At 40.9% G+C, this 72,089-nt stretch overlaps 3 protein-coding genes across 4 annotated transcripts; 1 reads left to right on the forward strand and 2 right to left on the reverse strand.

Moving 5' to 3' along the window:
- Positions 1 to 6,265: 6,265 nt before the first annotated feature.
- On the reverse strand, positions 6,266 to 13,200 carry LOC139444938 (transcription factor SPT20 homolog). Its single transcript, XM_071225963.1, has 3 exons — positions 13,006 to 13,200; positions 12,327 to 12,509; positions 6,266 to 8,272 (listed from the first exon to the last, which is right to left on the reverse strand). Exons 1-3 carry the CDS (start codon positions 13,198 to 13,200, stop codon positions 6,266 to 6,268), a joined length of 2,385 nt encoding a protein of 794 aa, XP_071082064.1.
- Positions 13,201 to 16,260: 3,060 nt separating this feature from the next.
- LOC139445212 (uncharacterized) lies at positions 16,261 to 27,109 on the forward strand. Of its 2 annotated transcripts, none has more exons than XM_071226353.1 (2): positions 16,261 to 16,286; positions 22,130 to 27,109. In XM_071226353.1, the coding sequence occupies exon 2, from the start codon at positions 22,138 to 22,140 to the stop codon at positions 25,294 to 25,296; it is 3,159 nt and encodes a 1,052-aa protein (XP_071082454.1). In that variant the 5' UTR covers positions 16,261 to 16,286; positions 22,130 to 22,137; the 3' UTR covers positions 25,297 to 27,109. The 2 variants fall into 2 exon arrangements, with proteins under 2 accessions (XP_071082454.1, XP_071082462.1); XM_071226361.1 differs by lacking the exon at positions 16,261 to 16,286 and adding an exon at positions 21,231 to 21,281.
- Positions 27,110 to 32,666: 5,557 nt separating this feature from the next.
- On the reverse strand, positions 32,667 to 54,214 carry LOC139445228 (uncharacterized). Its single transcript, XM_071226371.1, has 14 exons — positions 54,134 to 54,214; positions 48,315 to 48,779; positions 47,649 to 47,699; positions 46,898 to 47,026; positions 45,498 to 45,962; positions 44,832 to 44,882; positions 44,135 to 44,209; positions 41,307 to 41,360; positions 39,908 to 40,372; positions 39,242 to 39,292; positions 38,523 to 38,630; positions 37,125 to 37,589; positions 36,459 to 36,509; positions 32,667 to 33,091 (listed from the first exon to the last, which is right to left on the reverse strand). Exons 1-14 carry the CDS (start codon positions 54,198 to 54,200, stop codon positions 32,667 to 32,669), a joined length of 2,922 nt encoding a protein of 973 aa, XP_071082472.1. The 5' UTR covers positions 54,201 to 54,214.
- Positions 54,215 to 72,089: the final 17,875 nt, after the last annotated feature.

The following is a 72,089-nucleotide window of genomic DNA, read 5'->3' on the forward strand; positions in this document are numbered from 1 at the left end:
AGGGATATGGTAACTAAAGGGATGGGGTAACTAAGGGATAGTGTAACTAAGGGATGGGGTAACTAAAGGGATGGGTTAACTAAAGGGATGGGGTAACTAAGGGGTGGGGTAACTAAAGGGATGGGGTTACGAAAGGGATGGGGTAACTAAGGGATATGGTAACTAAAGGGATAATGTAACTAAGGGATAGTGTAACTAAGGGATGGGGTAACTAAAGGGATGGGGTCACTAAAGGGATAGTGTAACTAAGGGATGAGGTTACTAAAGGGATAGGGTAACTAAAGGGATAGGGTAACTAAGGGATAGTATAACTAAGGGATGAGGTTACTAAAGGGATGGTGTAACTAAGGGATAGTGTAACTAAGGGATGAGGTTACTAAAGGGATAGTGTAACAAAGGGATAGTGTAACTAAGGGAGGAGGTTACTAAAGGGATGGGGTAACTAAAGGGATGGGGTTACTAAAGGGATAGGGTAACTAAGGGATGGGGTAACTAAAGGGATGAGGTTACTAAAGGGATAGTGTAACTCAGGGATAGTGTAACTAAGGGATGGGGTAACTAAAGGGATATGGTAACTAAAGGGATGGGGTTAGTAAAGGGATGGGGTAACTAAAGGGGTGGTGTATCTAAAGGGATAGTGTAACTAAAGGGATAGTGTAACTAAGGGATAGTGTAACTAAAGGGATATGGTAAGTAAAGGGATAGTGTAACTAAGGGATAGTGTAACATAGGGATATGGTAACTAAGAGATAGTGTAACTAAGGGATGAGGTGACTAAAGGGATAGTGTAACTAAGGGATAGTGTAACTAAGGTATATGGTAACTAAAGGGATGGGGTAAATAAAGGGATGTGTTTAGGTAAGACACGCTTTGTTCCCCTTCGAGACTTAAACATTAATCCTAAGAACCTTTAGCGCTAAACATATATAACACCTGTTTTATACCATGTATACTTCAGTCAGTGTATGACTGTGGTAATATCTTGGGGGATCGGCCCGTAACAATTCCGTATTGCAGCAGATAGCAGAAGAAAATAAAATGTAGTTTAAACATGACATATACTAGATTTGAATAATTATTCAGATAATTGAATCTGAGAGGTATTTTGTTCAAGCGTGTACTCTCTCATATTATCAACTAAACATATACACACACATGGAAGGGTAGTATACAAAATTAATATTTCCATTCAAAACGAGGAACCCAAAGAAAACACTTCATATTGTTTGATAATAAGTGTGTGCGTGTGTGTGTGTGTGTGTGTTTGTGTTGTTTGTGTGTGTTTTGTGTGTGTGTGTGTTTTGTGTGTGTTTTGTGTGTGTTTTGTGTGTGTGTGTGTGTGTGTGTGTGTGTGTATTGTGTGTGTGTTGTGTGTGTGTGCGTGCGTGCGTGCGTGCGTGCGCGTGTGTGTGTGTGTGTGTGTGTGTTTGTGTGTGTGTGTGTGTGTGTGTATTGTGTGTGTGTTGTGTGTGTGCGTGCGTGCGTGCGTGCGTGCGCGCGTGTGTGTGTGTGTGTATAACATGGCTTCATAGACACGCTAATCTTTCATGCCATAAGTAAAATATTTCTCGCTTATACTTGTCTCTTATCCCTTTCATCCAGACACACAATGATAATTCATTTGTTTTAACCTTTTAAAACTCTATCGCCTAATCATACAGAACTGAGCGTGTTTTGTGACTTAAATTAGTTAATTTTGTGAATGAAGAGAGTACACTACTCTAATACGGTATTGAACCAACTACGAATCTACTGCAGCATGTAATATTTCTATCTCATTTCTGATTTTACTAATAGTGACGATGTCACATGATTCTGAAACTCTCGATAGATTGCACATAATCATTAATCAAGATTCATTTGTGTCACAATAGTGTCTGTCACAGTGCTTTACTGTCCAGACTGCAGCATGAAGTGATCACCTACAGTCAAAGTAATGATACTTAACATAAATGACACGATCGATAAGTTTTGCCATGCTTCTTACTCTGAATATTATAGTTGACAGTTGATACGGTGTTTGATTCCATCAACGTCAGGACAAGGTCGCTGTGCTACGTTGTCTATTTACCCCACTGTTTTATGAGGTGGTGGTGAAATGGGGTTTAACGTCGCGTCCAAGATTATTGCACTTATATAGCGACGTGCATGCACGTGCGTGTGTGTGCGTGCGTGCGTGCGCGCGCGTGTGTGTGTGTGTGTGGCTGCTTGTACTAATCCGGACTGATGCCGATTTATAGTGCTAGCACACTGAGATACCATGCCGCAGTTTAACATGAATACCCCACTCAGACACAGTATACTGACTCCGAGCCGATCAGTCCTTGTTTAAGCCCCTTAATGCCGAGCGCCAGACAGGGTAACAACAAGTTCCATCTTTAAACGTCTTTTGGTATGACGCGGCCGGGGATCGAACCCCGGACCCTCCGCTCTCCGGGCGGACGCGCTACCGCTAGTCCACGGAGGACTATTTTCAGGTAGATACTGGAGGTATTTTAATTTACCCTTACCTAACATATAAGGTTATACCTAACATATAAGTTATACCACGGCGTATCAGCTTGATGTGGGAGGAAAGCCCGAAGTGATGCAGGTCTTAGACGTTTACCACTTTGTTGAAACCCACGAGCACGGGTTTGGCGAAACATAATCGGGGCGAACCAGGATTCGAAACAGCAAATCACTGCGCCTTAGACGACTGGGCCACCCGTGCCCCCTTACAGTCATGAGGGGCGGTCGGGTAGCCTAGTGGTTAAAGCGTTCGCTCATCACGCCGAAAACCCGGGTTCGATTCCCCACATGGGTACAATGCGTGAAGCCCATTTCTGGTGTCCCCTCGCCGTGCCATTGCTGGAATATTGCTAAAAGCGGCGTTACACCACACCCACTCACTCACTCAGGAATCACGAACAACGGTTCTGTATTTAAGGATGCTGCTTTTATTCAGGACAAAAAATATGACAAGTAGTGAAATGTGGTACATGGTATATACATATAGGTAGACATCAAATTACAGGTAACAAGTGTGTGACGGGGAGAGAGAGAGAGAGAGAGAGAGAGAGAGAGAGAGAGAGAGAGAGAGAGAGAGAGAGAGAGAGAGAGAGAGAGAGAGAGGAATAGATAAAATCTCACCCTCGTGTCTTTTGATTTCAAATATATCAGAGTTGATAAAAGTGGTGATATATTTGATATCAAAAGACACGAGGATGAGATTTTATCTATCATCCAACATCATTCTTCCAACTTTTTTCAGTTTGTAAACAGTAATAAGCAGTGACTTCTTAAGTGTAATCAGTACTACTGACAGCTTCAGTAGCAGAACCATTAGTCTTGTCCTTTAATTGTGACGTCATGGTAACCAATGACATCACAATGGTCTGCAATGTAGATGTCTCCTGATCTCATCTCAACCAAGCGATATCTCCTATGAGCCAGTTGGGATTATATATAACTGGCTATAATGGTATTTCAAGATAGTACGTGATCAATTTCATTTAATACGACTGATATATCAATTGATTTTATAACCTGTCCTTGCCCTTGAGAAAGATCAGTGATGTTTCCAAAAGATGTCTATTGTACATGTACCACTCTATTTGAGAAAATCACTATTACCGAATTTGGTTGGATATTGGCTCAATGGCGGCTTGAAATGAAGGGCCAGGTCAGTATGACAACGAAAACGGATGATCGTGCTGAAAACATGACGAGACAAATGTTATTGATTTTGTATGATTTGTTTTCAGAAACTTCTATCTCAGTAAGAATCGTGTCATTCATCATCGGAAAATCAAAGAAACGGAAATCTACCTCCTTTTAAAAATTATTCAAAACAGACTTCACCGGGGCAAGCAGAATGTTCGCATTAAGTCACTTTGATAGTCAAAAGCGTATGCAGGAGTATAATCTCGATCTGAACAAAGATGTAAGACTGAAGCAGGATATCAGTACCAGATCTATATTGATATATGACTAGTTTACATACATACCGTGGAACACAGTGGGCATGGACAGGGCTATCGAATCTTAACAAATAAAATCCCGAAGAACACACATGTGGGTAACATTTAAAGTAATAAAACGAAATAAAATAAAAACTTTCAATTCAAATGATTTTTTGATTACTTAACTCACAGAACTCTGAATTCGATTATAGAATAATTATTTGTTTTTGATCATAATCAAATAGTGATGATACCAGGTGTTCACGAAAAGGTTGGCCTGATGAAGAAGCTTCTCAGAAAGATGCGAATTCTTAACTTTTACGACAAAGGCTTTCTTAACTGTGAATTAAAGTTGTCACCACAAGTACCTTATCTAAGTTTTACCCCAATAATGAGAGGGCGGTAGTCAATGGCGGTTTGCCATTGCATTTAATAGAATGTCATTAAGCATCTGAGCTTAATGTGTATGGTGCCGACAAACCTAAGATCATCCCCAATATACACGTTTGTCAATGGCTTGTGTTGAACGACAGTATTTAAATTATATCACCATGGCGACCATAGACCATCCCCATAAGTTATTGACTAGAAGTGAAACAACACTGATTCATTTATGTCATGGCGTCCATGTGATCATCCCCAATACTTGAGGAACAGGATTGCCGAGTTAGTCTCGCCCTCCACTACTGACTGACAGGCGGAGGTGATCCTGCAGGTGCCCGTGTTGCTGATGCTGTACATCACGCAGGTCTTACGTGAAGCGCACAGCTCGGCGCAGCTGCCGGATGTTGCCGAGGAGAGCTCCACGACGTCGGGGTTGCCCGTGGACAGTGTTGTGTCGTTGGCTGCTACTTCGAAAACCATTGCCAGATCTTCGGAATTCGGTCGTCGTTTGTTGCCACAATTACTAACGACCATTTTCTGATAAGCATCAGCCAAACTACCGCTTGATGAAGCTGGGTTAAAAATAGAAATGGTCATGTAGTTTAAAGGAATGCGAGGCGTGAAAGAAATATACGACAGATACAATTTCAGCCAACAAGGAGTGGTGACAAGAGCGTATGTATGCTCAAATAACAAATGACATCTTTTCTAGTAAGCAAGTATCAGTGTTAGATGATGTTAGACCTCAATAAGTCAGTCACGCTGACCGTACCTTTATATCTATCATCATGTCCGACACATCAATGCGACGGGGAGACATTTTCGAAATTGTTAATGAACCTGTGGCGTGTGCAGATGTAAGTCATCATTAATCCACTTTTTGATTATTGAAAGGTGATTATTAATGAAATAGACACTGAAGTAAATTCAAAAACAAAGAGTTGACTGCCACTGTCTTTCTAGACACGGATCGAGTCGATAGTTTAGGTGTGCCTTAGTTTAGTTTCCTTGTTTTGTTTACCTGGATAGGTCGTAGCCATGATATTTGTACAGGGGCATGCAGTCAAACGCTCTGACTTTACCTAATGTATGCTAAAACGCTGAGTTCAAGGTTAAAGGGTCTAAATGATCAGAAACAACGCTTTTGTATTGTTTAATGCTAGGGAATTTCCAGGGGTTTCCTCAGAAATGCGGAAGTAGTGTTTACATCATTTCAAGAATACAGTCTTGTGAAAAACGTATGAACGTCAAAGCGTGTGTTTCATGAACGCCAGGTTCGCTGTGCCCGGCATCTCGTCCAATGAAAACGCCGTATATCGTGCAAACTTCACATTAAATAATTAAAGTAAAGAAAAAATACTTCACGTCACATAAGACACTTTAACTGATGACAAGTACATTGCATACATAATATCAACTTTGGTTGGATCTGAACAAGCTAAGACTTAACGATCATCTAAGCATGAGCTTGTTTCGTGCAAGGGTTTATCAACATGGGTGCGACGCACCTTGTGTAGTGGCTGCTGTGGTTGTTGCGGGACCACCTGTCTGAGTTGTAGCAGCAGTAGAAGTGGTTGCTGTTGTTGTTGCGGAATCACCTGTCTGAGTTGTAGCAGCAGTAGAAGTGGTTGCTGTGGTTGTTGCGGAATCACCTGTCTGAGTTGTAGCAGCAGTAGAAGTGGTTGCTGTGGTTGTTGCGGAATCACCTGTCTGAGTTGTAGCAGCCGGGGTAGTGGTTGTTGCGGAATCACCTGTCTGAGTTGTAGCAGCAGGAGAAGTGGTTGCTATTGTTGTTGCGGAAGCACCTGTCTGAGTTGTAGCTGCAGGAGAAGTGATTGCTGTTGTTGTTGCGGGACCACCTGTCTGAGTTGTAGCAGCCGGGGTAGTGGTTGTTGCGGAATCACCTGTCTGAGTTGTAGCAGCAGGAGAAGTGGTTGCTATTGTTGTTGCGGAAGCACCTGTCTGAGTTGTAGCAGCAGGAGAAGTGGTTGCTGTGGTTGTTGCGGGACCACCTGTCTGAGTTGTAGCAGCAGGAGAAGTGGTTGCTGTTGTTGTTGCGGAATCACCTGTCTGAGTTGTAGCTGCAGGAGAAGTGGTTGCCGATATTGTTGCGGAAGCACCTGTCTGAGTTGTAGCAGCAGGAGAAGTGGTTGCCGATATTGTTGCGGAATCACCTGTCTGAGTTGTAGCTGCAGGAGAAGTGGCTGCTGTTGTTGTTGCGGAATCACCTGTCTGAGTTGTAGCAGCAGGAGACGTGGTTGTTGTTGTTGTTGCGGGACCACCTGTCTGAGTTGTAGCAGCAGGAGAAGTGGTTGCTGTTGTTGTTGCGGAATCACCTGTCTGAGTTGTAGCAGCTGGAGACGTGGTTGTTGTTGTTGTTGCGGGACCACCTGTCTGAGTTGTAGCAGCAGGAGAAGTGGTTGCTGTTGTTGTTGCGGGACCACCTGTCTGAGTTGTAGGAGCAGGAGAAGTGGTTGCTGTGGTTGTTGCGGGACCACCTGTCTGAGTTGTAGCAGCAGGAGAAGTGGTTGCTGTTGTTGTTGCGGAATCACCTGTCTGAGTTGTAGCTGCAGGAGAAGTGGTTGCCGATATTGTTGCGGAAGCACCTGTCTGAGTTGTAGCTGCAGGAGAAGTGGTTGCCGATATTGTTGCGGAATCACCTGTCTGAGTTGTAGCAGCAGGAGAAGTGATTGCTGTTGTTGTTGCGGAGTCACCTGTCTGAGTTGTAGCAGCCAGGGTAGTGGTTGTTGCGGAATCACCTGTCTGAGTTGTAGCTGCAGGAGAAGTGGTTGCTGTGGTTGTTGCGGAATCACCTGTCTGAGTTGAAGCAGCAGGAGAAGTGGTTGCTGTTGTTGTTGCGGAGTCACCTGTCTGAGTTGTAGCAGCAGGAGAAGTGGTTGCTGTTGTTGTTGCGGAGTCACCTGTCTGAGTTGTAGCAGCCAGGGTAGTGGTTGTTGCGGAATCACCTGTCTGAGTTGTAGCTGCAGGAGAAGTGGTTGCTGTGGTTGTTGCGGAATCACCTGTCTGAGTTGAAGCAGCAGGAGAAGTGGTTGCTGTTGTTGTTGCGGAGTCACCTGTCTGAGTTGTAGCAGCAGGAGAAGTGGTTGCTGTGGTTGTTGCGGAATCACCTGTCTGAGTTGTAGCAGCAGGAGAAGTGGTTGCTGTTGTTGTTGCGGAGTCACCTGTCTGAGTTGTAGCAGCCAGGGTAGTGGTTGTTGCGGAATCACCTGTCTGAGTTGTAGCTGCAGGAGAAGTGGTTGCTGTGGTTGTTGCGGAATCACCTGTCTGAGTTGTAGCAGCAGGAGAAGTGGTTGCTGTTGTTGTTGCGGAGTCACCTGTCTGAGTTGTAGCAGCAGGAGAAGTGGTTGCTGTGGTTGTTGCGGAATCACCTGTCTGAGTTGTAGCAGCAGGAGAAGTGGTTGCTGTTGTTGTTGCGGAGTCACCTGTCTGAGTTGTAGCAGCCAGGGTAGTGGTTGTTGCGGAATCACCTGTCTGAGTTGTAGCTGCAGGAGAAGTGGTTGCTGTTGTTGTTGCGGAATCACCTGTCTGAGTTGTAGCAGCCGGGGTAGTGGTTGTTGCGGAATCACCTGTCTGAGTTGTAGCTGCAGGAGAAGTGGTTGTTGTGGTTGTTGCGGGACCACCTGTCTGAGTTGTAGCAGCAGGAGAAGTGGTTGTTGTGGTTGTTGCGGAATCACCTGTCTGAGTTGTAGCAGCAGGAGAAGTGGCTGTTGTGGTTGTTGCGGGACCACCTGTCTGAGTTGTAGCAGCAGGAGAAGTGGTTGTTGTGGTTGTTGCGGAATCACCTGTCTGAGTTGTAGCTGCAGGAGAAGTGGTTGCCGATATTGTTGCGGAACCACCTGTCTGAGTTGTAGCAGCAGGAGAAGTGATTGCTGTTGTTGTTGCGGAATCACCTGTCTGAGTTGTAGCAGAAGGAGACGTGGTTGCTGTTGTAAGTTAGAAAAAGAAAGAGTCATACATTGCAATTACACCACCAGTAACCAAACACATGTATCCCAGCTAACACACTATGTTGTCACGACGTTGTGGTAACGTTGTGGGTTGTTAGCCTCGTGATACAACGTGCAACGTTATTTGACAAAGTAACAACAAAGTTGCACATTTACGTTGTGAAATCGGACACACAACGTTTTTGTAACCACGTTTCTGAAACGTCGGTGAAACGTTATACAGTTTGCTTCTTGATAGTCATTTTGGAATAGAACTGATTCATCAATATCAATTTCATTTCGTCAGAATACAAAGGCAGTAATGCATTACTTTCTTATATATTCGGCGTTTGGATTTTCATCTTTTGATACTTTAATCTCCAGAACGTTATTGCGTCTCTCTAAAGCAACGTTAGAAAACATAAAATTAAGGCGCTACACGGGCTTGGTTTGGTTTGTTGTTTTACGCCGCACTCAGCAATATTCCAGCTATATGACGGCGGTCTGAACCCACAACCATAGGTTTCTGGCGTGACTAAAGGACGCAACTCTGCACAGCGAATCGCGGCGCCTCAGACGACTGGTCCACCCGTGCCCCCAGCTCCAGTCTGAAGGCTCCGCAATATGCCACAGAGAATGTGAAGGAACCGTGTCCTCTTATGACCAGTCCATGGTCATGTGACCACACCAAATCTGTTCCGACCTTTAGGATTTCCACGGCAACAACAAATATATGCCAAAATATTCTTTCCTGCTTTAAAGTCATAAACAGTGATTTACCCAGAATATGAAGGAACACTAGTGCCCCCTCATGTCCAGTTCATGGACATGTGACGACACCATTTCGTTCCCATTTCCACTGCAATAGCAAATACATGCATACCACATCTGATTTTGTTCAGATGCAATAATAATGTTCTATAGAGTCTTGTTTGTTTGTTTGTTGTTTAACGCCGCACTCAGCAATGTTCCAGCTAGATGACGGCGGTCTGAAAATAATCGAGTCTGGACCAGACAATCCAGTGATTGACATAATGAACATCGATCCACGCAATCGGGATACGATGACATGCATCAACCAAGTGAGCGTGCTTGACCAACCGATCCCGTTAGTCGCCCCTTACGACAAGCACACTCTCCTTTTACGGCAAGCCGGGGTCGCTGAAGACCTATTCTAGCCCGGTGTCTTCACGGGCCTCGCTGCATGTAGCTTTTTACATCTTTGTTCAGTGAAAACTTTCAAGCAGTAAGTCGTGTTTATATCCCAATTAGGGATGAAAAATAATGACGTGTTGCAGAAACTCATATGCCACTTCGCTTCCAAAGTAAAGTAATAATCAACAAATCTCCTACTTTTCGCTCTCTGGGCAGACCCTCTATACACTATCTTTAATAGAGTTTTGTTTTCGTGTTGTTATAAGATCAGTTCCTACTCGAATCTTCCCTGTTTTTCCAATTCGGGACCGCCTCCGTAGTCTAATGGTAGAGCGTCCGCCCGGAGAGCGGAAGGTTCGGGGTTCGATCCCCAGCCGCGTCATACCAAAAGACGTCAAAAGATGGTACTTGGTGTTACGCTGTCTGGCACTCGGCATTAAGGGGCTAAAACAAGGACTGGTCGGCTCGGGGTCAGTATACTGTGTATGAGTGGGGTATTCATGTTAAACTGCGGCATGGTATCTCAGTGAGCTAGCACTATAAATCGGCATCAGTCCGGACTAGTACAACCTGCCACACACACACACAAACACGTGTATGCACGTCGCTATATAAGGGCAATAATCTTTGACGCGACGTTAAACCCCATTTCACCTCACCTCACCTTACCCAATTCCGTCGCTCTAACAACAGCAATGGGGTGCTGGGGATTCATTCTACCCCACGCCTCCACGGGGACATATTATATGTACGTGTCACTACATGATCAAAGATCTTGGTATGAGTGACATATAATAATGCCACATATGAGACCAGTATATATGAGGAAATATACAACGTCAACGGTAGAGAATAATCAATCGATTATTTGCAGAAACGGATGCCACTGGGCGTAAAAGGCAAAAGTAACGGTGAAATTATATGAATGGATCATTGAAAATCAGTGATGACACGAAGTGTTTCGCGGAAAGTGAAAGCATGTCTGCCAAAACCATGCATCAGTACTATCAACATGTGGCCTGATTCTAAAACCTGAAGACACGTTCTTCTGTGCTGGATTTCAAAGCTCCATAAAAATCAACATGTAATAACAGTACATTGCAGCGTCCAGTAAATGTATTACCATACCATTGTCTCAAAGATGTCCTGAATACATCCAATGTAAGATTTTGTATATATTCACAGTACGTATGTCAGACAAGATGTCCTGAATACATCCAAGGTAAGATTTTTTATATATTCACAGTACGTATGTCAGACAAGTGGAATTAAAACCTTGTGAATTCTCAAAATCTCAAAGGATTTGCTTGAATAAGTGAATCTCAGAAAACATCCAAGTTCACTTATGTATGAAAATGGATTTTCCTACTTTGTGCACCCCTCTGCCACACTTCAAATGAAAGGGAAAAAACTTTTTTCCTTCCTCTAAGGGGCAAATGTCAGATTGCAAAACCAAAATAGATACTTTGGCCAAGAAGTTTAACTTAGGTTTCAGGTATATCCATGATTTGATATTGTTCAATAACCACCCAATAGCCAATCCACTCCCCATAAGGGTAACCAGTGAAGCCGTCTCGGCTGTTTCACATTGACATCATGTCTATGAAAATAATGATAGAAATATTCATGTAAAGTTTAGTACCCTATGGTCAAACACCATTCAAGCACAGTTTTGGAGTGTATGATAAAATAAAAACGTCTGGTAGTATGGAGTGATTTATGTGACCCATACAGGCTTTCAGAACTGTCAATATCTTTAACATCATGGTAGATTATAAAAAAGTTCATCCTCAAGTTGTCAGCTTCAAACCCACAAATGTATCTTAAGCGCCGTTTCACATTTCTAATGTATTCAGAGCCACTACGCTTTTCTTTGTATCAGTATGATTAGGAGGCTAGCATTCCTTGATGTGGCTACAGGGATCTCGCATTCTCAAAGATCAAAGCAAGATACGCTGATACAAGCTTCCTATATCTAGTTCATCAGATGAAGAAAAAACAAACTTACCACTTGCCACGATATGTGTGTTCACGAACAGAAAACACAGGAACAACAAGGCATGCATACTGGGAGACAGAACCAGCGATGTACTTCCCACCAAGACAGTCACTGGTGTGAGGTTATTCCAACTAAACCTCGTTTTGAATCGACGCCTCTATTATGTAACGTCTTCAGTGTCCATTCATGCCTATAAAGTATCCCATGGTACCAAGCAGCTATGGACGTACTGGTATGTGCTTCTTTTGTTACTAATCTAATCGATAAAGAATTCAAGGAGTGACATCATGATTTACAGCTTTTCCTCTGAGGTAAATATTTCAGTCTTGCACTACAGTCATTTGATAGTGATCGTTCCAATGATATTCGGACCGCCTCCGGCGTCTAGTGGTAGAGCGTCCGCCCAGAGAGTGTCCCTGGGTTCGATCCCTAGACGCGTCATACAAAAAGACGTTAAAAGATGGTACGTGTTATCCTGTCTGGCGCTCGGCATTAAGGTGCTAAAACAAGGACTCTTCGCCTCGGAGTCAGTATACTGTGTCTGATTTAGGTACTCATGTGAAACTGCGGCATGGTATCTCAGTGAGCTAGCACTACAAATCGGCATCAGTCGGGACTAGTACAAGCAGCCACACACACACACGTGCACGCACGTCGCTATATACAGTATGAGTCATAATTATTGAGAATTGAAAAATCTTTAAAATTGCAAATGTGAAAATTTCATCCCCAAAAATAAAACATTTTAAGTGAGCACAAACCTTCTTTAATCACATCACAGTAACATCAATATTTTATCAGACCACCATTTGCTTCCAAACACAGTTTTATACGATTGGGCATACTTCCTATGAGAGAGGTTAGAGTCTCGTGTGTGAGAGAGTCCCAATATCGCACCACCTCGCGCTTCATGTCATCAACTTTTGTCAATCCCTTTTGGTTCACCGACTCCTTCATGAGTCCCCACACATTTTCTACAGGATCTAAGTCCGGGCTGTAGCTAGGCCAGTCCAAAACGGTCACATTGTTGTCCACAAACCACTGCCGCGCATGTCTTGCGGTGTGTTCGGGGTCATTATCCTGTTGCAAAATCCAAGTATTTCCATAAAAAAACATCTGCATTTGGGATCAGGTGAGCTTCCAAAATGTCTGTATACCTTTCACTGGTTAAATCACCCTCAAAAACACACATGGTCGTTGTTCCAAGTGAAGATATCCATCCCCAAACATGAAACTTCGGACTGTACTTTGGTCTCTGGTACAATCGAACGGAATGACATTTTGTCCACGTTTTAACATTGTTAGGATACACCCATACAGAGCTCTCATCTGTGAAAATAACTGTACTGTTCCAGTCAAAGTTTTCATGCGCCAAACACCACTCTACACGTCTATCCTTGTGTTCTTGTTTCAAGAGCGGAGTCGCAATTCCTTTCTTTTTTTCCCATCCAAGTTCAATCAAATTTCTTCTTACTGTAGATTTGGATACATTTACTGTCCCTCTATTTACCATTTCATGTTTGATATTTGAAATACTCGCCCTTCTGTTTTTAGAAGCCAAAATACCCAGTCTCACACGATCACCAAACACCAGTTTTCGAGGTCTCCCCGCTCCTTTTCTGTGCTCAGTTCCTGAACCATTCTCAATATTCTTCTTAACTCTATACACTGTAGAAAGAGGAGTAACCGTGCTCTTTGCTAATGTAGCAGCATCAGTGATGCCTTCATCATGGAGCTGTAGAATCAACCTTCTTTTCTCCTCTGCACTCATTTCTGACATATATCAGGAAAAGTCGTCTGCGCCATAATCAAGGGAGATAACTCTAATTTGCAACTTCTAAAATTGAAGAAGAGTTGCTTCCCTTTGACCATACCTTAATTTTAAACACTTGTCAATATTGATATTTTATGTATGCTTCCTTGAATATGACATTAAAATTCCCAATAATTTTGAACAAGTCTATAAGTGCAATAATCTTGGACGCGACCTTAAACCCAATTTCACCTCACCTCACCTTTGTGACGGGTGCCATCGGTGGGTCAATATATGTTTTCACCGCCCCCCCCCCCCCCCCCCCCCCACACACACACACACGCGCGCATGCATGTACGTCGCTATATAAGTGCAATAATCTTGGACGCGACGTTAAACCCTATTTCACCTCACCGCCAATGATTGCATACTTTCTTTGGAGTTTATTTCAAAGTGGTATCTTCAAATTTCCAAAGGCTGTAAGAAATATTCACAAAGCTTTCTTAAGTGTATCACAAGAATAATTGTTTAAACAATGACGAAAAGATCGTTTGTAAAGAGACAGTTTCCATATTATTAATGGATGTATGAATGAATATAAAGTATCTGATCCGTTTGATTCAGTCTGTAAGAAGCCTGAATGTGAAAAAGCTGATATGTACTTAAACTACCTTTAATTGGGACTCAAACGAATGAGACAGAAAATGTCGTCATCTAAGATAATCCCTGTGGAGCACCACGATCAAGTAAGAAAATAATTCTTGTTCTCATTACCATCAATGTTTAGAAAATACACAAGACAAAATAATGGTCCATGAAGTGAGGCCACAACTAATTGATAACACAGGCATAAAGAGTTAGTCCTGAAGAATCTGCAACAAACACCTGTCCTGCCTTGACTTTCTGAAACGTTTGTGTGTTGCATGTGGAAATGACATTTCTTATGTTCTTTGTGAAATTCTGAACTTCCTGCATTGTCTTTGACCTGCTACATTCATAATCTGACGAGCAGCAATGAATCCCATTGTAACGTTAACATATTGATAATTTTAATCCCCATTGGGCCGCGTGGAAGAATGTGTCCCGGGCACCCCATTGCTGGTGGTAAAATGCGACCGAATTGCATGACAGGTTGGGCCCTGTGTCGGTGGAGGACGGGAGTCTGGTGGTTGAGGGCACCGTTTCAAGGAATAACTATACTATGCCCAACACACCACTTCGACCCCGACTTGGTCTAGACAGGTGGTAGCATGGGCTGGGTTCTATCAATGGGCTTGTCACGCCATGCACTGTGCATTATATTTCACACGCACAAATTTGATTTCTTAATCTACTTTTGAGGGTATGGGACAAGTTAATTCACTGAACTTCGCATGCTGACTTAAAAAAATTAAACTTATAATTTGCCTAGAATCCTGTGTCCAGTAGGCGGTGGTTCACGGACCAATCTGGCGGATATAATTTTCAATTAATTCTTCTGCTTTTGTATACAATCTCATTGTATCCTTAGTGCTGTCAGTTGGAGATCCACTGGTATTAAGCATCGTGTTTATGACACTCCGTGGTGATGATGAACCATATATACACAACCATGGCTCAACATAAAACATCAGACGTGCATTAGATGATTCCAAATTTGAGGAGAATGCTATCCTGAAGAATTCTTCGAACAGTTGATCCCACTTTTAGTGGTTACTCCAGCTGATGGCACATCATTGACGCTTAACCAATTTGCTATTTCTAAAGCACCTTATAGCATTGCTGGAGAGATAAAAAATCGATCTGGACTTCTGCTGGCGGAATGCAAAATATGAAATATGAGCGACAAAACCCTTTCCATACTCATAAGTAATCTCTGCCAAAATCAGTGATGATACCAGGTGTTCGATCAGTCTTCGATCTTGTAAGCTGTTGGTTTCAATAAATTCCAGTCTCAGTTATAAAGCGCCAACTGTTTCTCTACTCAGAACAAAGAACAAATCCGACATGGTTTGTTGAAACGTACGTTGTAATAAAATAATTAAAAAGGAAATATTCATATTGTTATGTTACATTGTTAGTGGGAATATGTTCTTTTCTAATCATGCATCCTCGAAAAACTTAACACAGGGCATTCCGAACTACAGTTACGAGTTGCATGACTGAAAGCGTAGTCTGGAATGGAAGTCGTCAGTTTACAACCTGTGCAGCAAAAGCTCAAGAAAGCTTATTTCTTATTGGCTAATGTGGACTCCCAGTTAGACATTTTATTGGTCGGTCAAAGTTTGTGAAAGGTCGTTCTGACGTGAACTGTAATATGGGATATCCTAAGCGGTATCGAGAACATAGATTTTAATGAGAATTTTATGAGATTAATGTAATATAGATATGTGATTAATCCTCTTTTGTTTATTCAAAGGATTAATAATAACTGTTAATTTATTAAAATTTATTAAAAAAATTAATGAGTGATTTCTGCAATTCGTGTCAAATTAGGTGTGTCAATTTTTTTTCCGTTGTATATCACTTGATGAAAAACCATGTACCATTGACACAAAATAATAAAGTTTCATTATAAGATATATTTATGGACTATATATAAACATCGTAAGAGTAACTGTACAATGTAACCACTGAATACCTCTTCAAAGCATATTGAAGTGATTTTGCTCCGTTGTTCAATTAACTTGGATTTCTTTTAGTTTGTGAGTGAGTAAGTATGGCGTTATGTCGCTGTTAACATTATTCCAGAGGGAGACACCAGACATGGACTTAACCCAACTTACCCATGAGAGGAATCGAACTCCGTGCCTACGATGCGTGAAGGATTTAACCACAAGGCTATTCCACCGCCCCTGAATTTTGCACGACAACCAACAATTCTTTTATCAGATACAGAGGTACTCATGAAATGTTATACTGAAATGTCCATATCACAAGACACACTTTTTATTCCGTCATACCTTAAAGGTGACACAGTGACATGCTATCAAAGTTGCATTACGCAATGACATACCTGACACACTTTGTGTAGAAGGCCTCTGCACCTCGGCGAGAGATAACCTGGATTGGCAATGTACTGACTGTCCCGTGTATCATGTGTTTGTAAAACCTGGCACCCGGAGGTATGTGTTTCTTATAACGTGATGCTTGGTAGTTTTCTTATTCATACAGGTATGCTTTTTAGCTTACCCTAGTGTGTTGTGTTTGTTGGGGAGATGCAAGAGGAATCTTTCTCTTGGCAGAGTGCTATAGGCTTTTGTCTTGTGTTTGTGTAATGGTGGAAACGGACACAGTGAGTCTGAGAGCAAGACAGGTAAGGTGAAATGGGCTGTAACGTCGCGTTCGAGATCATTGCATTTATACAGCGATGAGCATATACGTGTGCGTGTGTGTCTGTGTCTGTGTGTATCTGGATTTACTAGTCCAGACTGATGCCGATTTAATAGCGTTTGCCCACTGACATTCAATGCCGCAGTTTAACAAGGCAGACGTCCTTTAGAACAGGTAGCCATTCGTGAGCAGGCAAACAGTAATTGGTGGCACGAGCATCGTCCTAAAGCACCAGGGTACGATGACATGCATTTCTCAAGTCTCAAAGCCTGACAACTCAACCAGCTTTAGTCACAGTATAGTGTTGGGGCTGTTCTAATATGGTTCCTATGGGTGTATGAAGTGAATATGACATGTAGAAGAGACTAAATGTATTCACGATTCCATGTCAAGGAGCTAGAATGTGATGTCACTAACGATACACAGTGATGTCAGTACAGCAACCCCTATCCTCCATGGAGATTCCGGTTAGAACAGACCGCCTCCGTGGTCTAGTGGTAGAGCGTCCACCCGGAGAGCAGAAGGTCCGGGCTTGGATCCCAGGCTGCGTCATACCATAAAAAGATGGTACTTGTTGTTACCCTGCCTGGCACTCGGCATTAAGGGTTTAAAACAAATCTGGTCGGCTCGGAGTTAGTATACTGTGTCTGAGTGGGGTATTCATGTGAAACTCCGACATGGTGTCTCAGTGTGCTATCACTATAAATCGGCATCAGTCCGGACTAGTACAAGCAGCCACACACACACACACACACACACACACACACACACACACACACACACACACACACACGCACGCTATATATACACAAAGAAAAAACTTACGCACACAATATTTGTAACAATCATGAAAGATATAATTATGGGAAGAATTATGTTTTCACGAGATGTAATCAGTCATGCGTAACGAAAGCTCACGTGCCATGCATGGTTTGCCCGTGCAGCATGCTACCCTCGAGTATCTCTAAAAGCAGTTTATCCAAACGTTAAAATTGCTTTCTTACGCTCGGTTTTAAACAGTTATTCCATTGGGTGACCATGGCACAGAGGCAAATATCAAACGCCACGAGATGGAAACTAATCGACATGCATAATGTAGGAATGTCTTGTAATGCCATTGATCCGAATTTGGGGTATCATCACACTGTCATAAGCCGTTTATTCGAGAAACATGCTCAAAGCGGTGATGTACATGACCGTCCCGGATCCGGATGACCTCCTGTGACGACACATCGCAAAGCCAGGGACCTTCTTCGACTCATACGCCGAGAACCCTTTTAAACAAGTACTCGGCTCAAACAGCTGTGGCTGCCCAATCGTCGTTTCAGCTCCAGAACCGCCAGGAACCGGCTGAAAGAAGCAGGACTGAGGGCTAGACGAGTCATAAAGCGTCCCTTGTTGAGAGATCACCACAAAGCTGCTTGCTTAGCATGGTGTTTCGTGCGACAGAACTGGAATCTGAGAACGTCCCTGATGGAAGAACGAGATTTTGGAGGCACTGGAACACGGCCTACACCCCAAGGAACATTAAACCGACTGTTGCATACGGCGGGGATTTGGTCACCATAGGGGGATACTTAACAGGGGCTCAGTACATCCGGGACGTTTTAAGGCCAGTCGTCGTTCCTCATTATGACAACCACCCTCTTGCTACTCGACCTCATTACCTGGATGACAATGCCAGGCCTCATCGTTCGCATGCAGTCGTGGATTACATGAGGGCCAAGGCAATAACGACTCTACCCTTGCCCGCAATGAGTCCAGATTATAATCCCTTTGAACATGTTTGGGATATTCTGGGGCGGCGCATACAGGCACGAGATCCTCCTGTACAAGATTTATGCCAAATGGAAGCAGCATTGCATCAGGAGTGGTTGTTTGGCCCATCAACAGATCAAACGTCTGACATAGGCATGAGACGTAGGGTGAAATGCGTCATCCGCGCACGTGGCGGTTATACCCGCTACTGACCTGTTTGACGTGTTATGTCAAGTGGAGACTTTAAGGAACATTTTCACATGAAACATCGAACGTAATTCGTTTACTTAATCCTGCACCTCCATAATGTTTTTTAGATATTGTCTAAGGTCAATAGCAGTACCTGTGTTACCATGATGTTTTTGTCAGTAAATTTCAATCACAACTCACCAATATTTCCTATTTTGTTGTCAACTGTTTGTTCTATCCGATGACATTGGAATCGCCAAGCTCCTGTGGTCAGTCATCCCATGCTATGATTTTTGCTTTTTGTCATAGTCCAGAAATAGGGGTGTGCTTAACTCTTTTTCTTTGTGTATTAGTGCAATAATCTTGGATGCGACGCTAAACCCCATTTCACCTCACCTCACCGGTTAGAAAAGATCAGCAATCCATCTTGGTCTTGCCACCAGGTCGTAAAACAAGTCAAGTCATGGTCTAGTTACCGTACCGCTCCCTTAACGACCCGGCGTCGTCACCATTCAGCAAAGTCCGGCGATACTCCGGTGTTTGTACTTCCTTGTAAGAGAATTGATGACCCGCGAACAGAGCTTATCACTCTGGGTGATCATTCGAAACTCAGTTTTATGGGGCAGTTGTATCTCATACTGACTTATTCTGGTTGTATTGAGCTAAACTTTTTTTATACTCCGTTTTCGTTTTGGTAATCCGCGAATAACCAACTTTCAGAGATTGCTTAGTTTAGGTGAAGTACCAATTGGGAGTCAATTTACTCTTTGGCTGAGGTACCTTTCTTAATGCTTGTAAGTATAGATACTCAGTCGGTCAAGTAACTTGTATTTTGGGGTCTTAGGGGTTATTTCATTGGCCAGACCAAGTGACTGAGACTTAAACCTATAATACTAGTTTGGTTTTCAGGCATTTTTCGTCAGTTAGTCAGCTTGTATATTTGATCTGATTTAACTAATCATTGATCATTGTCTGTGTAAATTGGGTTTTTGATCCTTTATGTTCCCCTTTGTTGATACAATTAGCTGGCAGTAATACAACTGTGAAATTTTACCAAGTTTTTAATTACTAATTTATTCTTGTTTAATGACAGCCTGGTCCCAGGAACATAGCTCCGTGCCTGTCTTAAATGGCCACTTAATGGATCGGGTGATCAGGCTCGATGACTTGGTGGATTGCTAAGTCATATAACCCCGACGGTGTGGATCGTTGCTCATTATATCACTGGCTTGCAGATTCGATTATTTATTTACATGTACCAGTCATATAGCTGGAGTAGTAATGAGTGCGACAGTAATCATTTAACAGTAAATAGTACAACAACGGTATGATACGCGAAAAACCATCCATGTGTGTTTGGTAAACTCATTATGCTGAACACAAAACCCACGCAGTGCGCGGTGGATTGACTGAAAACCCTGATTAAATCTTCAGTGAAATGTAACTGAAATGGTTTCATTTGGGACTATCACGTCCCAGGGTAAAGTCAGGTTTCTTTCAAATCCGCAGCACTCATGTATAATAGAAACTGTTGTCTACAGCAAAGACACGCTCCCGTAGACTCGGACAATAAATGAATGGCATCCATTCTTATAAGTGATGTATGTTTTTCCCTCTGTTTTTTGCATAATACCTGCAATCCCATGTGTATATATAATCGTATGGATGTGTATGATTGGGATGTTGTAGTATGACTGATCTATTTACCGCCTTTGTCCCTTGGAAGAATGGTGAGAACAACAGAGTTGAAATAACACATAGTTGTAAGGAATGTTTGATAAGAAGTACCAGCCTCTAAACAGAAACGTGAAATTGAAGAGAAAAAGTTACATTTCTCGTCAAATAATGATTGATGAGGAGATTCAATGAAAAGCGGCAAAACCCTCTTCATATTCACCAGAAAGCGCTGCTCAAAGTCCACTGTACGAAACCGACTATCATAAGCATGCTTTGAATGAATCATGTTATGAATAGCTTATGAATCACTATCAAATGAAGGTTTTGTGTAATAATATAAGTGAAGTTGCAGTTCTTCCTTGTAGCTTTTGTTCAACAAACCGTTCATATTGAGCATAGTTATAAACTATATCACAAATGAAAGCACTATTTTTGGATTAGGCTTGACATGATACGAAATACAACTGATAGAATCACCTCCCGGACTGAATGTCCTGCTGCCTGTCCCAAATGGTCATTAAATTGAACATATACTTTTTTTCTAATTAGAGTGCATACACAATTCTGACGAGACAACCTTTCTCCCAAGTGTAAACCACAGGACTGATTAATGTGATTGTCGATTGTTTTATGGATGGTATGCATATTACAATGTTGAAGCAGATGATTTATTAAAAAAACGGTAGTTCGTAGCTTTGAGTGATCATCATACTGATGAAACAAAACAAATATGCTGTACTGTGAAGTTGATTGAGGTTGGGACTTAATGCAGTATGTATGCCATGCCGCTCGCCAGTTTAAAAAAATGATATATGCACATTGAGAGAAAGAAGAATGAAGCTCTTCGAACCCACATTGTCACACAGGAGCCTTTGCAAGTCGAGAGGCGTGACAAGAGGCATGATCATGAAGTAGTAGAACTCCAGCAGTCAGCATTCCTCATCGCTTTTCTTTGATAGAATCTCTTAGGCCATGATACAAATCAGCACAATAGGCACCTGTATTCGTCCTTTGACTTTCTAAGTAACCACAAAGATTACACCCTTTGCATTCCAGAATATAGTGGCGATAACCTTCTTCACTGAAGATGTGAATTTCTTTGGTGCCGGAGAAGTGGAATGGAACCATTCCATGGATTGACGTTTTGACTCGGGATCATAGTGGTAGACCCATGTTTCATCATCCGTTACTTATCTCTTTTTGAGGTCGGTCAGGTAGCCTAGTGGTTAAAGTGTTCGCTCGTCACGCGGAAGACACAGGTTCAATACCCAACTTGGGTACAATGTGTGAAGCCCATTTCTGGTGTCCCGTGATATTACTGGAATATTGCTATGAGCAGCGTAAAATGAAACTCACTTACTCACTCACTATCTCTATTTGAATTTGACGAAATCCTCCTCAATAAGCTATAAATTGTCTCTGGCAATGTCAGTTCCTTTTTCCTCAAGATCAGAATTTAGAAACTCTGGCACCCAATGAGCAGATATAGTTTCAGTGGATCCATGATTTAGTCCTGTGTCTTCCTCAAGTTCAGCAATGGTAATACGTCCATCTGACCGTATAATTTTTTTCTGTCTCCTTCTTTGAATCTTCATTGATGGAAGTTGAGGGACTTCCAGACCTAGGATCGTCATCAAGGCTTGCTCTTCTAGCCTTAAACATAGCTGCAAAACGTTAAACAGTGGAATACCTAGGACACGTATCCCCATGCACTTGTGACATTTTCTTCACTATTAAGACCATGCCAATCTACACCAACTTAATCACTGATTACTTCCTATAACGTGTTTACTTCTTTATGAATAGGGGTGGTCGGGTAGCCTAGTGGTTAAAATGTTCGCTCGTCACGCCGAAGAAGTGTGAAGCCCATTTCTGGTGTCCCCCGCCGTGATATTGCTGGAATAGTGCTAAAAGCAGCGTAAAACCAAACTCACTCACTAACTCACTTTATGAACATTGCATGTGACATAAGATATTATGTCGATTTCAAAACTCAAATTCGTTTTTTCAGATAAAAAGATGTCCGATGACAAAACAAGTTCAGTGGTTCACGTTGTGGTCGGTGTTGACGTTGGTGGGACCAACACTGATGCAGTAGTTCTTAGTCAAGGATCCACAGTGATTGCCGCAGTGAAGGAGCTAACATCAGCTGATGTCACTACCGGTGTCCGGAATGCCATTCACGCCGTTCTCCAACAGGCCACAGACAATGGACATAGGGTAGCCGTGGTGCAGGTCAACATTGGAACCACTCACTTCTTAAATGCTGTTGTACAGGGTAGAGGACTTGCACGGGTCTCTGTGATACGTCTTTGTGGCACTGCATCTCTAGCTCTTCCACCTTTCAGCGATTTTCCTCTAGATCTCAAAGAAGTCATATGTGACAGTGTTTACCTTGTTGATGGCGGCTATAGATTTGATGGTAAGGAAATTGACCCTGTTGATGAGAAACAGATTACTGATACCCTTTGTCAAATAAAGGAAAAGAAGATAAGAAACATTGTTGTGTCAGGAATATTCTCTCCTGTCAAAACCGACCAAGAAGATGCTGTTTTTCAAATTATCTCGAACAAGTATCCAGAAGCCTCAGTTACACTGTCTCACAAGATTGGACATATTGGATTACTGGAAAGAGAGAATGCTGCTATACTTAACGAGTGCTTGAAACCACTTTGCAAGATGACAGTTGAAGGTTTTCAGACTGCACTAGCAAGTGTTGGTCTGTCCTGTCCAATGTATTTGACTCAGAACGATGGCACCGTCATCAGCTCTGATGAAGCTGTGTTGTATCCAGTGTACACCTTTGCATCAGGACCCACAAACAGCATGCGAGGAGCAGCTTTCTTATCAGATGTCAAGGATGCCATCGTTCTTGATATTGGAGGCACAACCACAGATGTAGGCGTTCTGAAGAACAGGTTTCCAAGAGAAGCTTCCACCCAAGTAAAGATTGGGGGGATCAGGACAAACTTTCGAATGCCAGATGTTCTCAGTATTGGCCTTGGTGGTGGGTCCTATGTCACAGAAGAAACAGACGGTTCGCTGACTATTGGACCGTTCAGCGCAGGGTACAACCTGAAGAATGAAGCTTTCATATTTTGTAATGGCGACACTGACTCTGGACGAAGCTTAACAACGTCTGATGTTGCTGTTGCAGCTGGATTGATGAAACTTGGAGACGCAAAATATGTTCAGCATTTATCAAAGGAATTGGTTGAGAAAGTGTTTGCAAAGATAGTTATCATGATTGAAGATGCAATCGATATGGTCAAGCTGAGTGGGGAAACACTACCTGTTCTTCTTGTTGGAGGTGGAAGTGTTCTGGTTGACAGGAATCAGGAAATTAAAGGTGCCTCAGAAGTCATTATCCCCGTGTATTCAGAAGTTGCCAATGCCATTGGTGCTGCACTGAGTCAGGTGTCTGGCAGTTTTGATAGTATTGTATGTCTTCAGTATATGGTGGATCAAGAACAGATGAATCAATCTGTTGAAGTCGCTCGGGCAGCAGTGGATGATAAAGATGAAAAGAAAGTCGAGCTCGCTGCAGAACAAGCTCGAAAGCCATTTTTTGTCAATGCCAGAGATACAGCTTTAGAAAATGCAGTACGTGAAGCTAAGCACATAGCAGTAGAATGTGGTGCTGACCCAACATCTGTTGAAATTACACAGAAGGAGGACATGACTCTGTCCTATATCCCAGGTCAGGCAGTGAGAATAAAGATAAAGGCTGTTGGCAATTTAAAGAATTTGCAATCAGCACATGCAAAAGAGTGGATCCCAAGCCCTTTGAAAAAAGATGAATCAATGTCTGGTGGCAAACTTGAAAAACAAACAGGGACCTCAACTGGGAAAACACTAACAGGTGACAATGAGGCAGGAGATGCAACAAAACACCCAGTGGATCCTCAGATTGACCCTCATACTGGAGAGTGGATTCTCTCAGAATGGGATTTAGAGGCAATTGTGATTGGTGCAGGCATTTTTGGGTGTGGCGGTGGTGGAAATCCTCATATTGGTAGACTTCTGGCTCTTAAGAAAATACAAGAGGGGAAGGAAATACGTATCATTTCCCCAGAAAAACTGTTTGATAAGTCAGATCTACACAACGACCTTGTTGCTGTAATCGGGGCTATGGGGGCCCCATTGATATCATATGAACAGCTTGCATCTGATGAAACAACTGGAGCGTTGAGATGTTTGGATGATCTGTACACCATTGGTGGCTACAAGGATGGAATGTTGCAGAACACAGAGGGAGTTGAAATCAAGACGAAAGATGGGATGGTATATATAGAGAATTACCAGACCAGGGTATCAATGGAAAAGCCTAAACGAATAATTGCTTTGATGTCTGGTGAGATCGGAGGAATGAATGCGATTGAACCTCTTCTTGTGTCAGCTGACCTGGGCCTGCCTGTTGTTGATTCTGATGGCATTGGACGGGCATTTCCCGAGTTACAGATGTTTTGTCCATATATATATGGAGTGTCCGCTCATCCTGCAGCTTTAGTAGACGACAGAGGCACACGAGCTGTAATGCTGCAAACACCTTCACCGAAACATCTTGAAAATCACTTCAGAGATACAGTTATTGAGATGGGATGTTCTGCAGGATTAGCAAGCCCTCTCAACAAAGCTGACATAATGGAAAAAACGGTCCTATACACGTTCAGTCATGCGTGGAAACTCGGTGATGCTGTTCTAAAGGCCAGAGTAGAAAAGACATCCCCCATTGAGGCCATTTTGAAAACAGAAAAATCTGTCCACATCATCACTGGCAAGATCAGGGACGTGCAGAGGGAAACAAGTGGAGGATTCAACAGAGGGAAGGTTATCATTGAAGGTCTTGACTGTTTTTCTGGACAAACCATATTGGTTGATTTTCAGAATGAAAATTTGGTTGTATTCCCCTTGGATGTCGAGAAGATAGCTGGGAAGCCAGTTGCATGTGTCCCAGATCTCATCACCATCGTTGATGCGGACACAGCCGAGCCTATTCCGACAGAAGAGGTCAAATATGGAATTCGAGTTGCTGTCCTTGTACTGGCCTCTCCAGATATACTGCGAACCGATCAGGCTTTGCGATTTGTTGGCCCTAAAGCTTTCCAGTATGATGATGTTGACTTTAGACCAATCGGAGACGCGTATCCTGTTCAACCAATACCACCAAGGCACTGAGTATATTCAGAATTGACCAACTGAACATAGATTTTAATGACACATAGTCATTCATTTCATTTATTTTGAAAACAATGTAAGTTTTCATAAACTATGCAGATAAGTAGCCTTAAGTATATTTAACCATCCTGAAAGTCTTGTTATGATTATGTAGATGTACTCCATTAAACAATATATTTGTAGTTTGCTTTACCTATAGACACGTTCAGCATAAACTTGTGATTTGTCACTGGTATAATGAATGTTATTGGCCTGACGGGAGAGGGCATATGTCGTTACTCAAGACTGGAAAAACAAATGCATCAGCAGTTTCAGGTATATCGGTGATCTGATATAGTTCAAACAGCCTCATACAGACAGTATATTTTCCACTTATATTTCGAATGTTGTGTATTGTGATTTGCTTCTCAGTGAAGGTATGAAAGTGTTAGATGCAGAGTCATCAGATATCATATGTACAGAAGATTAAATGTTTCGTGAGCATGCATGTATAATTTGTTTACAAATGTCTGACATTGCATCTATTTAGGACGTGAAGTGTGTGTATAGTATTTTGTTTATCACTCGATGTATTTCCATCTATGTTGAACCGTGCACAAGTTCTATGTATCGAGTGACGGGCGAAAGGAGATATTTTCTCGAGTGACGTAGCCACGACTAAAAATATCACATTCCCTCCGTACCAGAGGAGAGAAACATGATATTTCACGAGATACATGGAATATCCCATTTATTATATACTTTTTGTGTAGCTGTATTCCAGAAAATTCTTTTCTTTTCATTACAAATGTAAAACCTTGAAACGTAACTTCTCACTACCTGACACGCAGGGACGTTTAACCACACCTTGTAATTACGACTTAAAATGTAGTTCCTAGTTTACAAAATCTAAACAAAAGTAAAAAACAATATTTGAGATCACTACATATCTTTGTCATACATTTGGATATGATTATTTGGAACATCAACTTCAACAACAAAAATATTCTTGAAGGCTGAGTCCGCTGTTGGAAGCGAAGGTATACACGCCAGTCAAGATGAACAGTCTCGATTGACGAGTTAAAAGAGAAATTTGTTTAACGAAACATTTTCAAGAGAATAACAAACGGCAAGAAGTGATATTAACTCCATAAATGACCATCTGTCAGTATTTTGCCTTGTCAATGTGGCACTAACGTAAGAAGTAAATCAACAGTTTGTGTATGAGCCAGACACTCACAATAAATGGAGACATTTTGCGGGGAGGCAACTCTTGTATGACAATAGTTCAATGAAAGTGTTATGTTCAACTACAGTGAAATATCAAGTGTTATGTTCACTGCAGTGAAATATCAAGTGTTATGTTCACTGCAGTGAAATATCAAGTGTTATGTTCACTGCAATGAAAATATCATGTTCCTTTACTTCGGAAAACTCAATCTTTCACACAGAAGTATATAATAAAGTGAAATTTCTTTTTGAGAGGAAGTAGGATAGACTGACTAGTTTTCAGTAAGTAGTGTGACATACGTTCTAAACGAACATTTCATACTTAAAGTTACACTGTTTCTTTCATGCTGATTGGCTTAATGGGTAGTCACCTGATCTGATCTTTAGAGTTCCTTGTGAAGGGACCGAAAAGTTTACACGATGTGAACAATTTTTTGTGAAATCTATCGCGTGAACTTTGTGAACTACTTTCGGAGGTTTCCCCGAACTCTTGGTGTTTACAATGAACTCGTTGTTCTGTTTTCTTTTCCCTTTTTAATCCCTGCATTTATCAACTTTATAATTAATTCAGTATTTTTGCTTGGTCTTGTAACATTGTATCTGACTAAAAACTATATACATGCTTTGGTTCTGGTGGTTGTTACCTGAAGGTGATTTGGATATGGATATCCCTCAATACTAGTAACGTATGTGCAGAAAAGGAATTCTGCAAAGTTACTGAGGTGAACGAGATTGATTTATTCAGCAATATTGACTTTGATGCCTTTGTTTTTTTAAATGACTGGAATCTAGCACCAAGACAATTCCGAATGACGCCAATGTTGTACACCCCTCAGATGTGGCCAAGATTTGGAGCAACCAAGGCACAGCAAATCTATAATGAAAAGCAGTAAATTGGCTTTGAAAATGTTGAATGGTAGGCCAAATAAAATTAATCTAGCTTTTAAATAAATAAGGCATTAAAAAGTAAGGAAAGAAACTTAAGACAAATTGCCTACGTGTTTTACAGATTGGTGATCGGAGATGAGAAAAATATCCCTAGACTGGATTACTATCCCAGTTCCTGAGTTTCTGAGGCCGACCTTCTCCGTGCATTCTAGGCAGAGAAGCGTCGACACATGGAAGGACCAGGCACAGAAATGAAGCGAACATTTGGTCATGCAGTAGGCCCATCTCATGTGACAAGAAACACCAGCTCAGCAAAGTGTTACAGCACACACAACAAATACCAAACATAACTCAAACATAACACAGCCTGACGCTGAAACACAAAACACACAAGTTTCATTCAGAGCACTCCATTCAAACCTCAGTAGTCCATTCCACATCGTCTGAAAAAATGTTTGCGGTTATCAGAACACAAGTAACACCTTCACAAATCACTCATCTACCCAATTTGATAGTGCCATTGGAAAATTCATGCCCCGAGGTGTTTTCCATAACTGTTCTATAAACTTGACTTTAAACAGCAGTAAGTATAAATTTCATTCCCCATGTTCCCGTTCGACTGGAAATGCACCTCTTGACAAACCTCTGTGAGGTCACATACATATCCACACTTAAAGGTTGACCTTGCCACAGTGCATCAAGTCATGTTTATATTTTTGTTCACTTTCCAGTTACCTATTATTAAGATTAGATTAATCCCAAATATTATTTGTCAATTTGTTCAGAGAATTAAATTATGTCGATGTTGACATATTTTCAGCTTATGTTGTATATATTCAAAGAAGTATTTTCCTTTGCGTAACTGAGTATGAGTGGGGAAGAGTATGTGAGAGAGCCGGCAAATAGCGACAAAGTAACATTGTTCAATGTTCTTCAGCTAAAACAGAGAACTTCAGAGTAAGCAATCATTGTTACGATATTATTCGGCGAGGCCAGTAAACTACAAAGTTTGAAATTATAAGAATTGAACGTCAGTTTGGATGGGTTTATTGAAGGGTGAACGATTTAAAAGCACTGGTTAAACTGTGTGAACCTCCACTTCAATGAACACATCCAAACTGACGTTCAATTCTTAAGTGAATAGTGTCCACAAAACTTATGGACCCGTGAAGATCCGGGGTAGAATAGGTCTTCAGCAAACCCATGCTTGCCGTAAAAGGCGACTATGCTTGTCGTAAGAGGCGACTAATGGGATCAGGTGGTTAGGCTCGCTGACTTGGACACAAAACTTATGAATATAATAAAATCTAGATTTTGACTTACAACTAAGACATATAAGTTAGGAAAGTAACTGTCAGGCTGAAACGTTGTTTGACCTGAAGAAGTAATACTAAAATTATACTTTGTCACCAGTGTATTCGTTACCTATTTGGTATTTGGATAACGAGCAAGCGTAAAGTCATCCACCAGTTTCTGATGCTAAAGGTTCAAAAGTAGATTTGTCATCAGCAATTGGGTTTACTGAACCCGAAAGCTCTTCGTTCTCAATCCATATCTGTAGGCAGATTATGTATTGGTATTAGCAAATACAGCTAATAAATGCCAGTTCGAGAATATTCAAATTCTACATGACAAAATGACAAAAAGAAGACCGTGCAATTGAACACTCATTCAATGTTTTCTGTTAAATACGTTCAACTAACAGTTTTCTTATCTGTAGATTTGATCATGATGTCTTTAAGAGTTAAGAGATAGTATGTTAATGCCAAGACTCCAAGAAAACTGGTGCATAGAAACAAGGTAATGCTGGCACTCTTTATTCAGGGGAAAAGTTGATACAGATAAAATAGAAATGACCTCTGGAAACGACCACACATGTCAAATTAAAGAAGCATCGCATAATCAAACGCCATCACAACACATGGATGATATCAATTTGAAAAAATGCAAAAGACATTCACAACAGTAACTACATTGAAAACGGTTATCAAATATCAAACGAAACGTTCAGAAAGCAAAAAAAGGTGTTTGCAAGTACTTGTGAACAGGAAGCAACCCCTTCATTTCCAGAAAGCTCAAGAAACCATTACATACCACCTGTTTCAGTGCTATACTGTCAACTTAGGCTTGGCGAAATACATGCACACTGCAACCTCAGACCAGACTAGAGTACCTTCCCTCCAGCTGACATACCGCGACTTTCACTACTACCTTTGGCTTACCTGCAAACAGCCCCAGACCAGATTAAAGCTCTATTGTCATTACTTCCAGTCTAATGATATAATTTCTGGATTTTGGGATGCCAATGCAGTACACTATTAAACAGAGATAATGCAAGTGACGTTTCGTAACAGTCCATTGATCCTCAATTTCGGTCAGTTATTTAGTTCATTATTTCTAGTTTAAAACATGCAAATATGTCACCCCAACACAGGTTTTGTCCAGTTCACAAGGACACACCACTACCTTACAAATGACTTGTCCAATTAGTGTGAGTGAGTTGGGTTTAACGCCGCTTTTAACAGTATTCCAGTTATATCGCGGCGTGTCAGCTTAATGTGGGAGAAAAGCTCGAAGTGATGCAGGTCTCAGACGTTTACCACTTCGGTGAAACCCATGAGCACGGGTATGGTGCTGGCAAACCTAGAAACATAATCAGGGCGAACCAGGATTCGAACCCACAATCATAGGTTCCTGGCGTGCCCAAGGGACGCAACTCTGCACAGCGAATCGCGGCGCCTTAGACGACTGGGCCATCCGTGCCCCCACTTGTCCAATTACCTTGACCTTCAAAGACGGTTACTTAAAACAAGACCACTTCAATTTGCGAGAAACCATTACTGCATACTAGTATCCCTTTCCATTGGGCTGCTTTATTCCGTATTTCCACAATTTGTTTGTCCACTTTTTCTCAGAGTAAGCTTATCGTTTATGTTTAGAAATATAAATATAAGAGGCAAGCAAAATCCTATGTACATGTATAACTGCTTCTTTAAGAAGGAATATGATATAACTAAATAATGCTTACATATCTTTACTTATTACTGCATTCTAACAGCAGCAAACCTTTTTTCCATTATCATACAAAGTCTGCAAATATGTTCTATGTTTCAGACTATATCATAAGTATGAATCACGACTAATTAGTGATGATATTTGGCGTTCGCTTGAATGAAAGCATATATTGACCCACCGATGGCACCCGTCACAAAGGTGAGGTGAGGTGAGGTGAGGTGAGGTGAGGTGAGGTGAGGTGAGGTGAGGTGAAATGTAATGAAATGGGGTTTAACTTCGCGTCCAAGATTATTGCACTTATATAGCGACGTGCATGCACGTGTGTGTGTGTGTGGCTGCTTGTACTAGTCCGGACTGATGCCGATTTATAATGCTCGCTCACTGAGATACCATGCCGCAGTTTAACGTGAATACCCCACTCAGACACATTATACTGACTCCGAGCCAGTTCTTGTTTTGGCCCCTTAATGCCGAGCGCCAGACAGGGTAACAAGTACTATCTTTTAACGTCTTTTGGTATGACGCGGGATCGAACCCCGGACCTTCCGCTCTCCGGGCGGACGCTCTACAACAAGACCACGGAGGCGGCCCGTCACAAAGACATGCATAGGGAAGTCAAGTGCTGACCTGCACAAACCCATGAACATAACATGGTACGTGGTAAATTCAAATATGGAATTGCAGAATGTTGGTCACTGGTTCGTTAAATTTGGAAATGGCCTCCACATTTCTATCTTACAACTCTACCCTGGCCAAACAACTTAAATATTTTGCCCTTGTGTAAACCAGCTGCATTGTGATGTATTCATGTATACATATTGTATATTTTTATCATAATGTAAGATGGTACAGTATCATCATCCGTTCGAATACTCGAGTACTCATGTAAATGTAGGTAAGAAATAGAACGTAAGACGTATTATGTTCCTCAAATGCTAACTGTATATATGGCAGCCCACGTCGATCTCTCTCCCTCTCTCTCACAAGGGAATTGTGGGTTTATAAACGTTTGAACCAGGTGACATCCACGTTGTCGCGAAAACCTGGTATCATCACTAATAGACAGCGATTCCTAAACAGTTCTGATACAGTCGGAATAGTATATGAACTCTTTCTGCACATATTTCTGATCATTATGGAAAACCCTTTTAGCTTCAGTTTACATGCTTTTAGAAACATTCTCGAGGAATGTACATACATATATGAAGAATAGAAAGAGGCGTGTGAGAGCAATGTTATTGCTTTCTGACATGTAATGTATCGATAATAAATAAGCATACATGAAATCTATATTTCTTGAGAATAACATTTTTAAAAAACAAAACAAAACATTCAAGCCATGCCATCGCAGAGGGACACCAACAGTGAGCTTTTCACACTGGCGCCGCGATTTGTTTTGCAGAGCTGCGTCCCTTGGGTACGCCAGAAACCTATGATTGTGGGTTCGAATCCCGGTTCGCCCCGATTATGGTTTTAGGTTTGTCAGCACCATACCCATGCTTGTTGGTTTCACCAAAGTGGTAAACATATGAGACCTGTATCACTTCGGGGCTTTCCTCCCACATTAAGCTGACACGCCGCGATATAACTTGACTACTGTTAAAAGCGGCGTTAAATCCAACTCACTCACTTTTCACACTGTTCCATATTGGGAATATACTAATGTTTACTTATCATTACAAAGCTCTCCCACAGTCTTCAAATAGGAGATCCATGTAACATAAAATTGGTTTTGACATAAAAAATGTTTTCATATTTGAAAGCGCATCATGTGGAACAATGTAGATGCATTGAATGTTGTAAAATTATATGTTTAGTTCACATTTGTTTTAAAATGTAAGGTTGTCGAGATTGTGACGCTATGTAAATAATAACAAATTAACTATCTAATGTATTGACTGAATGAATTGACCTGAAATGTTACCTCAGAGAATTCACAAATTTGGAACACTATTGTGGTCATCACATCGGAATTTAATCTAATTTTGTTTTTACCCCAGCAGCTTGTGTATTATGGTTAAACAAGGCTGTAAAGGTATTTCAGATATATCACAGTATGTCATTTTAATTTTGGGTGCCTGTTCACAGTGACACAGGTCTTAGACATTTACCACTTGCAAGCACGGTGATGTGACTGACTCACTAGAGATAATCCCCAATATACAAGTAGGTCAATGGCTTGTGGTGAACTACAGTATTTAAGTTATTGACTAGAAGTGAAACAACACTGTTTCAGTTCTGTCATGGCGTCCATGTGATCATCCCCAATACTTGAGGAACAGGATAGCCGAGTTAGTCTCGCCCTCCACTACAGGCTGACAGGCGGAGGTGATCCTGCAGGTGCCCGTGTTGCTGATGCTGTACATCACGCAGGTCTTACGTGAAGCGCACATCTCGGCGCAGCTGCCGGATGTTGCCGAGGAGAGCTCCACGACGTCGGGGTTGCTCGGGGACAGTGTTGTGTCGTCGGCTGCTACTTCGAAAACCATTGCCAGATCTTCAGAATAAGGCCGTCGCTCGTTGTCACAATTATTAACTCTCATCTTGACAAAAGTTTGAGCCGTTGCTGAGGTGGCTTCGGGACCACCTGTCTGAGTTGTAGCAGCCGAAGTAGCGGTCGCTGAAGTTGCTGCGGAACCATCGGTCTGAGTTCTTGCAGTTGGAGCTGTGATTTTTGCAGCGTCTGTTGTAATAAAAAAATGAAACAGACGTATAGTACATTGTATAACGGAATCTAGCACTGCAAGTGTGAAAACGACATTACAGTATGGATCATAATTATTTCATAAAATACCAGACCATAGAAAGTCGGTCCCAAGGCATTGAAAGCTGTATCCCTTATCAAAGAACGTTTTAGCAAGTCGAAAGATGCTCTTTAAAACATCGAAGAATGAGCATGCTTGACTGTACCTCAAACGTTCTGCAGTGTCTCGCGGAAACTTAATAGACACTCTGAATCTATGTGCTTGGATCTAAATATAACAGTAGGTTTATCTAGTCATTTTAGTTCGGGTGGGTAAATCAGTAGAAGGGAATTGGCTATTTGACAATAACAGAACTATATCAGATAATCGCGTTTATGAATGAATTAAAACCATTTCCATCGGAACATAGTGTGTATAAAATCACTTTCAGCACAAGGGAAGTCACTTCACAAGAACTTTTGAAAATCTATTTGAATATTTAAATGCTCATTTGTCTAGTTTTATAATCCTCTTGTGTGAGAGAACATATACAGTCAGCGTACGCACGTGCTTCATTATTGATACTGAACACGTTTCGCTGCCCCTCTGTTGGTAATGGTAATGGTGACGACTGCACAAGGAACTTACATGTTTTCTCTTGGTATAATACGGAAGAAGTAATGTCATTGTAGAAATTTTTATGCTATGTTTCAGTTAACTAATATTCCGTGCATATGTATATATAGGTTATCACGCGAATGTGTTTGGGGATGGTAAGTACCCGTATTAGGAATAAACATTGTATTTAGCGAGCCATCCCCAAACACACAAGCGTGATAACCTCTTTGTCACATTATGTCATTCTTTATTTCTGTGCTCGAAAAATCTCTTCCCATCTCCCGCAAATATTACCTAAACATTGCAATGGAATCTGATCCCGCGAGGCTAGTGTCCTCGCTAAATTGTTTCGCAATTTATATCTCCAAAGTTGCCAATACTTGGAAAATCCCTCAGCTATGTCACAGAAAGACCCTGATTTTCAGTATATTAGACTATTCGTTTGATAATGATAGCAACTATGCCAGTAGTTTCTCCAGATTCCCGATGGTTAATTTTGACACGATCGACGAATATCAAGGGTGACGCCATGTTTGTTTATAAACACTGAAAGTAGTCCCTACTTGACCTTTGATATTTGCATCTCTATCCGCATATGACCCCAACAAATATCGTTTTTATCTGTTGGCTTTATCCTCCCGAGAAACCTACCGATTATATACATGTACATATATATGTCCAACATAGTATCGTGGAAGGCGTGTGCTTGAAGATATATTTACTGTATTAGAATTATCAATTACAAAAACTAAACTGAATTTCTCAAAGACTGGTTGATGATAATAATACTCATTATGTATTTCGTAATGATGTTCTGCATTTATCTGGAAATATAAGATCAATATCGAATTGATTGTTGAAGTAAATTCTATTCTTAATATGTAATTGCTTTAATTCTTTATGCCTGAATTACTTTTGGAACTAATTGTCGTAGATCACAAAGAAAATACATAATAGACAGTCATGTCTTGACAAACCGTAACCCTCACTCGATGAGATAAGCATGGTTACAAAAAAAAGGGGTATCGACTCATGGTAATGGATGGATAAGACAAAGGAAGAACTAGGTGTGATGGGATAATCATCAGGACGTGTTGGCTATGTATTGTAAGGATGCAAACAGCCAAGGAAGACGACAGGGACATGTGTATGAACGTTTTGTATGTCTTGATCAATCAGCAATATTGGCGTCTGGCTAGAATGAACCGAATAATTATCGAGGGTACCATCCGTGATCGTCGAGCATGTATATTAGCTGCATACAGACATTTTCCAATCATCTGGTCTGTACGTTTGAACTCCGGTGGCCTGGCACAAGTAAACAGCGGTTTTATTAGCTGCTTGGGCTCGATTTCTCTTTGAAGCCTGTTTTTTTATTAATCGATACTGGACCTAGGGTGCCCTGTGTGGGATCGATCAATGACATTTTGTGTCTGTAAAAAGCTGTTCTGACAGACAGACTGAGACACACAGAACATAGTGGCTACCTCTCACTGAGTTCTACCAGTTTGAAGCACGCCAACGACATTAAGAGTCTATCACGTTGTAGATGACGCATTCCCACCCTGATCACAAATACTGAATTAAAGCAAGAGAAGAGAGCTGACGTGTTTCTGTGGATAATGAGAATCAACAATACACATGGCTCAGTGCAGCTTGACGACCTTTAACGGAAGTGTCAAAATCAAGAACTACCCCTTCCCACGTGCACGGATGAATGATGCGGGTGTTTTGGGACGATAGGTTTTGGGTCCAAAACGGTTCTATCTGTGGCAGTGTTTTTCAAAGCTGATCATTCTGAAGGTGGATCATTTTATTTTCATTTCACGATCGCCTGCTCGTGTTTGAGATTTTATAGAGAAATGCCATTTTCTTATGTTAAGGTATTACTTTACGATATGCCCGTCTCTTTTATAAGTTTTAACTGTGCAGCAAATTTCTTACATCACAAGGTGTTGGCTTAATGTGGAAGAAAAGACCAAAGTAGAGGCACGACATCAGCGTTTACAATTTTCAAGAACCCAGAAAAAATCGCACCATGCTGACCAATGACCATGATCCAGTAACTGGAATTTAAAACCAGACGAAAGGTGACGTGTGAGGTGAGGTCGCGTCCAAGATTATTGAACTTATATAGCGACGTGCATGTACGTGTGTGTGTTTGTGTGGCTGCTTGTACTAGTCCGGACTGATGCCGATTTACAGTGCTAGCTAACTGAGATACCATGCCGCAGTTTAACGTGAATATCCCACTCAGACACAGTATACTGACTCCGAGCCGACCAGTCCTTGTTTTAGCCCCTCAATGCCGAGCACCAGACAGGGTAACAACAAGTACCCTCTTTTAACGTCTTTTAGTATGACGCGGCTGGGGATCGAACCCCGGACCTTCCGCTCTCCGGGCAGACGCTCTACCACAAGACCACGGAGGCGGTCCAGACGAAAGGGTCCATCTCAGGGATATAATTCAGAAAAGCGTGCTGAAGTGGCTTCTCAAACTAGTCCAAGCATGTGGTAAAAATGCTTTCTTCTCGATCTTTGGGTTTGATTTGCCTCTGTTTACATCATTGTGCATTGCCCCCCAAGAACAACAGTGAAATGATTGAGAGTGTGATATCAGAAAGCAACATATGGCCAACAAGAAGCCAGTCTGTCTACTTTAGGTTCATACGTCCTGTCAACTGTTTCCTGGCTACAGAATAAACAGCCAGACTTGTCTCTGATGTACAATGTTTGTAATACACTCACCTATATTTCGGCAACTCATATCGGGGTCAATTGTTCTGCCATCGCGGGGTTCTAAAGTAAAGAAAACTGTATACAGTGAAAAGGGAAGACATGTTGATGCATGTTTAATGTATACACTTATATTTGTTTATGGATTGGAATCAAAGATTGGATTACGACGTCGTCACATCCACGAAGTGGTAAAAACCTGCATCAACTTTAGGCATCCTCTAACAAACAAAACGGAAAACAAACTACTTTGACTATGTTCGATTCCTCTTGGTGTTCCCCTAACAATGATCCACAGGCAATCCCAGGTCATGCATGCATTTGGGTCTGACCTATGTGGCCACCTTCAAACTGTAACACCATGATCTATCTTCCATCATTAAGCAAGTACACAATTTCTAGAATATGACACGTTTCCACGAGGTTCAAGTGGCAAAGTGCTGTGTAATGTAGAGATACGTCCCTTAACTGATCACTAATAATAATTAGAGCTCATACTGGATTCGAAGCTAAGACCCTAGCAAAGGGGCACGACTAAGGGACGCAACTCAGCAAAACAAGCATGTGTGTCTATCATTTAACTTGAAAACATTGTTCATCCTATGCCTCGACGTCATTCCTTATCGGTCACACTGCTCACTGGTCAATACCATGGTTTCACTTTTAGATGTTACTTACCAAATCTATAATTTGCTTCTGTCGTCTTATTGTCAGCTCCCATCTTCACATAGTCGATGTGCTTGAACTGTGGATCACTGACTTCTTTCAATATGGCTTCTCCGACAGTGGTCCCCTTCCCCAGGATGATGACGCCCCCAAACCAAGATATCCAGAACGGTGTCCACGTGGAACCATCACAGATGACAAGTGGCGTGTTTTCGTGGCCGCTGGTGCTCATACCGTCATTCGAACAAAGTAGATGCGCGGCATCACACGATTTCCTAATTCCAACTTTATACTTCTCTAAGCTGTAACGATCGATGTAGATCTCGTATTTGGGTTCGGGGAGATCTTTGTCAGGGTACAGCTCCAGTTTGAAGGCTCCACAATATGCCACAGAGAACGTGAAGGAACAGTGTCCCCTCATGTCCAATTCATAGTCATGTGACCACACCAAATTTGTTCCGACATTTTGGATTTTCTCTGCAACAACAATATATGCATAAATATTCTTTTCAAATGCAAAGTGGATATTACCACAGAGCTTAAAAAACGGAAATGCTCACTTTTTCGGTAACACCTGTTATCAGCACTATTTCATAGTGATTTTTAAACATACATTTACGATAATATAGTCGTGATCATTTCGAAATTATGTAAAATCAACATTACCACAGAGTTGAGTTTGTTATTGATGGAATCTTCCTGTTGAAATGTTAGTGATTGGCTGAAGGTAAAAACGATGTTGTTGCAGTCAGGAGTATTGTAATGCATCGCTTGGTCAGGGAGGGTACGCAGGTCTTGGCGCCTGTCTACGAATCAAGTGCGTCGTCGAAAATGTCTCCCTCTTATTATTGTAGCAAAGGTCTATCAGTAACATTAATTCTTCACTTGACTGGCATCTATTTGAATATCCTCCCCGTAAGCAGCACTCGGGTCATTACAGGGCTGGTTACAACGTAATAATGAAACAACAAATTATGTTTTACTGTTTTAATCTGCCGCTATTTCTGTGACAAAAGTACATTCTTTGACCTGATGTAGTTTGAACGGTCTACATCCAATGAGAAACATGTTTTTCGAATGACCTTGACCTAACGACCTTTTTTTAATTACACAGAAAATCCTTCTTGAGTTTGGTGGTAAATAACGATTTTATGCAATAATCTGGACAATGACCATACCCCTGATGAAATAACGATGTGCCAAAACGATTTCCCGGGTGTATGAAGGAGATACACCATCACGATAGGATATCCGTGAGGTATTAAATCATCATGTGGTTTCAAAAATGAAATTGAATATGCTTCTTATTAAACGTTGGTCGGAGCGTCCTCTTATTAATTTTTAATCTCAATGATCACCTTAGCTTAAGGTTGCTCTGTGGAAGGGTATTTGAACCTCAGTGCGACTCACCTTGTGGAGTTGTTGTTTCAGCTGTTGTGGGACCACCTGTCTGAGTTGTAGCAGCTGTTGTTGTACCATGCGTCGTAGCTGTAGCAACCGGAGCAACTGAAGTTGTTGCTAATGTAAGAAAGAGACACAGACATGCAGAACCTAGTTTAATGGAATGTCAGCACTAAGGGCGTTAATGAAGCATCACAAACAAATGTTTTAATCCTTGGATGGAGGTTAGGATTCATCTCCTAAGTGTGCAGCAAATTACTCACATCACAAGGTGTTGGCTTAATTTGGAAGAGAAGACCAAAGTAGAGGCACGACATAAGCGTTTACGATTTTCAAGAACCCAGAAACATTCGCATCATGCTGACCAATGACCATGATCCAGTAACTGGGATTTAAAACCAGACGAAAGGGTCCATCTTAGGGATATAGTTCAGAAAAGCGTGCTGAAGTGGCTTCTCAAACTAGTCCAAGCATGTGGTAAAATGCTTTCTTCTCGATCTTTGGGTTTGATTTGCCTCTGTTTACATCATAGTGAATTGCCCCCCAATTTTTTCTGAAAGTCCAAGAACAACAGTTAAATGATTGAGAGTGTGATATCAGAAAGCAACATATGGCCAACAAGAAGCCAGTCTGTCTACTTTAGGTTCATACGTCCTGTCAACTGTTTCCTGGCTACAGAATAAACAGCCAGACTTGTCTCTGATGTACAATGTTTGTAATACACTCACCTATATTTCGGCAACTCATATCGGGGTCAATTGTTCTGCCATCGCGGGGTTCTAAAGTAAAGAAAACTGTATACAGTGAAAAGGGAAGACATGTTGATGCATGTTTAATGTATACACTTATATTTGTTTATGGATTGGAATCAAAGATTGGATTACGACGTCGTCACATCCACGAAGTGATAAAAACCTGCGTCAACTTTAGGCATCCTCTAACAAACAAAACGGAAAACAAACTACTTTGACTATGTTCGATTCCTCTTGGTGTTCCCCTAACAATGATCCACAGGCAATCCCAGGTCATGCATGCATTTGGGTCTGACCTATGTGGCCACCTTCAAACTGTAACACCATGATCTATCTTCCATCATTAAGCAAGTACACAATTTCTAGAATATGACACGTTTCCACGGGGTTCAAGTGGCAAAGTGCTGTGTAATGTGGAGATACGTCCCTTAACTGATCACTAATAATAATTAGAGCTCATACTGGATTCGAACCTAAGACCCTAGCAAAGGGGCACGACTAAGGGACGCAACTCAGCAAAACAAGCATGTGTGTCTATCATTTAACTTGAAAACATTGTTCATCCTATGCCTCGACGTCATTCCTTATCGGTCACACTGCTCACTGGTCAATACCATGGTTTCACTTTTAGATGTTACTTACCAAATCTATAATTTGCTTCTGTCGTCTTATTGTCAGCTCCCATCTTCACATAGTCGATGTGCTTGAACTGTGGATCACTGACTTCTTTCAATATGGCTTCTCCGACAGTGGTCCCCTTCCCCAGGATGATGACGCCCCCAAACCAAGATATCCAGAACGGTGTCCACGTGGAACCATCACAGATGACAAGTGGCGTGTTTTCGTGGCCGCTGGTGCCCATACCGTCATTCGAACAAAGTAGATGCGCGGCATCACACGATTTCCTAATTCCAACTTTATACTTCTCTAAGCTGTAACGATCGATGTAGATCTCGTATTTGGGTTCGGGGAGATCTTTGTCAGGGTACAGCTCCAGTTTGAAGGCTCCACAATATGCCACAGAGAACGTGAAGGAACAGTGTCCCCTCATGTCCAATTCATAGTCATGTGACCACACCAAATTTGTTCCGACATTTTGGATTTTCACTGCAACAACAAATATATGCATAAATATTCTTTTCAAATGCAAAGTGGATATTACCACAGAGCTTAAAAAACGGAAATGCTCACTTTTTCGGTAACACCTGTTATCAGCACTATTTCATAGTGATTTTTAAACATACATTTACGATAATATAGTCGTGATCATTTCGAAATTATGTAAAATCAACATTACCACAGAGTTGAGTTTGTTATTGATGGAATCTTCCTGTTGAAATGTTAGTGATTGGCTGAAGGTAAAAACGATGTTGTTGCAGTCAGGAGTATTGTAATGCATCGCTTGGTCAGGGAGGGTACGCAGGTCTTGGCGCCTGTCTACGAATCAAGTGCGTCGTCGAAAATGTCTCCCTCTTATTATTGTAGCAAAGGTCTATCAGTAACATTAATTCTTCACTTGACTGGCATCTATTTGAATATCCTCCCCGTAAGCAGCACTCGGGTCATTACAGGGCTGGTTACAACGTAATAATGAAACAACAAATTATGTTTTACTGTTTTAATCTGCCGCTGTTTCTGTGACAAAAGTACATTCTTTGACCTGATGTAGTTTGAACGGTCTACATCCAATGAGAAACATGTTTTTCGAATGACCTTGACCTAACGACCTTTTTTTAATTACACAGAAAATCCTTCTTGAGTTTGGTGGTAAATAACGATTTTATGCAATAATCTGGACAATGACCATACCCCTGATGAAATAACGATGTGCCAAAACGATTTCCCGGGTGTATGAAGGAGATACACCATCACGATAGGATATCCGTGAGGTATTAAATCATCATGTGGTTTCAAAAATGAAATTGAATATGCTTCTTATTAAACGTTGGTCGGAGCGTCCTCTTATTAATTTTTAATCTCAATGATCACCTTAGCTTAAGGTTGCTCTGTGGAAGGGTATTTGAACCTCAGTGCGACTCACCTTGTGGAGTTGTTGTTTCAGCTGTTGTGGGACCACCTGTCTGAGTTGTAGCAGCTGTTGTTGTACCATGCGTCGTAGCTGTAGCAACCGGAGCAACTGAAGTTGTTGCTAATGTAAGAAAGAGACACAGACATGCAGAACCTAGTTTAATTGAATGTCAGCACTAAGGGCGTTAATGAAGCATCACAAACAAGTGTTTTAATCCTTTATCAATGCTTGGATGGAGGTTAGGATTCATCTCCTAAGTGTGCAGCAAATTACTCACATCACAAGGTGTTGGCTTAATTTGGAAGAGAAGACCAAAGTAGAGGCACGACATAAGCGTTTACGATTTTCAAGAACCCAGAAACATTCGCATCATGCTGACCAATGACCATGATCCAGTAACTGGGATTTAAAACCAGACGAAAGGGTCCATCTTAGGGATATAGTTCAGAAAAGCGTGCTGAAGTGGCTTCTCAAACTAGTCCAAGCATGTGGTAAAATGCTTTCTTCTCGATCTTTGGGTTTGATTTGCCTCTGTTTACATCATAGTGCATTGCCCCCCAATTTTTTCTGAAAGTCCAAGAACAACAGTTAAATGATTGAGAGTGTGATATCAGAAAGCAACATATGGCCAACAAGAAGCCAGTCTGTCTACTTTAGGTTCATACGTCCTGTCAACTGTTTCCTGGCTACAGAATAAACAGCCAGACTTGTCTCTGATGTACAATGTTTGTAATACACTCACCTATATTTCGGCAACTCATATCGGGGTCAATTGTTCTGCCATCGCGGGGTTCTAAAGTAAAGAAAACTGTATACAGTGAAAAGGGAAGACATGTTGATGCATGTTTAATGTATACACTTATATTTGTTTATGGATTGGAATCAAAGATTGGATTACGACGTCGTCACATCCACGAAGTGATAAAAACCTGCGTCAACTTTAGGCATCCTCTAACAAACAAAACGGAAAACAAACTACTTTGACTATGTTCGATTCCTCTTGGTGTTCCCCTAACAATGATCCACAGGCAATCCCAGGTCATGCATGCATTTGGGTCTGACCTATGTGGCCACCTTCAAACTGTAACACCATGATCTATCTTCCATCATTAAGCAAGTACACAATTTCTAGAATATGACACGTTTCCACGGGGTTCAAGTGGCAAAGTGCTGTGTAATGTGGAGATACGTCCCTTAACTGATCACTAATAATAATTAGAGCTCATACTGGATTCGAACCTAAGACCCTAGCAAAGGGGCACGACTAAGGGACGCAACTCAGCAAAACAAGCATGTGTGTCTATCATTTAACTTGAAAACATTGTTCATCCTATGCCTCGACGTCATTCCTTATCGGTCACACTGCTCACTGGTCAATACCATGGTTTCACTTTTAGATGTTACTTACCAAATCTATAATTTGCTTCTGTCGTCTTATTGTCAGCTCCCATCTTCACATAGTCGATGTGCTTGAACTGTGGATCACTGACTTCTTTCAATATGGCTTCTCCGACAGTGGTCCCCTTCCCCAGGATGATGACGCCCCCAAACCAAGATATCCAGAACGGTGTCCACGTGGAATCATCACAGATGACAAGTGGCGTGTTTTCGTGGCCGCTGGTGCCCATACCGTCATTCGAACAAAGTAGATGCGCGGCATCACACGATTTCCTAATTCCAACTTTATACTTCTCTAAGCTGTAACGATCGATGTAGATCTCGTATTTGGGTTCGGGGAGATCTTTGTCAGGGTACAGCTCCAGTTTGAAGGCTCCACAATATGCCACAGAGAACGTGAAGGAACAGTGTCCCCTCATGTCCAATTCATAGTCATGTGACCACACCAAATTTGTTCCGACATTTTGGATTTTCACTGCAACAACAAATATATGCATAAATATTCTTTTCAAATGCAAAGTGGATATTACCACAGAGCTTAAAAAACGGAAATGCTCACTTTTTCGGTAACACCTGTTATCAGCACTATTTCATAGTGATTTTTAAACATACATTTACGATAATATAGTCGTGATCATTTCGAAATTATGTAAAATCAACATTACCACAGAGTTGAGTTTGTTATTAATGGAATCTTCCTGTTGAAATGTTAGTGATTGGCTGAAGGTAAAAACGATGTTGTTGCAGTCAGGAGTATTGTAATGCATCGCTTGGTCAGGGAGGGTACGCAGGTCTTGGCGCCTGTCTACGAATCAAGTGCGTCGTCGAAAATGTCTCCCTCTTATTATTGTAGCAAAGGTCTATCAGTAACATTAATTCTTCACTTGACTGGCATCTATTTGAATATCCTCCCCGTAAGCAGCACTCGGGTCATTACAGGGCTGGTTACAACGTAATAATGAAACAACAAATTATGTTTTACTGTTTTAATCTGCCGCTATTTCTGTGACAAAAGTACATTCTTTGACCTGATGTAGTTTGAACGGTCTACATCCAATGAGAAACATGTTTTTCGAATGACCTTGACCTAACGACCTTTTTTTAATTACACAGAAAATCCTTCTTGAGTTTGGTGGTAAATAACGATTTTATGCAATAATCTGGACAATGACCATACCCCTGATGAAATAACGATGTGCCAAAACGATTTCCCGGGTGTATGAAGGAGATACACCATCACGATAGGATATCCGTGAGGTATTAAATCATCATGTGGTTTCAAAAATGAAATTGAATATGCTTCTTATTAAACGTTGGTCGGAGCGTCCTCTTATTAATTTTTAATCTCAATGATCACCTTAGCTTAAGGTTGCTCTGTGGAAGGGTATTTGAACCTCAGTGCGACTCACCTTGTGGAGTTGTTGTTTCAGCTGTTGTGGGACCACCTGTCTGAGTTGTAGCAGCTGTTGTTGTACCATGCGTCGTAGCTGTAGCAACCGGAGCAACTGAAGTTGTTGCTAATGTAAGAAAGAGACACAGACATGCAGAACCTAGTTTAATTGAATGTCAGCACTAAGGGCGTTAATGAAGCATCACAAACAAGTGTTTTAATCCTTTATCAATGCTTGGATGGAGGTTAGGATTCATCTCCTAAGTGTGCAGCAAATTACTCACATCACAAGGTGTTGGCTTAATTTGGAAGAGAAGACCAAAGTAGAGGCACGACATAAGCGTTTACGATTTTCAAGAACCCAGAAACATTCGCATCATGCTGACCAATGACCATGATCCAGTAACTGGGATTTAAAACCAGACGAAAGGGTCCATCTTAGGGATATAGTTCAGAAAAGCGTGCTGAAGTGGCTTCTCAAACTAGTCCAAGCATGTGGTAAAATGCTTTCTTCTCGATCTTTGGGTTTGATTTGCCTCTGTTTACATCATAGTGCATTGCCCCCCATTTTTTTCTGAAAGTCCAAGAACAACAGTTAAATGATTGAGAGTGTGATATCAGAAAGCAACATATGGCCAACAAGAAGCCAGTCTGTCTACTTTAGGTTCATACGTCCTGTCAACTGTTTCCTGGCTACAGAATAAACAGCCAGACTTGTCTCTGATGTACAATGTTTGTAATACACTCACCTATATTTCGGCAACTCATATCGGGGTCAATTGTTCTGCCATCGCGGGGTTCTAAAGTAAAGAAAACTGTATACAGTGAAAAGGGAAGACATGTTGATGCATGTTTAATGTATACACTTATATTTGTTTATGGATTGGAATCAAAGATTGGATTACGACGTCGTCACATCCACGAAGTGATAAAAACCTGCATCAACTTTAGGCATCCTCTAACAAACAAAACGGAAAACAAACTACTTTGACTATGTTCGATTCCTCTTGGTGTTCCCCTAACAATGATCCACAGGCAATCCCAGGTCATGCATGCATTTGGGTCTGACCTATGTGGCCACCTTCAAACTGTAACACCATGATCTATCTTCCATCATTAAGCAAGTACACAATTTCTAGAATATGACACGTTTCCACGGGGTTCAAGTGGCAAAGTGCTGTGTAATGTAGAGATACGTCCCTTAACTGATCACTAATAATAATTAGAGCTCATACTGGATTCGAAGCTAAGACCCTAGCAAAGGGGCACGCCTAAGGGACGGAACTCAGCAAAACAGGCATGTGTGTCTATCATTTAACTTGAAAACATTGTTCATCCTATGCCTCGACGTCATTCCTTATCGGTCACACTGCTCACTGGTCAATACCATGGTTTCACTTTTAGATGTTACTTACCAAATCTATAATTTGCTTCTGTCGTCTTATTGTCAGCTCCCATCTTCACATAGTCGATGTGCTTGAACTGTGGATCACTGACTTCTTTCAATATGGCTTCTCCGACAGTGGTCCCCTTCCCCAGGATGATGACGCCCCCAAACCAAGATATCCAGAACGGTGTCCACGTGGAACCATCACAGATGACAAGTGGCGTGTTTTCGTGGCCGCTGGTGCCCATACCGTCATTCGAACAAAGTAGATGCGCGGCATCACACGATTTCCTAATTCCAACTTTATACTTCTCTAAGCTGTAACGATCGATGTAGATCTCGTATTTGGGTTCGGGGAGATCTTTGTCAGGGTACAGCTCCAGTTTGAAGGCTCCACAATATGCCACAGAGAACGTGAAGGAACAGTGTCCCCTCATGTCCAATTCATAGTCATGTGACCACACCAAATTTGTTCCGACATTTTGGATTTTCACTGCAACAACAAATATATGCATAAATATTCTTTTCAAATGCAAAGTGGATATTACCACAGAGCTTAAAAAACGGAAATGCTCACTTTTTCGGTAACACCTGTTATCAGCACTATTTCATAGTGATTTTTAAACATACATTTACGATAATATAGTCGTGATCATTTCGAAATTATGTAAAATCAACATTACCACAGAGTTGAGTTTGTTATTGATGGAATCTTCCTGTTGAAATGTTAGTGATTGGCTGAAGGTAAAAACGATGTTGTTGCAGTCAGGAGTATTGTAATGCATCGCTTGGACAGGGAGGGTACGCAGGTCTTGGCGCCTGTCTACGAATCAAGTGCGTCGTCGAAAAATGTCTCCCTCTTATTATTGTAGCAAAAGTCTATCAGTAACATTAATTCTTCACTTGACTGGCATCTATTTGAATATCCTCCCCGTAAGCAGCACTCGGGTCATTACAGGGCTGGTTACAACGTAATAATGAAACAACAAATTATGTTTTACTGTTTTAATCTGCCGCTATTTCTGTGACAAAAGTACATTCTTTGACCTGATGTAGTTTGAACGGTCTACATCCAATGAGAAACATGTTTTTCGAATGACCTTGACCTAACGACCTTTTTTTAATTACACAGAAAATCCTTCTTGAGTTTGGTGGTAAATAACGATTTTATGCAATAATCTGGACAATGACCATACCCCTGATGAAATAACGATGTGCCAAAACGATTCCCCGGGTGTATGAAGGAGATACACCATCACGATAGGATATCCGTGAGGTATTAAATCATCATGTGGTTTCAAAAATGAAATTGAATATGCTTCTTATTAAACGTTGGTCGGAGCGTCCTCTTATTAAATTTTAATCTCAATGATCACCTTAGCTTAAGGTTGTTCTGTGGAAGGGTATTTGAACCTCAGTGCGACTCACCTTGTGGAGTTGTTGTTTCAGCTGTTGTGGGACCACCTGTCTGAGTTGTAGCAGCTGGAGTTGTGGTTGTAGCAGCTGTTGTTGTGCCATGCGTCGTAGCTGTAGCAACCGGAGCAACTGAAGTTGTCGCTAATGTAAGAAAAAGACACAGACATGCAGAACCTAGTTTAATGGAATGTCAGCACTAAGGGCGTTAATGAAGCATCACAAACTAATGTTTTAATCCTTTATCAATGCTTGGATGGAGGTTAGGATTCATCTCCTAAGTGTGCAGCAAATTACTCACACCACAAAGTGTTGGCTTTATTTGGAAGAGAAGACCAAAGTAGAGGCACGACATAAGCGTTTACGATTTTCAAGAACCCAGAAACATTCGCATCATGCTGACCAATGACCATGATCCAGTAACTGGGATTTAAAACCAGACGAAAGGGTCCATCTTAGGGATATAGTTCAGAAAAGCGTGCTGAAGTGGCTTCTCAAACTAGTCCAAGCATGTGGTAAAATGCTTTCTTCTCGATCTTTGGGTTTGATTTGCCTCTGTTTACATCATAGTGCATTGTCCCCAATTTTTTTCTGAAAGTCCAAGATCAACAGTTAAATGATTGAGAGTGTGATATCAGAAAGCAACATATGGCCAACAAGAAGCCAGTCTGTCTTCTTTAGGTTCATACGTCCTGTCAACTGTTTCCTGGCTACAGAATAAACAGCCAGACTTGTCTCTGATGTACAATGTTTGTAATACACTCACCTATATTTCGGCAACTCATATCGGGGTCAATTGTTCTGCCATCGCGGGGTTCTAAAGTAAAGAAAACTGTATACAGTGAAAAGGGAAGACATGTTGATGCATGTTTAATGTATACACTTATATTTGTTTATGGATTGGAATCAAAGATTGGATTACGACGTCGTCACATCCACGAAGTGATAAAAACCTGCATCAACTTTAGGCATCCTCTAACAAACAAAACGGAAAACAAACTACTTTGACTATGTTCGATTCCTCTTGGTGTTCCCCTAACAATGATCCACAGGCAATCCCAGGTCATGCATGCATTTGGGTCTGACCTATGTGGCCACCTTCAAACTGTAACACCATGATCTATCTTCCATCATTAAGCAAGTACACAATTTCTAGAATATGACACGTTTCCACGGGGTTCAAGTGGCAAAGTGCTGTGTAATGTAGAGATACGTCCCTTAACTGATCACTAATAATAATTAGAGCTCATACTGGATTCGAAGCTAAGACCCTAGCAAAGGGGCACGCCTAAGGGACGGAACTCAGCAAAACAGGCATGTGTGTCTATCATTTAACTTGAAAACATTGTTCATCCTATGCCTCGACGTCATTCCTTATCGGTCACACTGCTCACTGGTCAATACCATGGTTTCACTTTTAGATGTTACTTACCAAATCTATAATTTGCTTCTGTCGTCTTATTGTCAGCTCCCATCTTCACATAGTCGATGTGCTTGAACTGTGGATCACTGACTTCTTTCAATATGGCTTCTCCGACAGTGGTCCCCTTCCCCAGGATGATGACGCCCCCAAACCAAGATATCCAGAACGGTGTCCACGTGGAACCATCACAGATGACAAGTGGCGTGTTTTCGTGGCCGCTGGTGCCCATACCGTCATTCGAACAAAGTAGATGCGCGGCATCACACGATTTCCTAATTCCAACTTTATACTTCTCTAAGCTGTAACGATCGATGTAGATCTCGTATTTGGGTTCGGGGAGATCTTTGTCAGGGTACAGCTCCAGTTTGAAGGCTCCACAATATGCCACAGAGAACGTGAAGGAACAGTGTCCCCTCATGTCCAATTCATAGTCATGTGACCACACCAAATTTGTTCCGACATTTTGGATTTTCTCTGCAACAACAATATATGCATAAATATTCTTTTCAAATGCAAAGTGGATATTACCACAGAGCTTAAAAAACGGAAATGCTCACTTTTTCGGTAACACCTGTTATCAGCACTATTTCATAGTGATTTTTAAACATACATTTACGATAATATAGTCGTGATCATTTCGAAATTATGTAAAATCAACATTACCACAGAGTTGAGTTTGTTATTGATGGAATCTTCCTGTTGAAATGTTAGTGATTGGCTGAAGGTAAAAACGATGTTGTTGCAGTCAGGAGTATTGTAATGCATCGCTTGGTCAGGGAGGGTACGCAGGTCTTGGCGCCTGTCTACGAATCAAGTGCGTCGTCGAAAATGTCTCCCTCTTATTATTGTAGCAAAGGTCTATCAGTAACATTAATTCTTCACTTGACTGGCATCTATTTGAATATCCTCCCCGTAAGCAGCACGCGGGCCATTACAGGGCTGGTTACAACGTAATAATGAAACAAAAAATTATGTTTTACTGTTTTAATCTGCCGCTATTTCTGTGACAAAAGTACATTCTTTGATCTGATGCTATTTACCAAACTTACTAATCGCAGTTTCAACGATGTACATCCAATGGGAAACTCGTTTTTTTATCGAATGACCTTGACCTTGACCATACGGTGAGTTAGGTGGTAAATAAAGTTTTTATGTTATAATCTGGATGATGACCTTGACCCCTGATGAAATAACAATGTGCCGAAAAGATTGATATATGATATCCCTGTTGTATTAAATCACCATGTGCTTTCAGAAATTAAATTGCATATGCAACTCATTAAAAGTTGGTCGGAGTGACCTTTGTTTGATACAACAGAATGTGGCATTACTTGTCACACGTAATTATGCCAACATTATAATCACCATAAGGCCAGATTAAAGGTATAAAAGTGAACATGTCCTTTACAAATGACCTTCACTCTGACCTTGTCCTTACACATATGTCAGTTCTGGGTCCCGATCGAAGGATGAAAGGTGCTAAGATCCTTCTTGAGTGTAAAAGTAATGCTAACGGATTTAGTAGCAGACCCTTTAGTGATGTCATTTGATTGTGACATCATAGTAACCAATGACGCCACAATGGTCTGCAGAGCATTATGATTCAATTTCATTGCAGCGACATCTACAATGACCTATAATAGATCTTAAGTTAGGCAGTATACATAACTATCTTAACTCGGATTCGAATCTCTTGAACACATTCAGGTTTCACCAGTGATGGGAACACTCGTTTGAAGGGTCATTGGCCCAAATGGTGTCTGAAGAGAAGCTGTTTAAGACGAATAATGTTTTTGCATTTTCGATTTTGAATTTTCGATCAATATCTCTTCCACCAAGTTGTATATGACCCTTATATTGTTTTGAGAAGATGTTTTGAATTCTTTTAAATCCAAGGTGACTGGCTGCCTGGTGGGTAGAGTGAAATTGCAATATTGATTTTTTCAAATAAACTTGAACCCCTTATAGTAACATACATCAACGCACAATAAAAGAAGAAAAAAAACATGAAACAAATTATGGAAAACGAGGAGCGGCTTGTGACGGTATTAGCTCGCTCGGCCTTTCAGGCCAAACGAGTTGAAAAGAATTCTCATCAACAAATATTTCGTAGTCACTCCGCCGGATCCACCACCGTGGCAAATGATCCCACGGCTACATCTGATTCGCCGCACATAGTGTTGACGTAGTGTTAAAATTTAGGAGTCAGAGGTTTCGCATATGATATTCTAATATGTTTAATTTGATAAGTCTCTTGCTGCTCTTTGCTGCTTTTTTTTACTTTGCAGTTTTGTGATTTCCAATGTGTAATTATGCTACAAAAATTGTACCCATGAAGCTCGTCGTTCATGTCATGTTGAGATCGGTTGTATTATGTCACTAAAATTGTACTCAAGAAGCTGGTCGTACATAGCATGTTGAGATCGGTTGTATTATGTTACTTAAATTGTACTCAAGAAGCTGGTCGTACATAGCATGTTGAGATCGGTTGTATTATGTCACTAAAATTGTACTCAAGAAGCTGGTCGTACATAGCATGTTGAGATCGGAGGTATTATGTCACTAAAATTGTACTCAAGAAGCTTGTCGTACATATAATGTTGAGATCGGAGGTATTATGTCACTAAAATTGTACTCAAGAAGCTCGTCGTACATAGCATGTTGAGATCGATGGTATTATGTCACTAAAATTGTACTCAAGAAGCTGGTCGCACATATAATGTTGAGATCGGTTGTATTATGTTACTAAAATTGTACTCAAGAAGCTGGTCGTACATATAATGTGGAGATCGGAGGTATTATGTTATTAAAATTGTACTCAAGAAGCTGGTCGTACATAGCATGTTGAATTCGGAGGTATTATGTCACTAAAATTGAACTCAAAACGCTTGTCGTACATGTCATGTTGAGATCGGTGGTATTATGTCACTAAAATTGTACTCAAGATGCTGGTCGTACATAGCATGTTGAGATCGGAGGTATTATGTCACTAAAATTGTACTCAAGAAGCTGGTCGTACATAGCATGTTGAGATCAGTGGTATTATGTCACTAAAATTGTACTCAAGAAGCTGGTCGTACATGTCATGTTGAGATCGGTGGTATTATGTCACTAAAATTGTACTCAAGAAGCTGGTCGTACATAGCATGTTGGGATCAGAGGTATTATGTTACTAAAATTGTACTCAAGAAGCTTGTTGTACATGTCATGTTGAGATCGGTGGTAATATGCTACTAAAATTGTACTCAAGAAGCTGGTCGTACATAGCATGTTGAGATCGGAGGTATTATGTCACTAAAATTGTACTCAAGAAGCTGGTCGTACATAGCATGTTTAGATCGGAGGTATTATGTTACTAAAATTGTACTCAAGAAGCTGGTCGTACATATAATGTTGAGATCGGTTGTATTATGTTACTAAAATTGTACTCAAGAAGCTGGTCGTACATAGCATGTTGAGATCGGAGGTATAATGTCACTAAAATTGTACTCAAGAAGCTGGTCGTACATAGCATGTTGAGATCGGAGGTATTATGTCACTAAAATTGTACTCAAGAAGCTTGTCGTACATGTCATGTTGAGATCGGTGGTATTATGCTACTGAAATTGTACTCAAGAAGCTGGTCGTACATGTCATGTTGAGATCAGTTGTATTATGTCACTAAAATTGTACTCAAGAAGCTGGCCGTACATGTCATGTTGAGATCGGTGGTATTATGTCACTAAAATTGTACTGCAGGAGCTGGTTGTACAAAGCATGTTGAGATCGGAGGTATAATGTTATTAAAATTGTACACAAGAAGCTGGTCGTACATAGCATGTTGAGATCGGTGGTATTTAGTTACTAAAACTGTACTCAAGAAGGTGGTCGTACATAGCATGTTGAGATCGGAGGTATAATGTTACTAACATAGTACTCAAGAAGCTCGTCGTACATATAATGTTGAGATCGGGGGTATTATGTTACTATAATTGTACTGAATGAGCTGGTTGTACAAAGCATGTTGAGATCGGAGGTATAATGTTACTAAAATTGTACTCAAGAAGCTGGTCGTACATATAATGTTGAGATCGGAGGTATTATGTCACTAAAATTGTACTCAAGCAGCTGGTCGTACATAGCATGTTGAGATCGGTTGTATTATGCTACTAAAATTGTACTCAAGAAGCTGGTCGTACATAGCATGTTGAGATCGGAGGTATAATGTTACTAAAATTGTACTCAAGAAGCTGGTCGTACATATAATGTTGAGATCGGAGGTATTATGTTACTAAAATAGTACTCAAGAAGCTGGTCGTACATATAATGTTGAGATCGATGGTATTATGTTACTAAAATTGTACTCAAGAAGCTGGTCGTACATAGCATGTTGAGATCGGTGGTATTATGTCACTAAAATTGTACTCAAGAAGCTTGTCGTACATGTCATGTTGAGATCGGTGGTATTATGCTACTGAAATTGTACTCAAGAAGCTGGTCGTACATGTCATGTTGAGATCGGTGGTATTATGTCACTAAAATTGTACTCAAGAAGCTGGTCGTACATAGCATGTTGAGATTGGTGGTATTATGTCACTAAAATTGTACCCAAGAAGCTGGTCGTACATAGCATGTTGAGATCGGTGGTATTTTGCTACTGAAATTGTACTCAAGAAGCTGGTCGTACATGTCATGTTGAGATCGGTGGTATTATGCTACTAAAATTGTACTCAAGAAGCTGGTCGTACATAGCATGTTGAGATCGGTGGTATTGAGTTACTAAAATTGTACTGAAGCAGGTGGTCGTACATAGCATGTTGAGATCGGAGGTATAATGTTACTAAACTTGTACTCAAGAAGCTGGTCGTACATATTATTTGGAGATCGGGGGTATTTTGTTACTAAAATTGTACCCAAGAAGCTGGTCGTACATAGAATGTTGAGATCGGTGGTATTGAGTTACTAAAATTGTACTGAAGCAGGTGGTCGTACATAGCATGTTGAGATCGGAGGTATAATGTTACTAAAATTGTACTCAAGAAGCTGGTCGTACATAGAATGTTGAGATCGGTGGTATTATGCTACTAAAATTGTACTCAAGAAGCTGGTCGTACATATAATGTTGAGATCCGGGGTATTATGTTACTATAATTGTACTGAAGGAGCTGGTTGTACAAAGCATGTTGAGATCGGTGGTATTATGTCACTAAAATTGTACTCAAGAAGCTGGTCGTACATAGCATGTTGAGATCGGAGGTATAATGTTACTAAAATTTTACTCAAGAAGGTGTAAATTAAGAGTAGGCTGTACCGATCTTAACAAACAGAGGTTTTATAGATTTATTCATGATGATCCTACCAGCAGCTGTAGTTATCATAACGAAGGCAGTCTTCATGATTTATTCCAATATTTCAATTAATGCGACATTAGATGAACATGCTATGTCAAGAGCATTAATATCAAGCCCGTGTTGTTTTGAAATACTAATCTACAAGATGATAGATATTGATATTAAAACGACTGGATCTGTTCACAACAAAATTACCCTGACAAATAGATTTTGCTAAGACTTATTTAATATCATAATGTATTGTACCATGACATTGATGAATGCTTGATTCTGATAAGTTAAAAAGAGGTTTCCTTTTTGTTACGGAAACCCCTTTCAAACAGTTTAAGCCTTTCCCCAAAAATATGTGCGCGGGAATACCTCGATAGCCTTCATATCGATTCATAAAAATAGGTTTATCTCCTTATTCCGTTATTAATGTCTGTTACATGTAAATTTTGCTTCTCTTCGGGACTGCTTTAGTGTTTTTTATGAAAAAGTAAGGATGCCTCAACTTACCACCATCCACCATAAGTGTGGTCCCTAGCAGAATACACAGGTCCAGCGTATACATACTCAATGACATCTCAAAGAGGGATGTTCTTCATACCAAGAGCAGCAAGTCAAGTCATCGTTGGTGTCCTAACAGATCAGTTGTGAGCGCGCCCTCTGAAAGGAGCCTTTAGTCTGATATTATTGATGAAACCTAAACGCCCGGTAACGCCAACGACAGGGTGTCCCATGATGCCACACAAGGAGAGCGTGACCTTGTGGACGAGTGTAGTGTCTGTCAGGTGATGGCATTGTTTCTTTCATAAGTGTACTGACAGCTAATTAGCTGCAATGTAGATATCGCTTGATCTCACACAAGCGATATCTCCTGTGGGAGCCAGTTTTGGATGATAAATGTAAGCAATACAGCTTTGAGTATAATAGTCAATTGGCCACCATCAGAAAAGAGGCTTAGTTTAGATTTTCGTTCCCACATTTCCCCGTATACCTTAAACCTTTTCTATTGCATAAAGAAGGCAAATGTACGCAATGTTCTTTTGGTGGTAAGCTTGCAAGTGTGTGCGTGAATTTTCAAGGGGTCAATATTGCTTAATTGGAAGGTTAAAATGCATAATTTGACAAAGTTGGCTGTAACATTTTTAGCATTGCCTCCTGCAATGGATACGACCGTATTGTCATTCACAGCCGAGACACTGATGTTAGTACTGTTGATACATAATAAACATCGGTTTTCTGCTTTGATATGGATGAGTGCAGGTGCTGCAAAGGACCTTCGATTCATACCAGTTGATGCTGTACATCACTCCAGATGTTGTAGCTGCTCTACCAGCATTCCGTGCGGTCACAGGTTGTGACACAACAAGCCAGTTCAGTAGTAAAAGGAAGAGGTCGACCTGGAACATATTTATCGCACAACCAGATTTGTTGCAACAAACAGAAGAAAGTGGTGCCTTCGACATGAAAAAGGCAGAATCATTAGTCATCAAAGTGTACAATCCAGCATCTACTGCAATTAGCATTAATACACCAAGAGCTGACATGTTGGAGATCTAGAGAAACTCCTACCGACACAAGAGTATATGTGGACGTCTACTGAGGATGTCATGGTCCCTATGTTCAGGAACGAATGCTGTAAACTAGATTTACTCACCTGTAAATGCACAATAAGCAGATTCTCCTCACCCAGGTGGAGTTGCGCCAAGAACAGCTTCGGATGTTCCCTTGGATGCAATTGTGCTATGTCACCAACCTTACCAACCTCCCCAGAAAAGATGGACTCTGAAGGTGACTAGAGGTGACATTATTTCACAGCCCTTGGCACTGTGATGTACTTTTTATATACTTCATAATACTACACGTATTCACGTGTTGTTTCACCCAGTTGATAACCTAATGAAATGTTCGTGCAAAAGTGCAGTATATCTACAAATTTGAGTGAAACAATGTCCATTTTAATTGAAATCTGACTTTGGGGGTGGGTTGGTGTCGCTTAAGAAATGAGCTTTCACTATATCATTTGTTTTAGTGTAAGGGACCAGTTTACCACAGAACCCAGTGAATAACATACATCATTGAAAAGACATTGTAAAAAACTTTCCTAAGAGATATTACCTTGTTGAAGAACTATATTAGATCTTGATTTTGAAGACAGGTAAAAATGGCAGCCATCTTAAAATTCAAGTTTAGCCAACATAGATGTTCATAGAAAAACTTGAAACATCATTTTTCTTTATGATTTTATTATTTTTGTGGTTTTAAGCAGTGTTGCAATTATACCACGCATCCACTACATTAGCATAATCTACAACCATATCCAAATAAGCAATTTTAGTCAAAATCTTTTGGGGGGTGGGTTAATATTATATACAATATCTCAGCCCCTATTTAATATATTTTCATTTTGTTTTCTGCATAGGATAACGTAAAGGTTACTTACCTCACCAGATGAAATGCTGACTAGAGGTAACATTATTTCACAGCCCTTGACTCTGTGATGTAATTTTCATATACATATATCCTATAAATATATATCCTACTGTCATAGCGACTGATTTACGACAACCATTGTCTGAAGAACATTTGATTTAAAAGGCTAATTACCCTGTAGCCATGACATGTGCATGTCTCCATAACTTAATTGTCATCATGTATTAGGCGCTGATCCCCGTTGTTAATCCTCACCACCATTTCATTGTATATTGACTGTCAGCCAACCTGGGCTACTATATCACTTCCCGTTAATTACTGTTATTTATAGTATGACATTTATTGCCTTAACTGTTCATCCCCTGAGCTGTGTCGGTTCATCACCCCCAGAAGTCCCATGTCCAGAGCAACATCATTGTCTGTCCGTTGTTCATTAATATATATGTGTTACCATTACACGGTGTTAGTCAAACTTGGTATTCAGAGCATGGGTGTCAGGACCACCTCGAGCAGGATGTGCGGCTCGTAGGCAACGTCCAGAGGTTGAGCTGGAGCTCCGCTCACCTCATGTATGCCTGAGATGGAAGGTCTGCTCATCGCTGTGTTTGTGTTGTCAGAGCAGGTATTCCGCTCATTGTGCAATTGTTGTTTATTGTTTACATGTCAAGCATAAAGCGTTCCGGGACAGTGATGTCAATTTTGTTCTTTAATCCCCCAAGAGCTAATTCCCCGTCAACACGCCCGTTGACAACTGTTTTTTTGTTGTTGTTGTTTTTTTCACTGTCCCGGAACGCTGTTGTCGTACATCAGTCGCTATGACACTACACAGACTCACTACATTCGTACTTACAGGATCGTAAATCAGATAACATGTTGTCATGTATGTCAAGCTCGAAATCGAAAACTCCGATATAGACTCAAACAATCATTCTTCAAGTGTAGACATCGCCACACAGATCACGATCGACAGGACCCGGATATACGGCATAATAAGTTAAGCCTAATATGTCATATGTGTAATAAATCATATCAGGATATTTCTTTTAATTATTAGGATTAATCAATACTGCACAGTTGTAAACGACAAACATATTCATTAGGTCCAGTCGTGATGTGTCGTGTTCTGTTTCAGCCGATCAAGTATCAGAGAGACGAAACTCACGTGGCTCTCCGCCGACTGTGATCTTAGAGGGACATCTATAAACGATACATCTATTTGATAGATGAGTTGACATGGCTGTTTATGCTGCGTTTATAACACACTAACCTTTACCTGCGCCAGGCTGTGGGTCCTACCTATCGTCGTCAGCAGTGTTATAACTACGTACTCTGCAGTCGCGGCTGTAAATGGCGACAGAGGTTGTGGTGAACTGGGCTAGGTCAACGTACACCGACATGTGACGGGTATGTGCAAGCTAAAGAAATTCCGGTACCAACAATTGACGTGAAATGTACGAATTACACAAGTGAGTGTAAATGAGCTGAGTTTTACGCCGCTTCCAGCAATATTCCAGCAATACCACGGCGGGAGACAACAGAAATGGGCTTCACGCGTTGTACCAATAAAAGGATCGAACCCAGGACTTCGCTGTGACGAGTGATTGCTTTGACTACTAGGCTACCCCACCGCCCCTTATTTTGTAATGACATGGTGAATCAATATGAATCCAAGGAATTAATTATCTTATCAGACATACAGACATAATTATTATTAGTAGGTAAAAGTTTACCTGTACATACACTACTGTTCGAAAGTAACATCCCATTCGCCTCGATATAGATACAAATATTTTGCAACTGATAGGATAAGATGAGAGATATGGTAAGATAACGTTTATTTTCCAGAAGGACATGTTGGTGACATCAGTACACAGGTCTCAACCTCTTCCACATTACTCATCCATTTTTGTTCATTCTGATCGAGACTCGATTATTCACAGCCCGCCATATCTGAATATTGCCGAGTGAGCCGAGAACAACACATAAACAATCAAGGCACCAAGACAGCCAGTCATACATTGTCGTGTTACAGTTACTCTAGTTGCTCATCACAGACGACACACTTGTATTTGTTCTACAGTGAAAATAATCAATCATTCAGTACCCGTGATGCCAGTCGTAAAACAGTTTGGCCGAATGTGATGTGGTGGCATGGTGTGACGCTTCATCAACGCACTAGCATCTGTACCGAAATGTCGCTAGGAAAGAGTATGAAGTTGAAGTCATTTTTCTCATTGATACTAAAGTCTGTTAAATGCCACCTGCAGATATTGTTTCTGGTGTAATGCACTACTGTTGTTATCGATCGACCAGCTTACATACCATAAGGTTATTTGAGTATTGTAAATTATCAGGGAACGATCGACACAGATGGAGACCCTCTCAGGAGGGTGAGTATCGAATGTCGATTGTGTAAAACAATATTTGCAATATTACCATGGAGGACATTTAAGCTCTAGATTAAATCGACTTGTGATTACAATGGTCGTATTTTTCAATAAGTAACGGTGGAAGTTTCATATGTTTCTAAACTCCACGTGGCCGGAATCGCATCAACTGTTGCTATAGTTTCAGAAGGTGTACGTTACACAGACAGGTCGTGTTGTTAACCACGGTGCTGACATCAACACGCAACATAGGCAATATGTATGACACACAACCAGTGGTTAATGAAACGCGAGCCGTGGTTCATGCTCTGAAAACATGGTAGCGTGTTGCCAGCAATACATTATCAATGCTTACTATGTAATATTCGACTTTCGCATTGTGTTACCCTCTACTGCTAAGCATGACCTTGATCTACCAAGAATATTGCTGGGCAATGTATACACAGACCATTCCAGGACCTTTAAAGAGGAGTCAAATGCAAAGGGTTTTAAAGGGGGTGTCTATTTACGACTTGAGACTGAGGGCTACGATGTTCATATAATTTTGCCCTCACTCTATAAAGGTTCATATTCCAATAAACTTATATAATGTGACAGTAAATTCTTATAAGGTTTTATATCACTTTCCTATACATCGAGGGGTGTAGCGCTCGATCTGTACGTGTGACTTCATGTTTACACTGACAGCCATACGACAACCAGCTGTATCGAGGAAAATAGATCCCCCAAAAGTGAGGTGACATGAGCGTATGTATGCTCATCTTGCTTTAAAGGAACATCTGTCGTGGTTTGTTAACGAGAAATGTATTAAAGAAATATCATCATTGGTAGGGATAGGTTACGAACTACCTCGGTAGGTCAGTCAAAATGACACCGCGTCGTAATACATTTACATCAAGTACAAGACGTAAACAAATGGAAGATACAATAAACGTGACGGGAGAGATTTCCGAAGTTGTTAATGAACCTGTGGCGGTTACATGTGTTAATCATCACCGATCAGTTGGCCAATCACTGAAAGGTGATTGTAAAGATGTGTCAAATAGATCCTAAGGTAAATTCGTAGATTGGTGTAGACTGCCACTGTCTCAGTCTAGCCACTGATCTAGTCGATACTACGATGGTTTGGATGTGCATTTCTTCGATTTGTTCACTAGAATGGTGGTAGCGAGGATATTCGTGAACGATCATACATACAAACTCTCTTACGTTGCGCAATGTATGCGGAAACGCTGACTTCAAGATTAAATGGTCTACATGATCAGATCAAAGCTTTTTGTATGTATTCGTGCTTGGGGTTCCTATGGGTCTCCCTAGGAAGGTGGAAGAAGTCCGTCAGTGTTTACATCATTTCAAGAACACGGTCTCATGAAAAACGTTTGAACGTCAAATTGTGTCGTTCATACGCTTATGAACGTCAGTTACGCGGTCATGTGACCGGCCTCTCTTCCAATGAAAAAGCCTTATATCGTGTCAAATTCAAATTAAAAAAATATTTCACAATCAGTCTAGGGTGTGGACGCTTATTTAAAATTTGGTGTCATGCATTGAGGTTCTTGTGACATTTTCAGAAGAATTACCAAGATTTTTGGGACGGTTTCAGGTCCAATTTACCATGACTTTGGGAAATATTCGATTCTGATTGGTCAACCAGAGGTAATAAATCACAATAACCATCTCTGATTTGCTGAATTGACGACCGCATCACCGCGGAAGATGATACTAACAGGCGAGTACAAAGCTATTAAGTATGTGAGTGAGTTGGTGAGTGAAGGAGATGGGTTTAAAGATGCTTTTAACAACATCCGAGTGATATCACCTTAAACTCGGACGAACGCCAGAAATGAAGCAGGTCTCAGACTTTAAGACATTGGACAACTGAAAAATCTAGAAACATAATCGGGGCTAACCGGGATTAGAACCTACTATATAGTTGTATGATGATAATGAAAGACAATAGTGGTAACACATACTACAACCGGTATGACATCAGATGTCATGACCGCCAACGAATGACGATGGTGGTAAGATGGGAAACTGAGGGTTGGTGAATAATACCGCCACGATTTGTTAAAGCATTCATTCACGCGACGAGGCATACTGCATATAAGTCTCCCAAAGACGATTTGAGGAAGTCTGACCCACTCCTCTTGAAGCGCCTCGCCAAGTTCAGCCAACGTGGCACATGAAGCTTTCATTTCCCAGACGTGTTCAATATGAGAACGGTCTCGGTACATTGCTGGCCATGGCATTCTATTATGGTTGTGCTGCTGGAGGAAGAATTAACGATTCGTACACGGTGAGCACGGGCGTTGTCGTCCCGAAAGACAAAACGTCGACCCACGCGCCTTGCAGAACGGGACAGCATAGGGTGTCAGTATGGTGTCCCGACAGTACTGCCCAGTGTCCCTTCCTTGCACAATATGGATTGGGTTCGATCAGACACAGTGACACAATAACCGATCCATCGCCAAATATGTCATGAGGTCTCTTGTTGACGTTGGCTTGGCGCACATTCCATGCTAATCACAGACTGTGAAACATTGAACGTATTGGCCACTGCACGCTGACTTCCTCCTGTTTCGAACATGCCAATAGCCGAGCGGACGCGGCACCGCTAGTTCTTATACAAACTGAATAAAATCATGTTAATCACAACTGTATGATAAGCAGAATCAATACGATTAAAGGACATAATGGTCAACAACAATTAATCGATCTTCCTTGAAAGTGTCAAAACCAGGAATGACACTCTACGCATGTCTGTGGCGACTGTGTGAAGCACGTGCAAACTGTATGCTGTATTTTTGTGTTACGTTTTACAGATATAAACGTTCTTTCATAGCATGTTGAGACTTATCTTTCTTCTCATACTCGGTGTGAACATTTTATTTCCAGATACCCTACTTTTTTTTAAGAGTATAAAATTCAGTGATCTGGAACATATGCAACCTTTTCAGAACCCATTTCTCACAGGATGTCACAATACCCAGCAGACGTTTGCTGTGATGGATGTGCATATATAATTGCGCTCAGAGGGATGTTAATCTCACGTGATGTGACAATACCCAAACAAATATACCATGAAGCGTTTCAACATACAACTGGCATCATATAAAAGATATCTTGGTCTTACTGGATGTTCCAGTAGATCGCAAACACATGACCGTATATAATTGATGTAATAAGAGTTTGGTCTTGTGGGACAAACCCAGGACAAGTACCGTTCATGCCACCTTGACTTTCATGTAGGTGTTGTGTTTAATGTTGACATTGATTATGTCAAGTGGGGAACTGATACATGTACTTGTTTAGCCGAAGCAACCGCCAGACATTGTGATGAACTTCATGCCCCAGCTGTAACGTGGACTCGCTGGCAATGTGGGTGTGTCTCTTTGACTGCCCTACTGGAAGACAGAGCTAGGGTACACAGACACTCAGAAGAGTTTGCTCTGATAATAGATCACTCACTGTCCAAGATTCAAAGCACCGAGGACAGACCTTTCTATGATTCCGACTATACCATGTACAGTCGTCCCTGGTTATAATGCCATCTTACATTCAGGGTGGCATTGTAATAAGGGAAGTGAAACACAGACCAATTTATTTCAGTGACGTTATAACCAGGGTGGCATTATAACCGGGCAGGCATTACAACCAGGGTGGCATTACAACCAGGGTGGCATTACAACCAGGGTGGCATTATAACCGGGGTGGCATTACAACCAGGGTGACATTACAACCAGGGTGACATTACAACCAAGGTGACATTACAACCAGGGTGGCATTATAACCGGGTGGCATTACAACCAGGGTGACATTATAACCGGGGTGACATTACAACCAGAGTGACATTACAACCAGGGTGGCATTATAACCGTGTGGCATTATAACCAGGGTGGCGTTATAACCTGGGTGGCATTATTACCAGTGTGGCATTATAACCGGGGTGCCATTATAACCGGGGTGCCATTATAACCAGGGTGGCATTTTAACCTGGGTGGCATTATAACCAGCGTGGCATTATAACCCGGGTGGCATTATAACCATTGTGACATTATAACCAGGGTGTCATTATAACCTGGCTGGCATTATAACCTGGCTGACATTATAACCAGGGTGGCATTATGACCTGGCTGGCATTATAACCAGGGTGGCATTATAACTAGGGTGGCATTATAACTAGGGTGGCATTACAACCAGGGTGGCATTATAACCGGGGTGGCATTACAAACAGGGTGGCATTACAAACAGGGTGGCATTATAACCGGGGTGGCATTATAACCGGGGTGGCATTACAACCAGGGTGACATTACAACCGGGGTGGCATTACAACCAGGGTGACATTATAACCGGGGTGGCATTACAACCAGGGTGACATTACAACCAGGGTGACATTACAACCAGGGTGGCATTATAACCAAGGTGGCATTACAACCAGGGTGACATTACAACCAGGGTGACATTACAACCAGGGTGGAATTATAACCGGGGTGGCATTATAACCAGGGTGGCATTATAACTGGGGTGGCATTATAACCTGAGTGGCATTATAACCGGGGTGGCATTACAACCAGGGTGGTATTACAACCAGGGTGGCATTATAACCGGGTGGCGTTATAACCAGGGTGGCATTATAACCAGAGTGGCATTATAACCAGAGTGGCATTATAACCGGGGTGCCATTATAATCGGGGTGGCATTATAACCAAGGTTGCATTATAACCGGGGTTGCATTATAACCAGGGTGGCATTATAACCGGGCAGGCATTATAATCAGGGTGGCATTACAACCAGGGTGGCATTATAACCGTGTGGCATTATAACCAGGGTGGCGTTATAACCTGGGTGGCATTATAACCAGGGTGGCATTTTAACCTGGGTGGCATTATAACCAGCGTGGCATTATAACCCGGGTGGCATTATAACCATTGTGACATTATAACCAGGGTGTCATTATAACCTGGCTGGCATTATAACCTGGCTGACATTATAACCAGGGTGGCATTATGACCTGGCTGGCATTATAAACAGGGTGGCATTATAACTAGGGTGGCATTATAACTAGGGTGGCATTATAACCTGGCTGGCATTATAACTAGGGTGGCATTATAACCAGAGTGGCAATGTAACAAGGGTGGCATTATAACTAGGGTAGCATTATAACCGGGGTGGCATTATAACCAGGGTGGCATTATAACCTGAGTGGCATTGTAACCCGGGTGGCATTATAACTAGGGTGGCATTATAACAAGGGTGGCATTATAACAAGGGAATGTTGTACTGCAGAAATTCGTTCTTGAAAAAAATGGCATTATAACCATGGGCAGCATAACTTCCAGACAGAACTGTATTGATGAATCATTGTAAGATAGTAATGATATCAGGTTGGGATTACCTCCCCTGGAGTATGTTGAGTACAATCACATGCTGTCAGTGATTTATTAAAAAATTGAATTATCTACCCACGCAAGGAGGCATAGAAAGTTACCAAACAACATGGGAATATCTCTAGAAGCCTGGCGAGCAAGAATCGGCAGATTTATTCCCTCAAGAGGACTCCGACAAGTAGAAACAATTCTACCTTACAACCCCACAACACAATGGACGCCGGGTATGGACATGGCTTATCGCCTTCTTCTCTGTACCACACTCCTACTTCGTGTATGGAATGTAGGTGAAGCTAGAGCAAGTACAATCGAAACAGCACTGCCTACACTTATTCCCCCCTGCCCAGGTATGTTCCGATGATAGACTTTGTCACAACTATATGAGCAGAGCCACATTGTTTACATATCGAATACTGAACGATGCATTTGACAGCAGCGTCTCACCACATATATCACTATTACACTTAGCCGGAGATGTAGAACCCAACCCAGGCCCCACAAACACAGAGTCAGATGCTTTAAAAGATGCAATTATTAAACAGATTAAGGAATCTGAGGATAGGCTGGCTAAAGACATTAACTCTCTCAAAGATGAAATCCACTCAATAAGAGGGGAGGTTAGCGGGTTATGGAGAGAGGTGGACAATACTAAAGAAAGTTATCCTACAAGCTGATACTGATGCTCTAGCTGATAGAATGGAGGTTATTGAAACTTTTCGTCAGTCTATAGATGAACTAGAAACTAAGGTTGAACATCAAGAACGACAAAGCAGACAGAACAATATCATATTTTATGACGTACCTGAGGGTGTATCTGAATCATACAGGGTGTGCAAAGAAAAAGTTATTGAAATAATTAACACGGCCAGAGACAAGAAATACAAGTCCATACAACTCTTATCCCCAGGAGATGTAGAACGTGCACACAGAATAGGGGGGGCACGGGTGGCCCAGTCGTCTAAGGCGCCGCGATTCGCTGTGCAGAGTTGCGTCCCCTGGACACGCCAGAAACCTATGATTGTGGGTTCGAATCCTGGTTCACCCCGATTATGTTTCTAGGTTTGTCAGCACCATACCCGTGCTCGTGGGTTTCACCGAAGTGGTAAACGTCTGAGACCTGCATCACTTCGGGCTTTCCTCCCACATTAACCTGACACGTCGTGATATAACTGGAATAATGTTAAAAGCGGCGTTAAACCCAACTCACTCACTCACTCACTAACAGAATAGGTGTGAAAAACACTAATAAACCACCTAGACCCCTCATTGTAAAGTTATTACACTGGGATGATAAAATGCAGGTTACTGGAATGAGGGACAATTTGCGGCAAATGGGGTATGGTGTGGCAAATGACCTGATCTCCTATCAACGTCATGAACTGAATAAACTGAGAAACGAAAATCCGGACAAACATTTTTATTATAAAGGAAATAAGATAATGGAAGATGTGAGACGCAGTACAGAAGCAGATACCGGTATATCAAGAGTAGAATCAGACAGAGGAAAAAGACAGAGTGGTGATATATCTGTCCCCGAGACAGAAATGAGTCAGGAATCAGAGAGATACACAGAACGAGATGAAAACCATATGCAGAGTAGACCAGGGACAGAGAGGAGCAATACAACAGGTTACACACAACCAAATGTTTTCCCATAGACTTCTATAGTAACGTTATGATTTTTTTTTAAATAACTAAGCATTCAACAGCTATTACCTGTATGTGTGTGCCCAGTTTGGCCTTAGAGCAGCAATAAAAAAAACAAAAATGACTAGCTTAGTCAGCTCCTTTTCCGAGTACCGGAAGCTAAACACACCACCCCCAGTTTCGCACCAAATGTCACCTACTTGAAAATAGCTGTGGTCACATTCAGCATAAGTCATCATGTTGAAAAAGACAGTACTAAATATAGAAAAACATGGTCAGTTTTAATAACTGGATGGATGTACATTTAAAAGACATAAAAATCTTACAGAATATCCTCCAATCACAGCCTGCAGATATCTCTCGATCTACACTGAAGGCTCCCTACGAAAACCCGCACTGTCCAAACTGGTTCTGATTTGGTGTAGGTAGAACCTACAACAGAGAGCGCAGTGCATAGAGACTTAGGCAGCGAGAAGGATTCTGATTGGCGCAGGGATCGTGTATGTGATGACAAGAGTCAGTCGGGAAATGAAACGAAGAAACTGTCTGATCGTAAATTAAGAGACAGAAACAGGCCCATAGACAGGAACAGTAGATACAGATGGGGTGCGGCCAGGGCCTTCGTGATTGTACGGAACTTCGTTCAACGCCTCTCACTACAACTCACGCACAGGTTGAGTTTTTATTCTGGAATGTGTCAGGACTCTATTCCAAAATTGATGACTCTGACTTTATTGATTTTATTAAATCATGTGATATCATTGGTTTAACTGAAACATGGATGAAAGATTTTGATTTGTATTCATTTTTTTCGGAATTTATGATATTGGTAAAAGAAGCTGAAAAGATATCGGCAACGGGCAGATGTTCTGGAGGTGTTATAGTACTTGTTAAAAAGAAGCTATCTGTTTATGTCAAGGCTATATAGGTGTTTGACAGTGGAATTCTACTCTTATTGGACAAACAGCTCTTTGGACTTAAAAAAGATATTTTATACCCCTGTGTTTATATACATCCAGAGGGATCAAACTGGTATTTTAATATGTCAAGACAGTATAAGAATGGTGTAATATACCTACAAGAGAAGCTTCTTGAGGTTCTAATGAAATTTAATGATGTATATATGTTTATAGGGGGCGATTTTAACGCCAGGACGGGAACAGAGGCTGATTTTATAGAGGATGAAATTATTGAGTATGTTGAAGGTAATGACGGTTGTTTGGGGGATTTTTTGTTAGATACATTCTCACTGAAAAGATAATCAGTGGATAAGTGTGTCAATAATTTTGGCAGATGTTTGTTAAATCTATGTGCTGTATTAAATGTTCACATAATGAACGGAAGATGTGATGATGATCAGGGAGTTGGTGACTATACTTTCATTGGACATAATGGGGCAAGCTTAACAGATTACGTTTTATGCTCCCAAGAGCTTTTTCCAAATTGCAAAAAAGTTTGCTGTTCTTTCGCGAGCAGAATCATCACACCTTCCACTTAATTTATCTTTACGAGCGCTTTATCACAGTGAACGCCACGCTGATAGCAATTCCAAAGATTTGAGCTCTAAGTTTAAGTGGGACAGCACTAAGAAAAACTCCCTTTGCGATAATTTACAATCAGATAGGGTTCAAAATTTATTGGAGGAATCCATAGATGTAGCCTTTACAAACATAGATGAAAGTATTAATTGTTTATCCCAGGCTTTGTGTACGGCAGCAGAAGGAATGCGGAAACTTGTTTGTGGTACTCCAAAAACTAGCAAACCTTGGTATGATTTTGAATGTGAACTCTACAAAAAGGAAAGATGAATACTAAATAAATGCAGGACACTTAAGGACACCCAGTCTTTGCAAGAGTATAACTTCGCACGGAATAAATATAAGGCAGTTTGTCGTAAACGAAAAGAAGCATATAACGGAGAGAAATTAAAACTATTAGGAAATTCTATCGATAACCCCAAAAAGTTTTGGGAAGTGTAAAAAAGTTTAAAATGTACTAACTATACGTTTAATACGATAAAATTGGAAGACTGGTTTAATCATTTTAAGGGATTATTGACGATAGATCAAAAGAGAATGGCTCAGATGTTCATGATTTTCATAATTATTTCGAGTCAGTTTTGGAAAATACTTTTGAGAATGATATTACAAGGGATATATTAGATTCACTAATTTCAGAAGATGAGATAAGAGTAAGCATTCGGCATCTTAAAAATAATAAATCTGCAGGAATAGATAACCTTATCCCAGAGTTTTTCAAACACGCTGAACATTTATTAATGCCATACCTACTGGTAATGTTTAATTTAATGCTTGAAAAATCTTACTTTCCTAAATGTTGGGATGTTGGTATTATCATAGCCCTATTCAAGAATGATGACCCAAATATGACTGACAATTATCGAGGTATTACACTTCTTAGTATATTTAGTAAAGTTTTCTTGTATATCATCAATAAAAGACTAGTTTTTTGGTCCAATGCTACAGATAAAATCAGTGAGGCACAAGCAGGATTTAGGGAAGGATACTCAACCACGGACACTATTTTTATTTTGTATAGTCTCATTCAGCGCTATATATCAAGCAAAGGGGTAAATTTTACGTTTTATTTGTTGATTTCTCTAAAGCTTTTGATTCTGTGGATAGAAGTAAATTATGGATGTTATTTACCAAGCATCGCCTGAGCAGTAAAATGGTAAAACTATTATGTAGCATATACAAAAATGTAAAAGCATGTGTAAGAAATAACGGTGTAATGTCCACCGTTTTGACTGCAGCATTGGTGTACGTCAGGGATGTATACTTAGCCCTTTTTGTTTGTCTTCTTTATTAATGAACTAGCTACAGCTGTTCATCAGAACTGTACAGATGGTATACATCTTCATCCAGACATTGTCAATCTTTTCCTTCTGTTATTTGCTGATGACATTGTCATGTTTTCTAGTACGGTGAGAGGATTGCAGAAACAAATAGCAGAATTAGAAGTTCATTGTGATAAGTTTGATTTGAAAATTAATACAAATAAGACAAAAATCGTTGTTTTCAAAAAAGGTGGCAAATTATCAAGGTTTGAAAAGTGGTTATTTAAAGGTCAGTGTTTAGAAGTAGTTAAGGGTTATAAATATTTAGGTGTGTATTTTTCCAATACGTTGGCATGGAATACACATGGAAATAATGCTGCTGTACAGGGAAAGAAAATATTGTTTGGCATGTTCAGTAGTTTAAAAAATGCTGGGGCTGTAAACTACAGAATATATTTCAAAATATTTGACACGAAAATTAAACCCATTCTTTTATATGGGGCAGAAATTTGGGGATTTACACAAATAGATGCTCTGGAAAAAGTTCATTTATATGCTTGTAAGAAATATTTAGGAGTTAAAATGAATACCCCAAACGTGATGGTTTATGGTGAATTTGGACGATTCCCTTTGTGTATAGAAGCATGTCTGAAAATAATAAAATATTGGATAAGACTACTTAATATGCCCTCCTCAAGATTCCCTAAGAAATGTTACAATATGATGTGTTTGTATAATAGCAATGGCAAAACAAATTGGGTAACAGACTTAAGGAACCTGCTGAATAATTGTGGTTTTGGTTACATTTTTGAATTAGAACATATTGCTTATCCGAAGTTGTTCATAAATGCTATAACACAAAGATTAAAAGATTTATATTTTCAGTCATGGAATGCAACTCTGACGCGTTCAACAAAGTCCTTGTTATATAGCAGTTTCAAGTCATTAACATTGCAGAGCAATACCTTTTCAGTGTTAGTCTTAGAAAATTTAGGATAGCACTTGCAAGATTCCGATGTTCATCACACGATCTTTTAATTGAAAAAGGTAGATCTCAAAATATTCCGAGAGAAAATAGACTCTGTCCACTATGTGACCTAGGATTAATTGAGGACGAGTATCACTTTTTACTAGTATGTCCGCATTATGATGAACTAAGGAAAGTATATTTACCAAAATATTTTCATATAAACCATTGTACATTTAAGTTTAAACTATTACTGACCACTAGCAACATTGAAACCATAAGAAATCTTTCTATGTACATATATCATGCTTTTATACAAAGAAAATCAAGTTTGGAAATTATATGATTGTACCAATTGCTGCTGTAATCATGATTGTACTATAGGCCTGTGGCCTCCTCAGTACGTTGAATAAAGACATGGATATCAGGTTTTCAGGAAAACCTAAGTATATTCTGTCCCATCGGTGGTAACTGTCACAAACACATACAAAGCCAAGCCTAGTGTTCACATGCAACAACACGGGGACATATGATACAAGTATAGAAAAACAAGCACAACAAGCTATGTACAATTATTGATAAGGCAGAAATAACGATAAATACATGAGAAATACCTGAATGTAGATATAAATTCCCCTGATGTTTGCAAATTATAAATACAAGGACATTTTCAAAATATGATAGCGAACATATGAGAGACAAAATAATCCAGTCATTACATGGTTTGAGTGTGTCATTAGATTACAAGAGAGAGATATAGTTGAGCCACTGATTCTCTAGCACAACATGATCACACGCTGTAAAAAATTATGTATGTTTGGCTAGGTACCAGTATATGAATGAGTTGTTTTGTGCGACTTGTATATTAGCATCATCATAGTTTCAACAGACAGTTTATGTATATCAAATTTTAAATGTCTTTGTAGGGAGAATTGCATATCAAAACTGTCATTATTTTATAACTGATGAGTAGAACTTTTTAAGTATCTGGCATGATACATTTCCTGGGTCTACAGAAACATGTTAACAGTAAACTGACTTGATAAGTAGCATAGCAGTCAGTGTGGCTGGAAACTTACTTAGCCGTCACTACTCAATTAAGTAATTAACAGACAATTGCAAGTGATAATACCCACCTGACACTAATTGCCCTATTAATTCCTAATCCACCACGAGTTGACATTGAGTTCATCTTGCTAATGAGCTGTTGTGAGCGTAACGAGATGATACACATCAAAGGTGGGGCATGCTTTGATCATGTGTTCAGTAGAAGAGATTATGTCACTTGTTTAATGTTTATTTAGGATTAGCTACATCCCTTGATGCTACCAAGACCATCTATTCCAAATCTCAAAATTCCCAAATTCTATATAAGCAACCCCTAAAGCCCCCTCTTGGGTTGCACAGACCACTTTCGCCCCTTTCGGAAACACATTAAATGGCCTGACCGGGCCCGTGTGCGAAATACACATCAGTCGGAAAGCGCACGTTAAATCTCCAAAGTAAGTAAGTAAGACCATCCTTGTGATTATCACACAGTTTGTCTGGATACAACCTGATGTCTCAACTGTACTTATTGGATTCTGCCTTGTAGCGAACTATGTGTGTGACAAGGACTTCGACCACTCTGTGCAGATGCATAACAATGCATAATGAACTTGGGATATGATTCAATTATGTCACACAAGTCAAATATGGGTTCCACTGTATTTAGAAACAGACGATAGATGCAATACTGTGTAACTTTATAACAATCAAATGAGTATTCAAACAGGAATACACATATATTTACAATTACCCTTTTCAAAGTTCCAAAACCAAATAGAGCTACTTAAATTATGATTACACTTGACCAATATATTTGGCAGTTTTTCCCGTTATTGTTAATCTTAATTAAAGATAGGATAAATGATAATGATAATGATTGTACTCATGACTAATCATGGGCGGATACAGCTTTTTTGAAAAGGTGGGGGGATGCACAATTAAGATCTATTTATTGTCTTTGGTGGTAAATTATACAGAAATAAAGATTTTTTTCGAAATAAAAGGGGGGGGGGGGCGCACCTCCGCAACCAATCCCCCTCTATACCCGACCATACTATTGCCAGTAGCCAAATTAAAGGGGCACTGATCTAACGCCATTCCCCGGACTGGTTGTTGCCTTTGTTATTGTTTTTTCCCCCGTGAGTACCCGGATGATACGCAACGCAACTGAGCGTGACCAGAGACTGGGCTGCCGTCTGCAAGGACAGCTAAATAAACTTGGAGGCTGGAGGCAATATTTTTTTTACGCATTTTTGCATAAACACTCGCTATATAAGTGCAATAATCTTGGACGCGACGTTAAACCCAATTTCACCTCACCCGGAGATTATAAAGTCGGGTAACATAGCAGCACTGGACCATGACATGGGTAAAATAGATCCACGGTGACAACCGTAACGGTATTTTGTGACAGCAATAATGAAAATTATGCTCGGTGGCTTTCAACCAAAATCCCTTTACAAAAAAGGGAAAAACAGTCTCAACCGCCAAGTTTCATAATAGACTCTTTGATGTTAGAAACAGCCCCCAGGTATCGTTGGTTCACTCAAGATGACACGACTCAAGCGGGTGTATAAATCTAGGTCAGTCTACACGTGATTCGTTTGGCCCAACCGCAGGGACTGTACGTATGATATAGCTTCAAGGTCCGAGCTACAGGGTCAGCTGGTTGATTGACCTTTGCGACGCGTGACTGACAGACAACAGTGTCGGAGCTAACCCTGGAAACCTGGTGGACCTAAAGCTGCCTTGGAGACAGTGTGATCACAGGTTATACAGGTAAGTGCTTTTCCAGAGA

Source organism: Haliotis cracherodii, unplaced genomic scaffold, assembly GCF_022045235.1.
Source record: "Haliotis cracherodii isolate W230 unplaced genomic scaffold, xgHalCrac1.p SCAF_10, whole genome shotgun sequence".
Lineage (NCBI taxonomy): Eukaryota > Metazoa > Mollusca > Gastropoda > Lepetellida > Haliotidae > Haliotis > Haliotis cracherodii.

Bases quoted from the DNA above. Each gene is read 5' to 3' on its own strand.
- LOC139444938 (XM_071225963.1), bottom strand. From the start codon at position 13,200: ATGAGTGCAGAGGAGAAAAGAAGGTTGATTCTACAGCTCCATGATGAA. The intron at 12,510-13,005 runs GTGAGACTGGGT...ATTTTGCAACAG, and splicing joins AACTGGTGTTTGGTGATCGT to GATAATGACCCCGAACACAC. The intron at 8,273-12,326 runs GTGCGATATTGG...AACTTACAACAG, and splicing joins ATGACATGAAGCGCGAGGTG to CAACCACGTCTCCTTCTGCT.
- LOC139445212 (XM_071226353.1), top strand. From the start codon at position 22,138: ATGTCCGATGACAAAACAAGTTCAGTGGTTCACGTTGTGGTCGGTGTT.
- LOC139445228 (XM_071226371.1), bottom strand. From the start codon at position 54,200: ATGTCATTGAGTATGTATACGCTGGACCTGTGTATTCTGCTAGGGACC. The intron at 44,883-45,497 runs GTAAGTAACATC...TCTTTACTTTAG, and splicing joins AGAAGCAAATTATAGATTTG to AACCCCGCGATGGCAGAACA. The intron at 36,510-37,124 runs GTAAGTAACATC...TCTTTACTTTAG, and splicing joins AGAAGCAAATTATAGATTTG to AACCCCGCGATGGCAGAACA.